The sequence below is a fragment of the Suncus etruscus genome, chromosome 6 (genome assembly GCF_024139225.1).
Source record: "Suncus etruscus isolate mSunEtr1 chromosome 6, mSunEtr1.pri.cur, whole genome shotgun sequence".
NCBI lineage: Eukaryota > Metazoa > Chordata > Mammalia > Eulipotyphla > Soricidae > Suncus > Suncus etruscus.
Genome location: NC_064853.1, coordinates 5,007,048 through 5,077,227, shown reverse-complemented (window position 1 = coordinate 5,077,227; position 70,180 = coordinate 5,007,048). Strand labels below are relative to the sequence as shown.

Genomic DNA, 70,180 nt, shown 5'->3' with positions numbered 1-70,180 from the left:
CTCGGGATGCTGGCCTGGCCGAAGGGAGGAGGTTGTGGGGTGTGGGGTGGGGCTGGAACCCCAACTCACCTGAAAGAAGAACTTGCCGGGAACGAGACACTCGTGAGGGTGGGCGGCTTCCACTGAACAGGCAGCCTGAGTCTGCAGGGTGGGGGTGTGTGGAGGGGTGGGGGGGTGGGGAGGGGGAGACACAGGGCGTGATTCGATTCGAAGCCCCCCACCCAGTGTCCTACAATAGGGCGCGTGTTCAGATCAGGAGAGACGGCTTAGTGTCAGCCTGGCCAGAACAGACAGGCCTCTCGGTCACTGGACATCCTGACACCAGCACTAGGGGGGGAGGGAGGTCCCCAGGCACCTCGCAAGGTGCCTGATCAGTCCTGAGCTCTGGGCATTGAGGCCACCTGCATCCCAACTTCTACCCAAGAACCCAGAAAACAGGGGTGACCCTGCCCGGGGAAGAAGCCCCATTCAGCCCTGGGGTAGGACACTGCAGCTCCAAGATGGCTCCAATCAGAAGCGGTGGGATTAATAACCCCTTGGTATTTCCAGGACAAGCCCGTAGGAATTGGAGTGACAGTCCACTGGGACCGACCATGGTCACCTCAGCCAAGAGCTTCCAAAATAGGATAGGTCTTGGGGTAGGAGCGAAAGCACAGTGCGTATGGTATTTGCCTTGCATGTGGCAGACCCAAGTTCGATCCCCAGCATCCCACAGCGTCCCCCTGATTGCTGCCAGGTGTGGCCCAAAACCAAACCAAACAAGATAGATTATACTGGGCTTTTACAACAAGAGCACTGAGGGGATTGTGGAACATGGGGAGAATCGTCTCTGGCTCCCAGTGCCCCAGATACACCCCTATGACACCATCTGTGGAACCAAGCCAGACGCTTTGCCATGGTGGAGCATGTGGCCCTATGCTGGCAGGGCGCCTCACTCCCCTGCCCTGCACCCCAGCCCGTCCTTACCTGCTCGAGTGGTGGATGGGATGGTGCCAAGCGAGAGCGCCCGGCTCAGGTGGCCGGGCAGGGAGGAAGGTGAGGGCCGGCGGGCAGAGCGGAACAGGGGTCGGCTGGGCAGCGGCAGGAAGCTGGGCGGGGCGGGCACGAACAGGGGTGGCGGCGAGGGGCCCAGCATGCTCGGGTAGGGGGAAGGCAGGCCAGGGCTGGTGGGGAAGAGGCCGGCGGCTTCTCCAGGCAGGAACCTGCAAGAATCCAGGGGAGCGGGAGAGAGAAAAGTCAGCCTGCCGCTTAGTAACTTCTAGTTTTGGGCAGTCGGGCCACTGTGTGCGTGTGTTAGTCAGAGCTGTGGGCAGCTGGCACTCATGCCATTAGGAGTGGGTGGCTGCAAGGTGCCAATGTGCCCACCACCCCAGCCCCGTCCCACATGCCCCGCGGGTCCCGGATCAGGCTCACATCAAACCGCCAACGCCACACGGGTCTCGGAATTAAAGCCACACTGTCGCCCTCGGCCCAGACCCAGGCTGGGCAACTTAGTGCCGCTTCTGGTCCTTGCCCAGTAGTGCCACTTGGCAGGCCACCCCCTGCAGCTTCCAGCCATCCACAGACACATCTCAAAAGCCCCCATCAGGGTCGGGGAGAGGCACTCACTCGGGCCTGGGGCAAACTCCAATTCAGGCCACACTAACCACAGGGCTGCCCGACAGGGAGGTGACAGTGTCTCTTTAAGCCGAGAAGGGGACAAATCACACAGAGGCCTGGGGCCCCGAGCCAGGCTGACCATGCTGGATTAAAGCCGGTTATAGGGGCTGGGGAAGTGAACACGTTAGTCCCGGCTATGGAGGTTCTGCCTTACCTCGGTCCCGGGGACAGGGCGGGTGACACCGGCAGGCTGGCCCGGGACTGCACCGCCAACCCCACGCTCAGGGTGCTGTTCGCTATTCTACACCCACCAGGTGTCCCCCCAGTACTCTGCACCCCACACACCGCTTTGAATCGCTTTTATGAAAAAAGAGGGGGACCAGCAATTGCTTCCTGGGGAAGAAGGGGGTGACACACACCATGTGGTTGTCTCAAAGCCCTGAGCCCCAGTAACGGGGTCAGTGAGGACATGTGCGGAACACGGGGACAAGGCAGGTGGTCCCTGAGACATGATGGGGACAGGAGGGGCTATCCCGGTGGTCCCACCCCCCAAGAAAAATGCAGTGTGATCCCGCGTGCCCAAGGATCACCTTAGAGCCAGCCAGCACAGGGGGGCAGGGGAGCAGGGTTCTGACTGGTGACCCCAGAAGCAAGACGATCCCCCCACCTTTGCCCAGCTCTTACACGTGGCCCAGAGGTCACACTCCCACCACCAGTGCCTGCCTGACTCGAACCGGGGATCTCCTATCCCATCTCTTCTTGAAACTCCCGTGGGACCCCAGAGGCCTGGTGTGGCTGAACCCCCAGCAGGAGAAACGCTCCTGGGGTCAGGGGTCTCCCCTTCAGCCGCTGACTGAGCTGGGTGAGCCTCAGTCCTGCCCCCCATAATCTTGACTTTTGGGGCCCTCGGTTCCCAGCCAACCACCCCCACTTCTGCGCAGACCCTCCAAGGAGCGTGAAAGAACAAAGCAGAAAGACGGGTACCTGGCGCCCCCAGCCCGCACAGGCCCGGGGTGTTTATTGAGAATACAGCAGCGGCGCAGGGACAGACGCGGGTGGATACAGCGAGGCGGGTGCTAGACAATGCTCATGAGCTACACAACCCAGGGATGGCGACAAGGCGGGCGGGGGGGGGGGGGGCTGGCCCCACCCGGGAAAGCTTCATGAGGGACCGTCACACAGGGTTCCACAGCCTAGAGGCAACTCAGCAAGGTCATATCCTGGGGGGGCATCCGTGTCAGGAACTTCGACTTAAGCCTCACGCACACCCCTGACCCCCCAGACAGCGCCCACCAGGAGGGTCAGAGGGTGCTGGGCCCTGGCCAAAACAAGGACATGCGAAGCCCGGAGTCCTTCCTGCCTCTTGGGGGGAATCCCTGAAAAAGTTGGGGGCGTGGGTCTGACGGAAGCCACACAGCTCTGAGAAGGGCCACTGGCTACCCCTTGACTGAGGACGAGGTGGGGAAGGGGGCTGAGGGTCTGGGGCTGCCCCCAGAGGTGAGGCGGTGACTCAGTCCTTTGACGAGGGGGTGGGAATGGGCTGAGCCAGAATTTGGGGTTTTCACAGTTCACCAGGGGCCCCGACTACTTTGCCAGCATCACGTGATATGGAGGCAAGTGAGGATCCCCAGACGAGGGAAGCTGGCGGGGGGGGGGGGGTGGTGGTGCCACATTCACTCTTGGCCTGGGGCTCAGCTTGGGGCTCACAGTAGCCTGAGAAGTAAAAACTAAAAACGCAGGGGTGGGGGGTGGGTGGGAGGTGGAAGACAGGGGAGGCCACAGCGGTGCTAGAGCAGCTCCTGCCCTTTTTTGGGGTGAGGGTAAGGGGTCATTTCTGTGCACCTAAGAAAGTGCTCTCTCTTCCCTGGGGGATAGAAGCTAAGGAGCAATAGGGCAGGTGGACCCAGGCCATGCCTCCCCCAGGTGCAAAGCAGAGGCCCCCATGCTGAGCTCCGGGGTGCAGGTGTGCGTGTGGGGTCTTTGGCCAAACAGGGGCAAGGGGACAGTGGTGAGCAGCTCAAAGGTGCCCAGGATCTGAGTGAGGGTGGGGGGGTGTGTGTGTCTGGGCCAGAACCAGGCGCCAGGGAAGCAGGTGTGATGCAGGTTTAGAGAGAGGCGAAAAATAAAAACAGCCCAGGGGCGGCCTGGCCTGGCCTATCTGTCCATCCATCTGTGCGTCTGTCTGTCCTTCTGCCTCCCCTACCCCCAACCAGTCACTGCCGCTTTTCTGACCTTCGGGGCCGGAACCTCCGCATGCCCGTCGCCTTCCTTGTGGCCACCGCTGCCGTGAAGCCCACCAGGCAGCACAGGGAGGTGGCGCTGAGCTTGACTGTGTCCAGCCAGCTGGGTGCAGCTGCCTGTAGGTGCTGCTCGGCCAGATGTAGACCCAGGAGCAGGGCCCAGAGGCCGGTGGCGAAGGCATCGATTCTGCGGAGTCTGCGTAGAGCAAGGGGTGCAGGGGGAAGGCGGTGAGGACCCTCCCCAGTCACCCAGAGCCACACTCAGCTGAGCAGGGTGTGAGGGGGCAGAGGCTGGAACTAGCCAGACCATCCAGGGGCTTCTTGTGCATGGGGAGGCGAGAGAGGGGACTCCAGCGAATCTTCCCCAACTCCCCAGGTACACATACCTCAAGCGGCCAGCCAGCAGCATGGCCAGCAGGCAGGTGAAGAGGCCCAGGGCCACCACGGCCATCTGGTGGCGCTGCCCGAAGGTCCAGGCTACGCGCAGCTTCTCGGCGGCTGGCTCAGGAAGGAGGCCCAAGAGCTGTTGCCAGCTTTCGGCGGCACTGGAGCTGTTGTCCGATGCAGCAGCACTGGAGCCGTTACCCCCAGGGGGCAGGGCCGGTGGCAGGGCGGGCCCTGGGGTGAAGGGGTCCCCGGAGCCATACAGCAGGGTGGTCAGAAGGAAGGCACAGGCCAGGAAGGCGAGAGCCCGCAGCACGATGACCTGCACTGGGGACTTGATTGCAAAGGAGCCGAAGCTCTGGGGACAGAGACAGAGAGAGAGTGAGTGAGAGATAGAGACGGAGGTGGCAGGTCAGGGGCCCACATGAGAAAAGATAGCTGGTCAGGTGCCCCATGGAGGAGAGACAGGTCAGTGTCCCTCCTGGACAAATGGACAGACAGATCAGGGGCCCCCCTGGGGAGACAGCAGATCAGAGATCCCCACTCCAGAACCAAGGACACTCCCATGAATGTCCATCCCAGACGGGGACAACACCCCACATGCCTACTGTCTAGGGACATTCCTGCGCCAGAGACACATATGCTGCCCACTGTGGCCCCAGGAACCACTGTTGGGAGTATCTAGAAGGATCAGCAGTATTGGGGTGCCCGGGAAGGGAGGGGCATCTGGCCGACTGCAAAAGACCACTCACTGCCAAGGAACCAGGACAAGGAGGGGACTCAGGGAGGAGGGTCCTTGGTTCCAGATCTGCGGGTCACTGACGTTGGCGAGAATGTTTCAGCCAGTGAGGCTGGGGATGGCATTCGACCCCCCGCCGAGCCACCTCGTACCTGCATGCGGCTGCGCTCGGCGTCGCGGCGCTGGAACTGGTGGCTGAGCAGCAGCGCCCGGAGCTGGCGGTTCTGGTGTTTGAGGTAGTGCTCCACGGCCGCCTGGCACGGCCGGCACAGCTTGTACACCTGTTCCAGGTAGTGCCGGTACACCTCCACCTCCTCGTCATAGCTGCCCTGCGGGGACCGGCCGGGATGCCCGCTTCACTCACGAGTTCCAGGGGCAAGATGGGCGGACCGTGGGCAAGCGGCCCCTGGGAACCGCCCGGCTCTGCTGCATTCCCAGGCAGGCTGGCCCAGCACCCGTGAGAGACCCGAGAACTCTTGTGGGGGGCAGGGAGGACAGAGCTCAGAGGTGCTAGGGACACGTTCCACACTCCTCCTGTCCATGTACATCCTGGAGGGGTGAGGGAGCCATCTGCCCTCCCATTTCCCCCCAAGTGTTTAGGCCACACCCAGTGACGCTCAGGGGTTACTCCTAGCTCTGGGCTCAGAAATCGCTCCTGGCAGGCTTTGGGGGACCATACGGGATACTGGGTTCGAACCTGGGTTTGTCCTGGGTTGTCTGCGTGCAAGACAAACACCCTACCGCTGTGCCATTACTCTGGCCCTCCTGGTGACTTTTGGTGGTGCTCGAAGATCAAACCCAGGTCTTCTGCATGCAAGGCAAGTGTCCTCCTTGCTGCGCTATCACTCCTCCTGTCTCCACTTTATTTCCCCAAGTTTTAGTCCGCACCCAGCGGTGCTCAGGGCTTACCCAGGCTCTGCGCTCAAGGATCACTCCTGGTGGGACTCCCTATGGGACGTTGGGGATTCGGGGATGGAACCCGGATTGGCCGTATGCAGAAAAACTGTAGCGCTTGGCCCCACCGTGGCTGGCTCAGGGACTCACCTCGTCCCTTGGAACGAAGGCCGCCAGCTGCTTGATCTTGGTGGTCTGGTGATGGCTGCAGCGACGACACAACAGCACTCGGCTGCTCACCCACTGCGGTGGGGCCGAGTTTGCGGATGCGCTGGGCGCGCTACCCACCACGTGGTTCAGGTGCTCCAGGTACTGCGCCGGGATGGGCTTGTTGTAGTCGCCATTCTGGGGGGGGGGGGGGTGGATGGATGGGAGACCAGGTCAGCGGGAGGGGGGGGCCCTCAGGACACGGGGGTGGCACTCCCTTCCTCCCAGAACCCAGTGCCAGGCCCTGAGGGTGGGCCCACCTCCTGGAAGCCGTTGTACTGCTCGCAGTGGGGACAGTCCCAGCAGTTGCGGTTGCCATAGGGCACTATGGTGTCCAGGTTGCAGAACCAGCAGTTGACGACGGTGTGTGTGGGCTTCATCCTATGGAGGGGGGGAGCACAGTGGTCAGCAGAGTCCAGGCCCTGAACCCTGGGGAAGGGGCAGCGCCCACAGCTGGCAGGCCCACAAAGCAGCTCGACACTCGCTGGGCCCGGGATCAGTGGAGGAGTCAGCTGCCCGTCCCGCGCCCCAGACCCCCCTCTATCAGCACAAGTGCTCGAGGGACGTTGGGGTGACAGGCAGTGGGCTCAGACACAGGGGTCTGTATTCTAGGACCTGCTGCAGCTGTCCAACAACACCCCGTCATAACTCATCCCAGTCCAGAATTCAGCAGGCCTGGGACAGCTGCTGGGCCCTGCTGCACCCCCATCCATTTTTTTGTTTTGTTTTGTTTTTGAGTCACAGTCAGCAGTGTTCAGGGGTTACTCCTGGCTCTCCACTCAGAAATCGCTCCTGGCAGACTTGGGAGACGATATGGGATGCCAGGATACAAACCATGAACCACCTTCTGTCCTGGATTGGCTGCATGCAAGGCAAATGCCCTACCACTGTGCTCTCTCTCTGGCCTTGCATTCCCATCTTTTAGAACTCCAGAACTCTGCCCTCCAGCCTGACACATGCAAAGGGTCCAGCCGAGCTCCCTTATGGGTCCCAGGGGTCCCCTCTAAGCATTGTCAAGGCCCAGCGGTCCCCAGTGGGAGTTCACATCACATGTGTGGTGACGGGGGACAGGCATGGGAGTGGGAGTTCTGGGTTCAGGGCAGGGAGCCCTCTGGGAAGGTCCCCCCAGAGCTAAGAGCCTGCCCTATTTGCTCAGCTGTCCAAGGGGGTGGGGAGATGCTCCACTGGGGAGCAGAAAGGAGAAAAGAGGTGCAGCTATGGGGTCTCTGCTACTTTTGAAAAGTGGGTGATGGGGTGTGTATATGAGGGGAGGGGAAGTAGGGGTGAGGCTGAGGGTGGGGATGGGGAGTGATAGTGGACAGGGACAGTTCCTGTCTTATAGCTGCTTTGAAGGCCCCCTAGACTGGCAGAGACCCCCTCTGGTCTGGGGATTCTACAGAGGTGGGCGAAAGAGCAGAAGCCAAAGAAATGGCCTGGCCCCCACTTGTCCGGAAGTCCCCATTCCTGCTGGTTACCAGGGCAACGCTTGAGCAGGCTGGAGGGCAGCTCAGTGGTCCTGGAGTAGTAAGACCAGCTGCCCTCTCATGTGGGGGCCACAGCAGGGAGCTGACCCGAGGGGGACTGCGGCGGACTAATCCCAGGGTTGTTGAGTGGACTCCCCAGAACCTGGGGTCGGTCCTCCCTGGCGTCTGAGTAGCATTACATGCTATTCTTCCCAGGAGGGAAAAAAACGGGGTCCTGGTATTCCAGGATTGAGTCACACAGTCTAATAGCAGACAAGGCCAAGTTGGGCAGCCCCCCATGTTTAGAAAGCACCCACTGCAGGGAGGACTGCACAGGGGCAGCAAATAGATCTCCTCTGGAAGTGGAGGGCAGGATGCTCTGGGAGCATGGCCCACAAATCCCAGGCTGGACCCCAGCAGGGTAAGGATGCAGGGAGCAGTGCCCCGCTGCCAGTGGGCTTCATGAGCAGTGACATAAATTGGGGTACCCCCACCTGGCAGCTCATCCCCCCAGGAAGTGCAAACACCAGAGAAAGGGGAGAATCCAACACCCCCAGCCAGACATCAGAAACCAGCCCCCCCCCCCCACCAAGGCTGTGCTGCACCAAGCAAGCAGCTTTTGGGCCTCCTGGGCTCTGGGTGGGCCAGATCTGGGCTTGAAGCCTGGTGTAGAGTCCTCCATGGGGCAGACAGGCACTGAGACCCCCTATACCCCAATATCTGACAGCATTGAGTCCTGACCCACCAAGTGATCCAGGTGTGGGAGAAGCCAGACAGGCTGGGCACACCACAATCTCCTGTGGGTGGGCTGGGCAGCCCTGAGTGAGGGTCATGCCAAAGCCCCACAGTGGACAGTGCCTGCCTTCTCCCCAACAACCATGGTGGGAGTGCAGGTGGGCAGGGCCTCCTGGGTGGGTGGGGGGACTCCGGAGAGAGAGCAGGGGGAGCCAGATTGGGGCCTGGGGCATCCCCTGGATTTGGGGGGCACCCTGTCGTCCTCCTGGCTTCAGCTCCAGGCACAGCTGCTGCCCCAGCCCAGCCCTTCTCCGCTGCTGAGCCTCCCGGCTCCATCCAAAGGCACCAACTCAGCCCTGGGAAAGGGGGTGTCAGGCTGCAAAAGTGGGTTGCTTTGGAGTGGGTGGGTGGCTGAGGGGAATGTCAGAGCCGGGGTTGGCATTGGGGTGGCAGGAGCAGGGGCAGCTTCTTTTTAAACCTGGAGAAAGAAGAGGAGGAGGAGGAGGAGGAGGAGAAGGCAGAAGCCCGGGCATGAAGGTGCCAAAGCCGCAGCAGGCGGGGCGCGGCCTCTTGTATTTTTATTAATTGCAATTAAATGTGTGCAGAGCAGCCTTGTGGCCAAGCCCTTCCTTTGCACCCCACGAGGCTTCCCCAGGAGGCGTAGCAGCACCCCATGAGCACCGCCATTCCCACGCTGCAGTGGAGAAGCTCCTGCAAGCTGGGCAGGCAGGGAACAGCTGAGTCCCCCTTTCCCTCCAGATTCCCCCCCAGATCCTCTCCATGCCCAGGCCGGGGCTCAGATAATCCCCCGTCCCTCCCTCCCTCTCCCTCTCTTTCTCTCTAGGGGAGCATCAGGGCTGCACCCCACGAGCCTAGAATGCTCCAGCAGAGTCCATACCATGTGGGTGTGTGTGCGTGTGTCTCCCACCCTTCTTCCTTCTCTCCATCCCTCAGGAGTCTCATTCGGAAGGGGTCCCTGAGCACCCACCCTCCCAACCCCTGCGAGCTTGGGGGAGCACCATTGCAAGTGCAGATAGATAGATAGATAGATAGATAGATAGATAGATAGATAGATAGATAGATAGATGCCAGTGGGCGCCTCTTATCCGTTTTCGCTGGAGAGGAGAACGTGCTCAGGCCCGAGGATGGACAGATGGACAAGCAAATGGACAGACATCAGATGGACGGATGGACCGATGGACAACCGGACAGATGGAATTGACAGGTGGTCAGACAGACAGCTTGATGGACAAATGGACAAATGGATGAACGAACTGACGGACAGAAGGACAAACTGGCAGATGGACACAGCTTGATGGACAGATAGATGGACAGAAGGACAGAGGGACAGAAAGACTGAGAGACTGAGGACAGATAGGCAGAAGGCCAAATGAACGGACACCAATGGACAGACGAACGAACATACAAATGGACAGACAGAAGGATGGATAGACATATGGATGGGTGGACAGAAAGACGAATAACGGGGGCCGGAGAGATAGCATGGGGGTAAAGCGTTTGCCTTTCATGCAGGAGGTCATCGGTTCGAATCCCAGCGTCCCATATGGTCCCCCGTGCCTGCCAGGAGCAATTTCTGAGCCTGGAGCCAGGAATAACCCCTGAGCACTGCCGGGTGTGACCCAAAAACCACAAAAAAAAAAAAAAAAAAAAAAAAAAAGAAAGACGAATAACGGACGAACAGGCAGATGGACGGATGGGCAGACAGATGGACAAATGAATGGACAGACGGAAGGATGGACAGACATGGATGGGTGGACAGAAAGATGGATAAATGGACAAATGGACAGAGATGGACAGATGGTTGGATGGGCGGACAGACGGACAGATGTACAGACGGATGGACAGACAGAAGGATGGACAGACATATGGATGGGTGGACAGAAAAATAAACAGACGAATGGACAGACGGACAGGACAGATGGATCGACGGACAGACGTACAGGTGGACGGATGGACAGAAAGACAGAGGGACAGACGGACGATCGGACAGACGGACGGACAGATAGACGTACAGATGGATGGACAGATGGACGGACGGACAGATGGACGGACGGACAGACATACAGATGGATGGACGGACGGACAGACAGATGGACAGACAGACGGACGGACAGATAGACGGACGGACAGACGGACACGGGGAGGGGGAGGGGGCGGGGCGGGGGGTTCCGCGCACGCGCACTCGCCCCCTCCCGCCGCTCACCTCCGCGCGATCCGGTAGAGCAGCACGCCGGCCGCCGCGCACGCCGTGACGCCCAGGCCGCCGGCCAGGCCGGGCGCGGGGCAGCGGGCCAGCAGCGCGCTCACGCCCTCCATGGCGTCGGCCGGCGCAGGCGAGCGAGAGCGAGAGGCGGGCGACAGGGGGCGAGAGGGGCGGCGGCGCCGGGCGACGAGCGAGGCCGGGGCGGCTGCGGGCCTGGGCCGCGGGGGCGCGGGAAGGAGGCCGCGGGGCCGCGATGCGCGCGCACCTCGCTCCTCGCCTCCCTCCGCCCTCCTCCCGCCGTGACCTTCGCGCTTTGTCGCCGCTCGCTCGGCCACGCCCCCTGACTCGGCGCGCTCCCCGCGCGACCAATCGGAGCGAGGGGCGGGGCCGTGGGCGGGGCCACGACGCGAAGGCCGCCCTCGGGCGCCCCCGCGCGGCGGGAGGGAGAGGGTGCACACGCTGGTCGCCTGGTTCTTCCCTCCCACTCCACTCCTCCTCTCCTCTTAGCATCTCATGTTAGGGCCCTTCGTTTTCTTTTTTGGTTTTTGGGTTTTGGGTCACACCTGGCTCTACGCTCAGAACCACCGTCCTTCTGCATGCAAGGCAAACACCCTACTCCATGCTATCTCTCCGGCCCATGACATGGTCCCTTCTTTTTCTTTTCTTTGCTTTTCTTTTTATTTATTTATTTTTTTGGTGGCATAATTAACATTTTACTTAGTAGATGAGGTTGTTTTTTTATTTTAAAATAGTTTTTACTTATTGTGACGAAAAGTGAATCACAAATCTTTCACAGTCATATTTGAGATACATAGTGACAATGAATCAGGGTCATTCCCACCACCATCAGGGTGGTCCTCCCTCCACCCCCTTTTTCCAGCATGTGTCCCAAATCTCTCTCCTTTGCCCCCCCGGAGTGCAGTGTCACTGTTCCCTTCTGTGGATAGCTTATTGTAGATAGGGCATTGATTCTGTAGTTGTTGACTTTGGTGTTTTTTTTTTTAACTTTATTCATTGATTTTTTCTGGTTTTAATAATATCTTTATTTAAACACCGTGATTACAAACATGACTAGAGTTGGATTTCAGTCGCAATATTTATGAATTAATATTTAGTAACTGATTGGTTTATGAGCCACACCCAGCAGCACTAAGGGGCTACTCCTGTTTCTGCGCTCAGAAATCACCCCTCGCAGGCTTGGGGACCATATGGAATACCGGGAATCGAACCAGGTCCCTCCCAGGTGGGCCGCATGAAGGCAAAATGCCTTACCGCTGTGCTGTCTCTCCAGAAACCCAGATTAGGTCCCTTCTAATCATTTCTCTCTCTATCCGGTGGTTCCCACGGTGGGGAAAAAGAAAAAGAAAAAGAAAAAGTTCAGCTTTGGCGAGGAGCATGGCAGCTCCTGATGCCACTTCCAAGGAAGTTGCTATAATAAGATTTTATCCATGGGAAAAAGTTGAATCAACCCCAAAATTAACAACAGCCTTGTTTGGAACCAAATGCTAAAGGCCTGAGGCAGGTGATGTGGGGTTCAAAAAAAGCAATGTACAGGGAATTGGAGTGACAGTATAACAGGGAGGGCGTATGGTTTGCATGTGGCCGAACTGGGTTCCACCCAGAGCCTGTTGGGAGAGACCCCTGGTGTGACTCCAAAGCCATTTTTCACATCGTCCACACCACATGTTTCCCAAGTACCACCTGGAGGGATTCCTGATCACAGAGCCAGGAATAAGCCCTGAGCACCACAGGGTGTGACCACAAAACAACCACCAACAATAAGTAAATAAATAAATCAACATGAATGGTAATTTATAATCTCCTTAGTTTGATTAGAGATTCCCAATATTTTGTGTTGTTTTAAGGAGAGATTGGCTAACATGAGCTCAACTATTAACAATTCCGGGGTGAGATTAGGTAGAAACAAGCTTGTTCTAGATGGATTTTGTTTTGTTTTGTTTTTGGTTTATGGGCCATACCCAGAGCTCCTGGCCCTGAGCTACACAGGATCCAGGCCCCCAAGTCAAAATAGCTTTGGCATTCAAAGTCTGATCTATCTCCAAGGCACTTCTAGTTTTGTTGTTCTTGGGCCACATGCAAGCGGTGCTCAGCGCTGACTCCTAGCTCTGTGCTCAGAGTTCATTACTTGTAGGGCTTGGGGGATAATATTGGATGCCAGGGATTGCAGCTGGGTTGGCCATGTGCAAGGCAATCATTTTATTGCTGTATTAATCCTGTGGCACCTCCAAGGTGCCTTTTGAAACGTTCTTCTGGATCAGAGAAGAAGTGAAAGTAGGTATGGAGTGTCCTGCCATGGTCCCAAGGTCTAACCTTGGTCACCTGTAAATTATCTTCGCTGTTAACTTTGTTGGGTATTTGTGAATCCAAGAACAGTCCCCAGAATGAGAAATTATTTCCCATCCCCTTGTCCCCTTTCGGGGGGAGACCTTGGTTAATATTTATCCACAGCAAATAATAATCCACACAGACAAGAAGGATAGGGTGTAAAAGATTGAACAAAGAGCAAGAGAGAATCCTTCTGTAGCCTGCAGCTTTCGCAAAAGGACCCCTCTCCCCTCTCCATCAAGCTATTTATTGCCAACTCCACAGCGACCCACCTGGAAGGGCTAGGTGGGGCAATAGTCACAGAACAATCCTAAGGAAATACTTTTATATACAACAATTCCAAGAATAATCTTTTTTTTTTTTTTTTTTTTGGTTTTTGGGCCACACCCGGTAACGCTCAGGGGTTACTCCTGGCTATGCGCTCAGAAGTTGCTCCTGGCTTGGGGGACCATATGGGACACCGGGGGATCGAACCGCGGTCCGTCCAAGGCAGCGCTGGCAAGGCAGGCACCTTACCTTTAGCGCCACCGCCCGGCCCCCTCCAAGAATAATCTTATGGAAACTTTTTCATATACTATAGTCACCATAAGTAGCAGCTACTTGTTTCCTGAAGATGGAGACATGGTTCCTCATACCCTCTTCTTTTTTTTTTTTTTTTGGTTTTTGGGCCACACCCGTTGACGCTCAGGGGTTACTCCTGGCTATGCGCTCAGAAGTTGCTTTTGGTTTGGGGGACCATATGGGACGCCGGGGGATCGAACCGTGGTCCGTCCAGGCTAGCACAGGCAAGGCAGGCACCTTACCTCTAGCGCCACCGCCCAGCCCCATACCCTCTTCTTAAAGATGCTGAGCAAGGGAATCTAACCGCCCTTCACAGCCCTGTGTGACATAGTTGGGGCTCTCTGGGAAAGGCTCAGCGGGGCAGAAGTGAGATCACACAACTAAGCGGTTGGGTGTTGGGGGACTGGAGTGATAGCACAACGGGGAGGGTGTATGCTTTGCATACCACTGACCCGGGTTCGATTCCTGGCATCCCATAAGGTCCCTGGAGCTTACCAGGAATGATTTCTGAGTGTAGAACCAGGAGTAAGCCCTGAGCGCTGTTGGGTGTGGCCCAAAACAAAAACAAGATGAAAAAACTCAGCTGGATGTAAATATCTGCATTTTAATGACATCATGAGCCATCCTCTTTTAGTGCTTTTGGGTTGTTTGTTCTTGGGCCACACCTGGTGACGCTCAGGGATTACTCCTGGCAGGCTTGGGGGACCGTATGGGATTCTGGGAATCAAACCCAGGTCCGTCCTGGGTCAGCTGCATGCAAGGCAAATGCCCTACTGATGTGCTATCATTCCGGCCCCACCCACTTTTAGTGCTTTAGGGGCCCAAGATCTTAGACTAGAGTAAGCTCTTTGGTTGCTTACCAAAAACAAGAAGTTTCCTCCTTCCTGTTGCCAGGGTTCTACCTGGCGCATTCAGAATATGCATTTAAAGGACACTGAGGAGGAGCAAGCTGGAAACCGAGGGATGTTCAGCGTGGGAGGGTTGGTGCATCTTTGCTTGGAAGTGGAGGCTCAGGCTCAGGCCTCTACTTGGGACCGGAAGCTGTGGGGGTTGACAGAAAGCATTTCCCCGAACAGGAGCTGAATTTCCTGGAGAGTTTGTGTCTGCCGAGTGTCCCACATCTGTGCACACCTGGACCTTAGCATCATGCTTGGCATCCTGGGTCCTGCTCACCTGGGATGAGCCTGAGCTGCCTCAGGTGCTCCCTACTGGCCAATGACTGCCCAGACCTGGAGACTTCCCGGACCTGAGGCTGCTTTATCTGTGACAGCAGGAGGGGGAACGACAGGTGCCCCTGAGTGTCAGAATTCAGTTAGAAAACATAACACAGGGGCCGGGTAGGTGGCGCTGGAGGTAAGGTGACTGCCTTGCAAGCGCTAGCCAAGGAAGGACCGCGGTTCGATCCCCCGGCGTCCCATATGGTCCCCCCAAGCCAGGGGCGATTTCTGAGCGCATAGCCAGGAGTAACCCCTGAGCGTCAAACGGGTGTGGCCCAAAAACCAAAAAAAAAAAAAAAAAAAAAAAAAAAAAAGAAAACATAACACAAAGAGCAGTTGCCTGGAACACAATGGATAAGCAGTGGGGGTGGTTTTGTATTTTGTTCCTGCTGTTGTGGGGGCCGTGTTTGGAGTCAGGGACTGAACCTAGGATCTTGCACACGCAAAGTGTTTACAAGACCAGTTGAGTAGCATCCCTGGCTTGAGATTCAGCAACAAAGGTTTCTGAAGTCTTTTGTAGCTGTGTCTTATATATGTTATATTTAATTTTTGTTTTTATTTTGGGGCCTTACCCAGTGATGTTCAGGGGTTACTTCTGGCTCTGTGCTCAAGAAATCGCTCCTGGCAGGCTCGGGGGACCATATGGGATGATGGGGATCAAATCCGGGTCAGTACTGGGTTGGCAGCGTGCTAGGCAAACACCTTACAGCTGTGCTGTCACTCTAGCCCCCTATTTGTTATATTTAACAGAAGGCGTAGAACAATAAGCCCTGGGATTTCTCTATAAATAACTCCAGCAGTATTAACACCTGTTTCAACCCATTAAGCCCCTGCCCCATCTTTTTTTGGGGGGGCACACCTGGCATTGCTCAGGGCTTATTCTTGGCTCTGCAGTCAAGAACCACTCCTGGTGGGCCTATCAGTGTTGGGGAGCAATCCCCAGCTAGCTACATGCCAGGCAAATGCATCATCTGCTGTACTATCAATCTCTCTGGCTCATCATCCAATAATCCACTAAGTCCCTTTAAGAAGGAAATAATGGGCGACAATGACTCTGGTAAGAGTTCTTGCCTTGGACCTTCGAGGCCCTGGCTCTTTCTTCTGTTTCATCCCCAATGCTGCGTGTGTGTGTGTGTGTGTGTGTGTGTGTGTGTGTGTGTGTGTGTGTGTGTGTGTGTGTAGAGAGAGTTGCTTTTCTCTGTTCTTGCGTGCGTGTGTGTGTGTGTGTGTGTGTGTGTGTGTGTGGAGAGAGAGAGAGAGAGAGAGAGAGAGAGAGAGAGAGAGAGAGAGAGAGAGAAGAGAGTTGCTTTTGTCTGTTTCTTTTTTTCTTTTTTTTTGGTTTTTGGGCCACACCCGTTTGATGCTCAGGGGTTACTCCTGGCTAAGCGCTCAGAAATTGCCCCTGGCGGGGAGTCTAGCAGGAGGAGGTTTGGCAGGCCCCCGCCATGACGGAGGCCTGCTTGGCCAGGCCTAGGGGGGGTGCGGGACTTGGGTAACCTCAGCACCCCTCTGCCGCCTTGCTCCAGATCTCCAGGGCTTCCCCGGGCCACACGCCTGGGCAAGCCGGTGAGTTGGGTCCCTTGGTGGAGCTTGAAGGTACCCTAGGCCTTCCCCCACTATCCATGCGGCTCCTTAGGGAGGGTCTGGGTGGGGCTCTGAACTTCTGGTCTCCCAGCTTCTTTTTTTTTTTTTTTTTTTTTTTTTTTTTTTTTGGTTTTTGGGCCACACCCGGCGGTGCTCAGGGGTTACTCCTGGCTGTCTGCTCAGAAATAGCTCCTGACAGGCACGGGGGACCATATGGGACACCGGGATTCGAACCAACCACCTTTGGTCCTGGATTGGCTGCTTGCAAGGCAAACGCCGCTGTGCTATCTCTCCGGGCCCCTGGTCTCCCAGCTTCTTGAAGGATCTCTCCTTCCTGGGAGCCGGGAGTCTAGCAGGAGGAGGTTTGGCTGGCACTGGTAATCTCTGTCCAGTCTACATTTTCAAAATCGTGCGGGGGCTATTGCCCCCGCGCGCACAAGAAACATTAATAGTACTCTCACAAGAAACATTAATAGTACTCTCACAAGAAACATTAATAGTACTCTCACAAGAAACATTAATAGTACTCTCACAAGAAACTTTAATAGTACTCTCACAAGAAACTTTAATAGTACTCACTATCATTGAATTATGTTTTTATGTATGCAGAATGTCCATTTTGTACTCTGCCCTTTTGCATATCCCTTCATAAGTTCATATTTCTCTTTAACTTCTTTAACTCCTATCATCATTACTCCTTTTTTACTCTTTCTAACTTAAGTACTGTTGAGACCAAAGTGGTGCCCTAGAGTTAACACCCACCCAACTATTTTAAGAGGCATAAAAAGAACACATATCTTTTCAACATTTTATGGGTGTTTTCTTTGACGGCTATAACTTTTGCTAAATACTTTCTTATACAGTGATGATCCCCCCCCATGTTTTTTATCTTCTCTTTGTGAACTGCTCAATATGGAATTTGGTGTGAAAGAATCCCTCAGTTTAATACTTATGTTTGAACCAAGTCATGGGTCTTGTTGGAAATGTTCTTATGCCCCCATATATCTGATAGCACCACGTGGCTTTATATCTTGTTTGCGTAGGCACACTAACATGGGAAAATACTATACATACCAATAAGTTCTTATCTAATAAAAATGGGAACACACAAATCTTGTAGTGCAATGAGACCTTACACCCTGAACATTGACATAAAGACCTGGCACAGGCCTCAGAAGAATGGGCATTCTCCATTCACCCCTTGATCTACAGAAGACATTTACAAAACATCCAAGGTTGTATATAACATCACCTGGTGGCATTCCTGTACCAGGAAAGACCCTACAGCTGCTCTGACATCTACTCAAAAGAAACACCCCTTAACACTGAGAAGACAACAAGAACAAAGACCTGCTTACTGGACAGGGCTTGCTGTATTGCCCCTTAATTGTGAGGTTTGTCTATAACATCACCTGGAAGCAATCCTCTACCACGGAAGACCCTACCACTGCTCAGACATCGTCCTGCTCAAAAGAGACTTCCCTTAACACTGAGAAGACTTAACAACAACAACCTGTATACAGGAAAGGGCTTCCTGCATTGCCCTTTCATGGTGAGGTGAAACGAGAAGGCACTCCACATCATGACTTCAATGTAGGACATGCAGATTCCAGAATCTTTAATACAGAAAGATGAGACCAACAGCAGAGACTGTGTGATAAGTGTGTTGGCGCTACGGACAATGTCTTGAAGCGAACGATAACTTTCCTGAGGCCTAGAGCTGGTCTTATGCCAGGAAACTTCAGGGGTAGGATCTCTTTGTATTTAGGCCAAGGTTATTCCTTTCCATGCCTCTCATATTTTGGTGGGCCTATGCAAACAACAATTGCCACTCTAACACCGTTTTTACTGTGCTCCTTTGACTCTAATCCTTAAAACGCACCCACTTAAAATTTGAGGTTAACTTAAGCTAATATGCATGTACATGGAAATGTAAAAAATACTATGCCTCTAATGTTTAAGGAGTTACGTAAGTTTGATGGCTTTAGATTGCCTTGTGTGCTGTTAAGAAGTATTATAATGTGCTACAATCTGGGGACTTGAGGGACAAAGTAAGCCCTGAGTTGATGCTGAGTGCGGTCCAAAAACAAACCAACAAACAAACAAATCAAAAAGAACTATTTCCAAAGATTCTCCTACTTGTTTATTCTCATAAACAGTATGCATTTAAGATTTAAGATTCCTGGGGCCGGGCGGTGGCGCTGGAGGTAAGGTGCCTGCCTTGCCTGCGCTAGCCTAGGACGGACCGCAGTTCGATCCCCCGGCATCCCATATGGTCCCCCAAGCCAGGAGCGACTTCTGAGCACATAGCCAGGAGTAACCCCTGAGCGTCACCGGGTGTGGCCCAAAAACCAAAAAAAAAAAAAAAAAAGATTTAAGATTCCTGGGGCTGGAGAGATAGCAAGGAGGTAGGGCATTTGCCTTGCATGCAGATGGTGGTTGGAATCCCAGTTTGTCATATGGTCCCAGTGCCTGCCAGGAGTGATTTCTAAGCTTAGAGCCAGAATTAACCCCTGAGCGCTGGGTGTAAACCAAAAACAAACAAAAAAGATTTAAGATTCCTTTTAAATCCAGCTTACAGGGATCGGAGATAGCACAGCAGTAAGTAAAGGCATCTGATTTGCATGAGGTAGACGGGGGACGGACCTGGTTCACAGACCTGGTTCAATTCCTGGCATCCCATATGGTCCCCTGAGTTTGCCAGGAGCGAATTCTGAGCACAGAATCAGGAGTTACCTCTGAGCAACACCGGATGTGGCCACTAATAAATAACTAAACCTTTAAAAAAAAAATAAATCCAGCATGCAGAGAAATCCAGGTTTGATTTTCTTTGGGTTTTTAGGCCACACCAGTGGTGCTTAGGGGTTGCTACTCTTAGCTTTACGCTCAAGAATCATTCCTGGAGGTGCTCAGGAGACTATATATATAGGATGCTGGGGATTGAACGTAGGTTGGCCGTGTGCAAGGAAATTACCCTAGCCACTGTGCAATTGCTCTGGTCCCCCCCAAAATTCATGTTTTTTTTCGTTTTGTTTTTGGTTTTTGGGCCACACCCGGTAACTCTCAGGGGTTACCTCTGGTTATGCGCTCAGAAGTCGCTCCTGGCTTAGGGGACCATATGGGGCACCGGGGGATCGAACCGCAGTCCATTCCTAGGCTAGCGCTGGCAAGGCAGACACCTTACTGCTAGCGGCACTGGCCCCTAAAATTCATGTTTTGTTTTGTTTTGTTTTTGGGCCACACCCGGCGCTGCTCTGGGTTTACTCCTGGCTGTCTGCTCAGAAATAGCTCCTGGCAGGCACGGGGGACCATATGGGACACCGGGATTCGAACCAACCACCTTTGGTCCTGGAGCAGCTGCTTGCAAGGCAAACACCGCTGTGCTATCTCTCTGGGCCCTAAAATTCATGTTTTAATAAGAGTGTTCAAACAGAAGAGATTCTGGTACCACAGCTAGAGGACCCTCCATCTCTCATTGGGAGGAGTTTCATTTATGCTTTGCTTTTGCGGGTAGGGGGTAGGAGATCTTCCAAGTGGTGTTCAGCAAGTGCTCGGGACAGGAATCAAACAGGACTTGGCTATGAGCTAGGTCAAGCCGTATCTCTCCAGCCTGCTTAGTTTTGATCCTGAATATTCTGGAAACATCCTACCTCCTGTGGGCCTAGCAGTGAAACCACCAACTCTGTGTTTGGTCTTCATAGGGCAGGAGCCCCAAGTATGGCCTTGAACCCAAGGGGGAACTATGTGGGCTGGTATACTCCGACCGCAGCTAGAGTGTCCCAAGGAAATGTAGGTTTCCTAGACTGGACAGAAGGTCTACCAGGAGCACGAAACACAGCTGTCTAAGATGCCATTGGGGTTCATATTAAAATGCCTTCACAAAAAAAAGGGGGGGGGGCTGGAGAGATAGCACAGCAGTAGAGCATTTGCCTTCCACGCAGTCGACCCAGGACAGACCTGGGTTTGATTCCTGGAATCCATATGAGCTTGCCAGGAGCGATTTCTGAGCGCATAGCCAGAAGTAACCCCCGAGTGTCACCAGGTGTGGCCCAAAAAGCAAACAAACAAAAAAGATGCCTTTAGAAAATGAGGAGTAGGGGCCGGCGAGGTGGCGCTAGAGGTAAGGTGTCTGCCTTGCAAGCGCTAGCCAAGGAAAGACCACGGTTCGATCCCCCTGCGTCCCATATGGTCCCCCCAAGCTAGGGGCAATTTCTGAGTGCTTAGCCAGGAGTAACCCCTGAGCATCAAACGAGTGTGGCCTGAAAAACCAAAAAAAGAAAATGAGGGGCCGGGCGGTGGCGCTAGAGGTAAGGTGCCTGCCTTACCTGCGCTAGCCTTGGACGGACCGCGGTTCGATCCCCCGGCATCCCATATGGTCCCCCAAGCCAGGAGCGACTTCTGAGCACATAGCCAGGAGTAACCCCTGAGCGTCACCGGGTGTGGCCCAAAAACCAAAAAAAAAAAAAAAAAAAAAAAAAAAAAAAAAAGAAAATGAGGAGTAGCCTGAAGTGGGGAGACAGCTAGAAGGTCAGCCTCTTCCTGTCCAGAGCCACCAACATGGGACGCTTCTTGCCCCATGGTCTGACAGTGCAGGGCCAGGCCAGAGGACAAGGTAACTTCATCATTTCCGAGCTTCTAAGCTGTTCGTTCTCCAGAAGCCCTCGACTTTCTATGGCTTATGGTACAAAAGAGAACACAAGCGAGTGTCTACTTAAATTAAATAGCATGATTTAATTTAGTTGCTGCTTAATCCTGGGTCCTCTTTAAGTTAAAAAAACAAACAAACAGACAAGTGAGAATGAACTGTACCCTTCCCGCAAACGTGACTTCAAAAGCAACGTCCAGGCACCGAAGAGTGGCTGGTTCATAGCCTTTCCTTTCCTTGGTCTCGAACATTCTTACACATAGATGGAAGAGGGGGAAAAATTCTCTGGAGTTTTTTCTTTTTCAGTTTTATTCTTCTAGAGCCCAAGTTTCGGGCCTGTTACTGAGAAGGGTCGTCTAACAGGTACACGATGAGCTCGTACGTGGACAGCACGATGGCCGTGTTGGGGATCTGCCGGATGAGCTGGGCCAAGAGTCCTCGATAGAAGGCCAAGGAACCTTCCTCCCGAAACACCAGCCGTGCTGTCTGCAGGAACGACTTGTACTTGGTGCCCTCCTCGCGGAGTCGTGTCCGGATGACCTCTGCAGAGACAAGCACAGGGTATGTCGGACCAGCTTCAGGAACATAGCGCCCGAGATCCGTTTTGGGGTCCCAACAGTTCTAGTCATCTAACCCTCACCTCGGCGTGATGAGGATGCAATGGGAAAGCAAGTTCTTTTCAAAACCCTTGGAGCTCCAAGGGTGCGAGTGCAGCACAGAAACTGACAGACAGGGTCTTTACGTAAAATCACTAACTTTTGAATAGTTTCAAAAAAATTCTGAGTCTTGAGGGGCTGGAGTGGTGGCACAAGCGGTATGGCGTTTACTTTGCATGTGCTATCCTAGGACGGACCGCGGTTCAATCTCCCAGCATCCCATATGGTCCCCCTAAGCCAGGAGCGATTTCTGAGCACATAGCCAGGAGTAATCCCTGAGTGTCACTGGGTGTGACCTCCCCCCAAAATTCTAAGTTTCAATGGGAGTTAACTTTATTTTCCCTTCCCTAAATTCAGTAAAACCAAAATTTTCTAAGAAATAAAGGGCTGGAGTGACAATACAGCAGGGAGAGGGTTTGTCATACACGTGGCCGATCTGATCTGGATTCATTTCGGCTTCTCATAGGGTCCTCTGAACCTGTCAGGAGTGATTTCTCAGGGCAGAGCCAAGAGGAACTCCTAAGTGAACCCCCCACCCCCAAATAAATAAAATAAAAAAGGAATACGCCAAGGAAAGTCCAGGAAACTGGGGTGGGCAGTTTAAGGGGAGGTATCATATGGGATACCGGGATTTGAACCACCGTCTGTCCTAGGTTGGCTGCATGCAAGGCAAACGCCCTACCGCTGTGCTATCTTTCCACACACCCCTTTCTTCCATTCCCTTTCTCTTTTTTTTTTTTTTTGTCTTTGGGCCACACCCAGTGACGCTCAGGGGTTACTCCTGGCTCTGTGCTCAAAAATCGCTCCTGCCTTGGGGGACCACCTGGGTTGCCGGGGGGCTAACCACGGTCCATCCTAGGCTAGCGCGCAGGAGGCAGAAGCCTTACCGCTTGTACCACCACTCCAGCCCCCCCTTTTATTCTTTTCTTTCTCTCCTTCCCTCCCTCTCCCCTTCCCCCCATTCACTAGAAGCTTTTCTACTCCCAATTACCCACACTCTATGCCAAGGGAGTACACTGGGGGTGGACAGCTGAAGGGTACACAGGAGTCCTAGGAGGGCTCTGCCAGCAATTCTGGGCCCTGCAGTGCTGAGGGTTCCCCAAGCCACCCCAGAAGTTCTGGAGGTCTCCAGGAAAGCATTCCTGGAAGTTGGCTGCAGGCAAGGCACATGCCTTACCCTCTGTACTGTCTGACCCTAAGACTTATAGGGTTGTATAAAGTTGTACCCCAACTTTCCCCTCCCTCCTCTGCTGCCTGCCTTTTAAACTACCATCTTCTATTTCTTTCTTTCTTTTTTTATTTTTTTTAAAATATGGAACGCTTCACGAATTTGCGTGTCATCCTTGCGCAGGGGCCATGCTAATCTTCTCTGTATCGTTCCAATTTTAGTATATGTGCTGCCGAAGCGAGCACCCATCTCCTATTTCTAACTCTTGCCCACGGGGCCCCTCGTACCCAGCCCAACTCATTTTGGGGCCGAGATGCTGGCAAAAGACCCAACCCGACAGTGACCAATATCACACCACTCGGGAAACTGAGGCTGCACCTACCGTGGGGATACGCGATGCAGGAGGCGCAGCCCTTGGAGATCGCAGCGGCTGCCATGAGTCCAAAGAAACTTGTGGACTTTTTCTCGTTCCCCCCAGTGGATGTGGCGAACGGGGCCTCTTTCAGGTACTTCTTCAGGCTTTCGTAGATGGCGAAGCAGATGATGGTCTCCGAGATGCCGGCGTAGGAGGCCGTGAGTCCCCGATAGAAGCCGCGGATGCCCTCGGTCTGGTAAACGTAGCGTGCGCACTGCAGCGTGTTCATCTGCTTAGAGCCCCGCACTCTGCACAGAGAAGGTCCCCACAATGGTCAGCACTGCACCCAGGGCTGGTTCTGCCAGAGGGCCATCCGCCCGGACCCCAGACAGGCCCCAGACGAGTGTGTATGTGTTTGCAAGTGCCATAGACATCTGAGCCCAGGCCTCCATTTTCTCCCACGATGAGCCCATCACCCACTGGTCTGGGATACAGCTGGATGCAGGGGTGCAGCCAGGACGCAGACATGCACTGAGAAACTAGACACACAGAGAGCCCCAACCCATGGTGCCCGGGTGCTCTGGCCGAGCTCCCCTTCCAGGCTTTGAGTTCCTGCCCTGATCCCAGACACAACAGGGACTCCAGGGTGAGTCTAGGCTACCTCCAGCCCCATCACCAGCCACTGGCTGTTCTCTACACCCTAACACCCTAGTTAGGGCAGGGTCCTAGGGCCCTTTTTTAAATTTTTGGGTCACACCCAGTGGACTCAGGAGTTACTCCTGGCAGGCTCAGGGAAACATATGGGATGGCGGGATTTGAACCAACTTCTGTCCTGCATTTGACATGTGCAAGGCCTTACCGGTGTGCTATCACGCCAGCCCCTCCCCAGGCCTTCCTAATACAGCCAATCCCTATGTCCCTTCTAAGATGCAGCCATTCCTGCCCTTTCTAACAGCCAATCACATCACGCCCTACCTCCTAGGGTTTCACAGCCTGGGCACCTGACATTGGGCTTAGTGCCTTGCCTGTGTGGTGGACCAGAACAAGTTGTCTAAGCTATGATAGCTAAAACTGTCTTCAGACAACCCACCTCTGTCCTGGATGGCAGAGGGCCTTCCTCTCCTGGTTAATGATCAATAAATAAAGCCCAAGCAATAGTTTAATTAAGAACCAGGAAAAGGGGCTGGAGCGGTGGCATTAAACAGTAAGGCGTCTGCCTTGCAAGCGCTAGACTAGGACGGACCATGGTTTGATCCCCCAGCATCCCATATGGTCCTCCAAGACAGGAGCAATTTCTTTTTTTTTTGTTTTGTTTTGTTTTGGCCACACCCAGCGGTGCTCAGGGGTTACTCCTGGCTGTCTACTCAGAAATAGCTCCTGGCAGGCACGGGGGACCATATGGGACACCGGGATTCGAACCAACCACCTTTGGTCCTGGGTCGGCTGCTTGCAAGGCAAATGCTGCTGTGCTATCACTCTGGGCCCGACAGGAGCAATTTCTGAGTGCACAACCAGGAGAAACTCCTGAGTGTCACTGGGTGTGGCCAAAAAACCAAAAACCAAAAAAAAAAGAACCAGGAAAATCAAGGGCCAAAAAGCATGTGGCCAAACCCCACTGGATCCCAAGCACCACAGGGTGTAGCCCCAAGGCCCACTGAACACTGTTGGGGTGGTCATGATACCTCATAGCTAGAGAGCTGCTAGGAGCTCTGGAGCCTTATAAGCATTGCTTCAGGTACCCCTACCCATTCCCCCATCCACCCCCAAAAAATGGGGGAAAAAGAAAAAGGGCTGTAAGAGCACAGCGTTAGGGCATATGCCTTGCATGCAGCTGACCCAGGTCGGACCCAGGTTTGATCCTTGGCATCCCATAATGCCCCCCGAGCCTGCCAAGAGTGACTTCTCAGCATAGAGCCAGGAGTAACTTCTGAGGGACATCAGGTGGGGCCCAAAACCAAACCACACAAAAAAAGGGTAACAGAGGGGCTGGAGAGATAGCATGGAGGTAGGGCATTTCCCTTGCATGCAGAAGGACGGTGGTTCAAATCCCAGCATCCCATATGATCCCATGAGCCTGCCAGAAGTGATTTCTGAGCATAGAGCCAGGAGTAACCACTGAGTGCTGCCGTTGTGACCCAAAAACCAAAAAAAAAAAAAAGGAGAATTAAAGTCCAGACTCTGCAAGCCATCTAAGTAGTGTGACTGCCTTCTCTTGCCGCCCCCCGACCCCAACCTCTCTTTGGCCCAGCACAAGGTGTTTTTTCATATTGAATTCAATTCAGCATCCGCACTGCCTTCCTGAAGGCCTAGTTCTCTGCCTGAAAAACTTCAGTTGTGTTTCCACCATTATGTCTACTTCAGAGGTTCCAACTTATCTGGCTTATTAACTCCTTTTCAGACCAAAACAACAACAACAACAACAACAACAACAACAACAAGTGTCCCTCGCGCCCCCCCCCCACATCCACTACTGCCACCTGTTGCATCCAGCAGCACATGCTTACTTGGTACACACTGGCTCAGTCTATTGTGGGGACCATGCCGTGCTGAAGCTTGGTCCCAGGCCACTGCACACAGCAGGCTACAAGCACCCTACCTTCTGTACTACTGCTCTAGCCCCACCAAGTTTTAATATAATAAGGAAAAAATATTTAACTTCTTGCCGTGCAATCCACAGTGTTTGCAGATGAGCTTGAAAGGCTCCCCCTCTAGGGGGCGCTCATGCCCACTCCTAGCTAGTTCAAGGTGGCATTGTACTTGCTCCAGGTCTGGGTTGTTCCTGGCGTCCACGCACACTGGAAACACTGGGATTCTCCGAGATCCCCTCATAAATCACTCATCCTTACCCCCCTCTCTCACATTACTGGGACATTTGATGCATGAAATGGTTTCATTACCACGCTGTAGTGTGATATAATGTGGGTGATTATTTTGATAATTGGTTTTTTTGTTTTTGTTTTGGCTTTAAGAATAAATTCTAGGGGCCGGAGAGATAGCATGGAGGTAAGGCGTTTGCCTCTCATGCAGGAGGTCATCGGTTCGAATCCCGGCGTCCCATATATGGTCCTCCCGTGCCTGCCAGGAGCAATTTCTGAGCCTGGAGCCAGGAATAACCCCTGAGCACTGCCGGGTGTGACCCAAAAACCACAAAAAAAAAAAAAAAAAAAAAAAAAAAAGAATAAATTCTAGGGGCCCGGAAGGTGGCGCTAGAGGTAAGGTGTCTGCCTTACAAGCGCTAGCCAAGGAACGGACCGCGGTTCGATCCCCCGGCGTCCCATATGGTCCCCCCAAGCCAGGGGCGATTTCTGAGCACATAGCCAGGAGTAAACCCCTGAGCGTCAAACGGGTGTGGCCCAAAAACCAAAAAAAAAAAAAAAAAAAAAGAATAAATTCTAGGGGCCGGGCGGTGGCACTAAAGGTAAGGTGCCTGCCTTGCCTGCGCTAGCCTTGGACGGACCACGGTTCGATCCCCCGGTGTCCCATATGGTCCCCCAACCCAGGAGCAACTTCTGAGCACATAGCCAGGAGTAACCCCTGAGCGTTACCGGGTGTGGCCCCCCCCAAAAAAAAAGAATAAATTCTAGGGCCTGAAGAGATAGCACAGCGGCGTTTGCCTTGCAAGTAGCCGATCCAGGACCAAAGGTGGTTGGTTCGAATCCTGGTGTCCTATGTGGTCCCCGTGCCTGCCAGGAGCTATTTCTGAGCAGACAGCAGGAGTAACCCCTCAGCACACGCCTGATGTGGCCCAAAAACCAAAAAAAGAAAAAAAAAAAAGAAGAAGAAGAAATTCTAGGGGCCGGCGAGGTGGCACTAGAGGTAAGGTGTCTGCCTTGCAAGCACTAGCCAAGGAATGGACCGCGGTTCAATCCCCCGGCGTCCCATATGGTCGCCCCAAGCCAGGGGCAATTTCTGAGCGCTTAGCCAGGAGTAACCCTTGAGCCTCAAACGGGTGTGGCCCGAAAAAAACAAAACAAACAAACAAACAAACAAAAAAAGAATAAATTCTAGGGGCCAGAGAGATAGCATGAAGGTAAGGCATTTGCCTTTCATGCAGAAGGTCATTGGTTCGAATCCTGGCATCCCACATGGTCCCCTGAGCCTGCCAGGAGCAATTTCTGAGCGTGTAGCCAAGAGTAACCCCTGAGCGCTGCCGGGTGTGACCCCCTAAAAATAAAAAAAATCTAGGGGGGCCGGAGCGGAGGTGCAAGCCATAAGGCATCTGCCTTGCACGCTGTAGCCTAGACGAACCACAGTTCAATTCCCCAGCGTCCCATATTGTCCCCCAAGCCAGGAGCGATTTCTGAGCGCATAGCCAGGAGTAACCCCTGAGCTTTACCGGGTGTGGCCCAAAACCTCCCCCCCCCCAAAAATATCCTAGGGTCCGAAGACATAGCACAGCTGTAGGGCATTTGCCTTGCATTCGGCAACCCAGGAGGGACCTGGCTTGATTCCCCGCATCTCATATGGTCTCCAGGATGATTTCTGAGCAGAGCCAGGAGTAACCCCTGAGTGCCGCCAGGTGTGGCCCCAAAAACCAATTAATCATTAAAGTTAAAAAAAAATTGTACTATTACTATGATCATGTTACTTAAATAAAAAATATATTAAATTATTAAAAAATGAAAAAAATTGTAGTATTGAGGAGATGGCCTCAAGAGCTGAAGCCCCACAAGCCCATGGAGGTCACCGGTACAATAGCAGCAGGCACAGCATGTCCACCTTTATCCCAGTTGCGCAAGCAGCTGAGTTTTGGGCTGGAACAAAAGCACAACTGGGAGGGCATAGGTTCAATCTCCAGCACTCCTTATGGTCCCCTGAGTCTGCCAGAAGTGATTCCTGAGTGCAGAGCAGGAGTAACCCCTGAGTGTCCCTGGGTGTGGCCCCAAAACAAAAACAAAACAGATGACAGTCAAGACACACTCCCCCTGATTGGGGGACCCCGATATCAGGGCTAGAGCTTCAGGGCAGATACAGGAGATGAGACTTGGGGAGAGGCCAGAGGCATCTGTCACGCTCCAGCTGAGGGTGCTCCCTGAAGGAGTGGGCACAGGGGGTGCTCCCACAGGCGTGTGCTCTGGGGGGAGGACCAGTGGCAGGGCGGGAGCACACCAGAAGCGACTTCTGCCCACCAAAGAGCTCGCCTGCTGCCTCTGGCTGGCCACGCAGGCCCACCTACCACTCTCTGATCTGCATGTGCTAGTGTTTGGCCCGGACACAGACAGGGGCCCATGGACAGACGCCTCATGCCACCTGTATTAGGAACGATTTGGGACTTACTTCCGTTCTAGCTGCATCCGGGTTTTGACCATCCATATCGGATTCATTAAGGTATTTGTGACAAAAGCTGCAAGAGAGAGACACACACAGAACAGAAAAGCCTGTCACGCGTGGTCCAGATAAGCCCAACTCTGGGCCCCGCCAGAACGAACAGTGTGGGAAATAGTGAGCGGCTCAGACTTCGAACTGAGCTGTAGGCCCTAGGTGGAGCAAACACTTCAGGGCCCCACAGTGGAATTCTCGAGTGGTGTTAGGGGACTGTTGGTCTATCTATAGGGGGGCACACCTAGCACTGCCAGTAAAGGCGGGCCGCTGTATTAGGGGAATCTAATTTGCAAGTTTGAAAAAGCCAAACACAAGCTCCTGCATCTGCACCACACCTCTGGCACTACTCGGACACTTCTCTCTGCTCTGGGGAACAGAGATGGGGCAGGTGACAGGGGACAATACCACCAGACTGGCACAAGGCAGGCATTTCCTAAAATGCCACTTGCAGTTCTCTGCCAAGACCTGCAGCCTTTTCCCAGCAATCCTCAGGCCTATCTTCCTGGCCGAGACCTTCCGGGGTGAGGGAGACCTTAGCTTTAGTTTTCTAGGTAGTAAGACTGGTTCCCCCAAGTCCCCCAAGACAACAAAGGCGCCTGCTTGGTCAGGGTTGTCTATGAGGCTTTAGTTGTCTAAGAAAATGCAACCATGAGTGACATGCCAACTCAACCAATTCTAACAAAAGTTAAGCTTTGGAAAAACAACTCGAGGGGTGGAAAAAGGCGGAGAGTTTATTTCTCGTTCTTGAAGAAGGTTGTGTGTGTAATGTGTGTGTGTGTGTGTGCGCGTGTGCATACACATGCACACCCTCATATGCACGCAGGGAAAGTGAGGAAAAACCCTGCATTCTCAGGGACGAAGTTGACATACCTGCGGAGCCAGCCGAGAAGATGTGTACCACATTGCTATTAGGCACGAAGATGCCGTTGAACTGTTCTTTGGCTTTGGAGTAACATGCAAAGTACACAGCCCTGTCAGGAGGGAAGGAGGGAGTAAGAAGAGGGAGCGGGAGAGAGAGAGGGAGAAAAAGGGAGAGAGAGAGGCCGTGAGACTGGGGGAGGCCCTGGGGAAGGCTCTGTCCATCCACCACTGCAGGAAAAACAGCCCCAGAAGGAAGGGATTTCAGTAACCCTAAAGGTGGGCCTGAACTTCGCTGCAGGAAACCTCCAGAAAGTTTCCGACAACTGTCAAGTGTCCAGAGTCATTAGGAAGATGGCTTGGCATTTGATGTTCTGGTCCTCTAAGAATTTCATTGCTCACTTATTCTAAAAGCTTTGTCGAACAAGTCATTGTTTTACTCTAAAGCTACTAGAGTATATTTTGCCTCTGGAAAATATGTTGATTTTTTTTCTTACCCCCATGTTTAATAAAAGATAGTTATATACTGTGACACCAAAAAAAAAAAAAAAAAAAAAGGTTTGGGGGCTGGAATGATAGCATAGTGGGTAAGGAATTTGCCATGCATGCAGGGGACCCGGGTTGGATCCCTGGCATTCCTTAGGGTCCCCCTAGCACCACCAGGAATGATCCCTGATGAGTGCAGAGTCAGGAGTGACCTCGAGCAGCACCAGGAATGACCCAAAATCCAAACAAACAAACAAACAAACCCAAAAAGTGGCTTGTAGGATGCATTTACATGCGCCCTCCTGGAGAAATGTCAAACTCTACAGCACCAACCAACCCTGGCTCTGGTTCTGGTGATGCCGGGAGGGAGGAGCTCACACTGGCTGGGGTTAAAAGCCTGACCACTGAGCGTGACATTTCTCAAGCTTCCACCGACCTGAGCCCGCCTGCTGGGACCAGGATCTCAGGGGAATCAGCCTCACTGGTGTCTCCGTGAGATGCTCTCCCTGAATCCACACCCCGTCCTCTCCACTGTCCTCCCCAAGCAAGGTGACCGCTGCAGAGGACTCGGTCTCGTCCCTCCCCCATCCTGGCTCCCCCCCTCTGGGTACTTGGGCAGCTCGGATGGAATTTCCCCATTCTTTCATGGGCAGTGGCGGGGAAAACGTTTTTTTTTTTTTTTTTTTTTTGGTTCCCGGCTGATTAATGGATAGGTCTTGGATCAGCTTTCCAACTTAGCATATTGGCTACCAAACAGGATCTCTTTGTATTCGAGGTCCCACTGCTTTCTTCTAGCTCCTTCTAGGTGAGTCAGGAGCTGAGGAACCAACAGATCAACGAAGACCTCCCAAAATCAGCACTGGGAATAGATCAGATCAACATAGGTTCCCCAAATTTGCCGCACTTCCTTAGTCTTTCTGTTTCTGGGCCCTGTCTGGCGGAAGTGGTGAGAGGGACAGAATTTGGACCCACCTGTGGGGATCTATCTGCCTTCACCGGGCCTCCCTTCCAAGAGGCAGTTTCCAAAGGGATCTTCTCCCCTTTGCTGAACACTCTGGTCCCCCCAGGTACACACAACACACACACACACACACACACACACACACACACACACACACACACGCCCAAAGGTGCATCTGCTGCATCAGAGCGAGACTTAGGAACCCATGGACCCATGGACCAGGCCTGTGTCTTCATGTGGAATCCACCAGGTCTTCACGTGGGGTGGGATACCGGGATAACTTCCCCAGTGGCATCCCTTACGCGCCGCCACCGCCCCCCCATGGCTGTCACCTACTCTCCCACCATCGTTCTCAGTAGCTGCGGTGCTAACTTACCTGGACGGAGCAACTCCGACCAAATTTGGACCCAGGCCTCGAAAAAGTGACTTTGGTCCCTCCTTCTCCAAGATTGACCTGGATAACAGAAAAGAAAAGACGTAGATTTTAAATGCTGAGAGAGAGAGAAGGAGAGACAGACAGAGACACAGAGAGATAGAGTCCATCTCAGCTTTGAGGGCCGCAGAGAGCCTTCAAGGCCTGTATCTGAAGGCTCTGCTGGCTCATTTCAGAAGCAAACCCCACCCCTATTCTACCAGCCCTGCGTCCTATGGCCTTTTTGGGGTCCTCTGTTCATCTCAGCAGCTGGCATCACCCAGAAATCCCAAGGCTGATGGGCACTGCCATATGGCTTTCTACATGACACGAAGTGCTCAGAATAAGATTCACAGGGGAACTGGCAGGAGTTTCCTCGGCTGGAACTTCTGCTCAATTTTCTTTTCCTAGAACAGACCAGCGTTTCCCAATGTGGGTGACAACCCCCCACCAGAGATGCTGGGACAGTCTAGGGGCAGCGGCAGCCTTAGGTGCAAATGCAGGGTGCTTCCTGCTGGCTCCAAGATTTTGTTTGTTTGTTTATTTTTGGGTCACACCTGGCAGGCTCGGGGAACAATATGGGATATCAGGATTCGAACCACCGTAGGCATTTGCCTTGCACGCGCCTGCCTTGGGACGGACTTGAGTTCAATTCCCTGTGTCCCATGTGGTTCTCCAAGCCTGCCAGGGGCAATTTTTGAGCACAGAGCTAGGAGTAACCCCTGAGTGTTGCTGGGTGTGCTCCCCCACCCCCCCAAAAAAAACCTTCAGTAAAAGACAATTTGTGGGGTCCGGAGAGATAGCATGGAGGTAGGGAATTTGCCTTGAATGCAGAAGGACGGTGGTTTGAATCCTGGCATCCCATATGGTTCCCCGAGCCTGCCAGGAGTGATTTCTGAGCATAGAGTCAGGAGTAACCCCTGAGTGCTGCTGGGTGTGACCCAAAAACAAAAAGAAAAAAAGAAAATTTGTGAACACTGCTACACAGTGGGGTCATGGAGTCGTTTCAGGGTTGGCTAAACTACTTGAGCCTCCTGTGTTGTGTTGTTTACTAAGTTTAGTTGGCTTCTGTGTCACTTTCTCATCTAATTTGCTCTGCTTCTATCGGGGTACAGTAGTTAGATATTTGGAGGTGTCAATCCAGGAATCCCAGGATTTATAGAAACAGTGGCGGCTGGGGGATGTAGGTGTGGCTGCCTGGGCTTCCGGAAGTACAGGGCAGGGAAGAGATTCCAAGAAGATTCTAGAATCTGTAGCCCACAAATTGGTATACCTGGAGACTATGTCCCGCAATGTGTCGGTGAAGTTGGGCCTCTGGCAGGGTGGCAGCGGCTATAGGGTGTGGATGCGGCAGCCAGGGTTTGGGCAAGGACTCAGCCCATGGGGATTCAGCTCACCCTTCTTCCCTCCATCCCTAGGTACCCCAGAGATTGATCTGGAAGATGTGAATTTTTGCAGCGTGGCTGGCATCTCTTACGGAACTAGACTAGAGCTTGTGAAACTGGGCCCATGAGTGGCTGTGGGATGTGGGTGGGTTGTACTAGATGAATCAGTTATGAGGTAAGCTTAGCATCTGATGCTCAAAAAGAACAATGTCATGGGGCGGGATCAATAGCATGAGGGTAGTGCCTTATATGTGGCCAACATGGGTCTGATCTCCGGCATCTCATAGGATCCCCCGAATTTACCAGGGTCCCAAGGATTCCACCTCCTGCCAAAATGCTTCCCTCCCTTATGTACAGAGGCCCCAGGGCTCTGTTCTGGAAGTGCTCAGGGAGTCATGCAGTGCTGGGGACTGAACCTGACCATTCGAGGCATGTACTTAATGGTTTGTTATCTTCCTAGCCCTGCCAATATACTTTAAAAAATTTAAGGATTCAGAAGAATAGTGCAAGGAGTAGTGTACTTGCCTTGCATGTAAGTGACCCCATTTCAATCCCTGGAACCCCATTTAATTTCCCCAACTCTTGCCTGAAGTGACCCCTGAGTGCAAAGACAGGAATAAGCCCTGAGCACTGACGAGTGTAGATCAAGAAAAACAAATGGGGCTGGGAAGGTGGCGCTAGAGGTAAAGTGTCTGCCTTACAAGCGCTAGCATAGGATGAACCTCGGTTCGATCCCCCGGTGTCCCATATGGTCCCCCCAAGCCAGGGGCGATTTCTGAGCGCATAGCCAGGAGTAACCCCTGAGCATCAAACGGGTGTGGCCCAAAAACCAAAAAAAAAAAAAAAAGAAAAACATACAAACAAAAAAAAATTAAATGTGGCTTCCAGATCAAAGATAGTACTAAAAAAGAATAGAGAGCCAATTTGTTTGATTGTTTTGATTTGGAGTCACTCCTGGCGAGGCTCAGGGCTTCCTCCTGACTCTCCACTCAGAATTCACTCCTGGTGGTGCTCAGGGGACCATATGGGATGCCGGGGATTGAACCTGGGTTGGCCGTATGTAATGAAAACACCCTTTTCTGCAGTGCTATCGCTCTGGCCAAGAGCCCATTCCTCTAAGGCATTCCCCCATTCCAATATATGATTTCCCAGATTTGTTACATTCATTCTTTTCAATGCCTTATTTGAATTTCTTAGTATTCATTATGGTCCTCTCTAATCTAAGCAAGCCAGGTAGATAGATGCCCCAATCCCTGACCTATCTTCTCCCTAGCTGCTGCTTATTATTATTATTATTATTATTATTATTATTATTATTATTATGGTTTTTGGGTGACACCCAGAGGCGCTCAGGAGTTACTCCTGGCAGGCTCAGGGGACCATATGAGATGCTGGGATTCAAACCACTGTCCTTCTGTATGTAAGGCAAATGCCTCTCTTCCATGCTAGCTCTCTGGCCCCTATTATTTGTTATTTTAGAGGGTCTCCCCACACAACTGGGGCCCACCAGGGATCTGTCTGGTAATACACAGGAGGGAAGTGCCCCCCTGCCCTCCGACTCTGCCCTGATCTAATAACTCATTTTCTTCGCTGACCGAGCATTTTCTCCCCTTGGAAATTCATGTCTCCAGTGTGACCCCCTCAAAGCAGATGAAATCAGGGGCCCAGAGGAGAGGGTGTTAACCTTACACGTAGCCAACCCAGGTTTGATCCCCGGCATCCCATAGTGTCCCCTGAGCCTGCCAGGAGTAACTTTTCAGCACCACAAGGTGTGACACAAAAACCAGAAAGAAGAGAAAGGAGAAAAAGAGAAACAGAAGCAGGAGTGATAGTACAGAAGTAAAGGCCTTTGCTTTGTACACAGCCGACCGGTGTTCCTAGGCATATAGAGGGTCTCTGAGCCTGCCAGGAATGATTCCTGAGCACAGAGCGAGGAGTCATCATTGAACACTGCCACATATGACCCCCAAACCCCAAAAATAAAAACAAAAAGCAGCCGTGCCTTCAGTGGACACTGGGGCTGTTGTGTGGGCAAGGTCCTTTTAGTGCTACCTCCAGGGACACCAAAGGCCACAGCCAGGTCCACGTGCAGCCCCCCCACCCAGGACGTCTGGGCAGCAACAAAGGTGACAGCCAGGATGAGACAGGAGGGAGTGACAAAGAAAAGCTCAGGGGCGCAGGCATGTGCCAATGACTCAGGTAAGAGATAGCACAGCGGGGTTTGCCTTGCAAGCAGATGATCCAGGACCAAAGGTGGTTGGTTCGAATCCCGGTGTCCCATATGGTCCCCCGTGCCTGCCAGGAGCTATTTCTGAGCAGACAGACAGGAGTAACCCCTGAGCATTGCCGGGTGTGGCCCAAAAACCCAAAAAAAAAAAAAAAAGAAGTTGTGAGTTTAAGCCCCAGGGCCGCCACCTGTGTCATCCGTGACCCCAGACAGGCCTGTCAACACGGCAGCAGGGCCAAGAGAACGGAGTAGAACTCATGGCTGCAGCTGGTGTGGATGCTGACCCTGCCTGCCACAGAAGAACTGTTGAGAACAACAGCCTTACTCCTAGTCCCTAGTTCCTGGTCCAGGGTCCTGGCTAATGAATGGCCCTAACCCTGGCCCCAATCCAATCTCCTGAACAAAACCTTCCCCAAAACAATACTCTGAAGTGATCTGAACTTGGTTGGGGGGTCACACCACAGTATTCAGATGTAGAATAACAGGTTAATTATGGGTTCTGAGGGCCGGAGAGATAGCACGGAGGTAAGGCATTTGCCTTGCATGCAGAAGGTCGGTGGTTCAAATCCCATATGGTCCCCTGAGCCTGCCAGGAGCGATTTCTGAGCGTAGAGCCAGGAGCAACTCCTGAGCGCTGCTGGGTGTGACCCAAAAACAAAAACAAAAACAAAAAAAAAGGGTTACTCCTGGCTCTTCACAGAGAAATCGCTCCTGGGGCACTGGCACAGTGGTAGGGCATTTGCCTTGCATGCGGCTGACCCAGGACAGACCGCAATTCAATCCCCAGGCTTCCCATATGGTCCCCCAAGCCAGAAGCAATTTTTGTGCGCATAGCCAGGAGTAACTCCTGAGCATCACTGGTGTGCCCCCCCTCCAAAAAAATAGTTCCTAGCAGACCAGGGGTACCATATAGGATGCCTGAATTCGAACCACCATCTATCCTGGGTCGGCTGTGTGCAAGGCAAACACCCTACTGCTGTGCCATCTCTCCGGCTCAAGATCTGCACCTTTTATAATCTCTACTAAAGATTTGCAAAAGCGGATAGGAAAAAAAGAAGATTTGCGGGGCCAGCGAGGTGGCGCTAGAGGTAAGGTGTCTGTCTTGCAAGCACTAGCCAAGGATCAGGACCGCGGTTCGATCCCCCAGCGTCCCATATGGTCCCCCCAAGCCAGGGGCAATTTCTGATTTCGCTTAGCCAGGAGTAACCCCTGAGCATCATATGGGTGTGGCCCGAAAACCGCCCCCAAAAATAAAATAAAATAAAAATGATTTGCAAAAGCTCCGGTTTTTTTAGGGGGGGGGTTGGAGGTCGGTCCGACTTGAGAGACCCTCTGAATAGTCCTCAGGGACCATGTGGTGTCAAAGCCTGGCCTCCTGTAGGGGCAGCAGGGACTGAGTCGGTCCCCTGTCATCTCTCGGGGATCCTCAGCACCGTGCAGCTCCGGGACTGGCGGGAGCACGTAGATGAGGATCCCAGGCTGGAGTCTCTCACGCAGAAAGCAAGCGCAGGGGACCCGTGTCCTCAGTGACTCAGTTCTTTTAAAAACTGGGCGGCCGGTCTCCATGGCGACACTCTTAACAGTGGGCAAAAAGTCAGGGCCGTTACATAACCCCCTCTCCTAACCTAGCTGCCTGTTTACGAAACCTGTCACTCACCAGTGAGTCCCTACTATAAATGGAACGAAGGCTTCACGGGTCCAAAAAAACAAGGCACCGGAAGGCCCTGGTCTAAAAGTCCCAGACCGAGGAGGACAGTCGCCTGCATCTTGGTTGGGGAAAGGAATTGGTACAGAGGAGACTTGGGATCACTGCAAGAATTTTCTTCCCTTTTCCCATTTGGAACTTGATATGCACCCCACAGGCTGATTAAGACACAGGCCTCGTCTGAACATGTCAGCTGGGAAGAGGCAGTGATCGCTTTGATTATTGGGGCATTCATTTACATTCATATGACTTTTCAGATGAAAAAGACACACAACAAAAAGGGGCTGCGGAGATAGCTTAGCACGGGTAGAGCTTGTTGCCTTGCTTGTGGCTGACTGGGGTTCGGTAACTGAGACACCCAATACGGTTTCCAAACACTGAAAGGAGTGATCCCTGATTGCAGAGAGCATGGCTAGGTGCCTCCCACCCCCCCACACACAAAAACAAACAAAAAAACAATAAAAGATATTTGAATAATTTAAATATAAGTTCTAATTTTTATTTAAAAGGGTCTGGATATAAGACAGCTCAGTGGGGTACAGACCTTGCCCCCAATGATCCTGCACTGAACCATCTAGCAGGCTAGTTGGGAGTGGCCCCGGAGATTAAAAAAAAAAAAAATTAGGGAGATGGAGCAATGGTACAATGGGTAAGGCACTTGGCCTGCAAGTGGCCAACCCAGGTTCAATCTCCAGCATCTTGGATGGTCCCCCGAGCCTGCCAGAATTGATTCCTGTATACAGCCAGAAGTGAGCTCTGCCGATCACCAGTATGGCCCCGAAACAAGACAAAATTAATTAGGGTTGGAGAGAGAACCCCGTGGATGCATGCTACCAACCCAGGCTTGATCCCTGGGATCCCATATGGTCCCAAGTTCCAACAGGAATGATTTCTTTCTTTCTTTTTTTTTTGGTTTTTGGGTCACATCCGGCGGTGCACAGGGGTTACTTCTGACTCTATGCTCAGAAATTGTCCCTGGCAGGCACAGGAGACCATATGGGATGCCAGGATTCGAACCACCATCCTTCTGCATGCAAGGCAAACGCTTTACCTCCATGCTATCTCTCCGGCTCCTCAGGAGTGATTTCTTTTCTTTTCTTTTTTTTTATCTTTATTTAAACACCGTGATTACAAATATGACTGTAGTTGTATGATTGCAGTCATGTAAAGAGCACCCCCTTTCATCAGTGCAAGATTCCCACCACCAATTTCCCAGATCTCCCTCCTCCCCACCCTACCCACACCTGTACTCGAGACAGGCTTTCTATTTCCCTCATTCATTCACATTGTTATGATAGTTTTCAGTGTAGTTATTTCTCTAACTGCACTCATCACTCTATGTGGTGAGCTTCATGTCATGAGCTGCACCTACATGGGTAGATGGGGGAAAATAAGAGTTGGGACTGAGGCAGTAAAACATTAGAAATGAGCTTTGTAGGGCATTATCAAGGTCACAATACAAGATGGATATTATGCATATATAAACTATATGCATACAATACTATCAATAGGAGACCAAGGAGAAAAAATTTCCAGTGACTGTCCCAACATAAACCAATGCTAGAACGGCCCGCCCTCCTCCCAAAGCGCATTCCCATTAGTGTAGGGTGAGGTAGAGGGAAAGCCTGATGACCCCTATAGAGTCCACCTGGACCGGCGCCCAGGGAAGGCCTGGAGTCCAGGGGAGAAAAAGGGGGACGGCTGGGGGCTTGCCAAGCATCCCAGCACTCCCCAGGTTAGGGAGAAGCCTCCGGCATGGGGACCCCCCAAACCCCATACCTGGCAAGAGGTGGCCTCCAGAATCAAAGGGGAAACCGGAAGCCAGATATCTGCCCGCCCTCCTCCTCATACACCTCCCTGAGCCTGAGGACCCCTAAGAGTCCACCTGAACCCACTTCTGGCCATCTGAGCTGGCACCCAGGGAAGGCCTGGAGTCAGGGGAGAAAGAGGGGGACGGCTGGGGGCCTGCCAAGCCTCCCAGCACTCAGGAGTGATTTCTAAGTGCAGAGTCAGGAGTAAGTCCTGGGCACTGGCAGGTGTGCCCACTTCCCCAAATAACACCAAACCAAACCAAAAAGATGTTAGCGATGTTAGTTTCAAGTAACTAAATTCAAAACATAAAGATGACTGGTGCTTACATAGAGACTATTGTTTCCCAAAGGGAAATGGAACCTTAGCCACAAACCAACACTGACATGCATGACATTCCACAGAGCCAGAGAAACAGGACAGAGGGCAGAGCATTTGCCTTGTGTGTGGCAGAACCGGGCTTGGTCCCTGGCATCTCATGTGATCTCCAAACACTAATAGGAGTGACCCCAGACCACAGAGCCAGGAGTCAGCCCTGAGCATGGCCCAATGTGGCCCCAAAAGCCAAAAAATGATCCACCTGAAAGGTCAGTTCCATACCAAGGGAGGGAGAGCACTATAGGCCAGAGCACAGGTTCTGCACAGAGGAAGAGGGACGGATGGAGTGTGGTCCAGGGCTGGTCTGTCTATCACCTTTAGGTGCTGCAGCATCTCCTCTCCTGCGACTGCCTTAGACCCGGCAGCCATTCCTGACTTAGGCCTGGAGCATCAGGAGACAGAGAGAGAGGCTACCAAAGCCAGGAGAGATTCAAACAGGGGCTAGACACAAGTCTCAAGCTCGGAGAAATGGAGGAAATGGAGGATTTATAGTGTCTGCTTGTTTATTTGGGGGAGGGAGGCCCACATCCAGCAGTGTTTGGGGCTCACCCCTGGCTCTGCACTCAGGGCCCCACTATATGAGGTGCCAGAGATCCCCCTATGGGCAGCACGTAAGGCCTGACCTTTAACTTCTGTGCTATGTCTCAGCCCCTTTACCAAGTATTTAAGGCAGCAGACAAATGCCACTCCTGACGGAGGAGAGGAGAAGCAGACAGGGGAAAATGAAGACCAGAACCAAACTCCCACGCAAGCAGCCAGGGTGGCCTTGAGTGTGTGTGTTCCTGACACACAACAGAGGTGACCCTGAGTGAGGCCTTTAACCTCTGCTTGGCATCTGCACGGCTGCAAAACAGAAGCAAAGTCCAGCCTTGGTAAAACCCTTCAGCTGCCTAAAGCTCTTCAGTGACAGAAGTAAAAAACAAAAACAAAAAAATACCCCAAACCTATTTATTTATTTTTTCCTTGTTAATTATTTATTTATTTTAGTTTATTTATTTATTTATTTTAGTTTTGGGGCCACATACAACCAGTGCTCTGAGCTTACTCTGAGCTTACCATTTGTGAGCTGTGTGCAAGGCAAGACCCTCTCCAGCCTCAGAAAAGTTTTCTAATAAAACATCCTTATACTAGGCCAGAGTGATAGCACAGTGGGGAGAGTGCTTGCCTTGTACATGGCCGACCTGGGTTGGATCTCCGGCTTCCCATAGGGTTCCCTGAGCCTGCAAGAAGGGATTTCTGAGTAGAGTCAGGAGGAACCCTTGAGTGTCACCAAGTGTGGCCTAAGAACAAAAAGAAAAAAAAAAGAAAAACCAACACCTCATTATATGAAAAATTATTCTTTTTTTTTTTTTTTTGGGCCACACCCGGTAATGCTCAGGGGTTACTCCTGGCTATGCACTCAGAAGTTGCTCCTGGCTTGGGGGACCATATGGGATGCCGGGGGATCGAACCGTGGTCCGTCCAAGGCTAGCGCAGGCAAGGCAGGCACCTTACCTCTAGCGCCACCGCCCGGCCCCTGAAAAATTATTCTTACTAATCCTATTATTTATATTTTTATGGAGTAAGCAGTTTCTTTTTTCTTTTTTTTGGTTTTTGGGCCACACCCATTTGATGCTCAGGGGTTACTCCTGGCTATGCACTCAGAAATCACCTCTGGCTTGGGGGGACCATATGGGATGCCGGGGGATCGAACCTCGGTCCTTCCTTGGCTAGCGCTTGCAAGGCAGACACCTTACCTCTAGCGCCACCTTCCTGGCCCCAGTAAGCAGTTTCTTGTGTCCACTGCATGGTCTGGTTGGAAGAACGAGGCGCTATGCTTCTGGGAGATAATCCATCTTTAGAGATTACCTTTTTTGTTTTGTTTTGTTTTTGGGCCACACCTCAGGGGTTTCTCCTGGCTCTGCGCTCAGAAATCACTCCTGGCAGGCTCAAGGGACCATGTGGGATGCCAAGGATCGACCCCAGGTCGGCTATGTGCAAAGCAAATGTCCTACCACTGTGCTATAGCCCTGGCCCCCACTATGAAGAGTTCCTAAATCTAAATAGGACAGACACAGATAATGAGAAGAGAAACTGAGGCATCACCATATGAGAAAGGGCACATATGTGAGACTTTCCTTCTTTCCTCTTTCCTTCTGAAATAGGGTGCTCTTCATGTCATAGTCCTCCCTTGACTGCATCCTCTCTCTCTCTCTCTCTTTCTCTCTCTCTCTCTCTCTCCTCCCTCTCTCTCTCTCTCTTGCTCCCCCCCTCTTATGACAAGCCCTGTCTCTCCCACACAGGCCCTTCTCCCTCTCTCTCCTCCGGCTTTCTCCTCCTTCTGAAGCTGTTTCTGTGAGGGAAAGGCCCACAGGTTGAGGTGGGTAGAGCAGAGACGAAAGAGGGAGTACCCAAGTTTACCTCCCTGCTCCCCAATTGACCGAGCCACCAGCAACAAACGGTTCCATCTTGGGGATGATCCGTTCACCTCTGCAGGGAATTTTTAGTCCCTGGTGACTAAATTTTATGGTCACCAGGTGCCTGGGATCAAACTCAGGGTGGCACACAGGCACGCCACTGAGGGGTCACCCTGCCACGACCTCTCAAACACCTTCTGTCCTTCTGGCGTCTCAAAGAACGTCCCCCATTCAGCAGCACTGAGTAGGTCAATGAGAATAAAGCAGCTGGAACTGGGGAGACTGGCCCCCGGGGAGGGGAAGTCCTGATTAAATCCAGCACTGGGCATCCCACAAGGTCATTAGGAAAGGCCCCTAAACCAGGATGGGAGGACCCTTAGAACAACACTGTTGGGGGATCAGAGAGGTGGTGCAGGGGTAGGCTTTTGCCTTGCATGCAGCTGATCTAGGACAGACTGCAGTTCAATCCCCCTGCATCCTATATGGTCCCCCAAGCCAGGAGCAATTTCTTTTTTTGTTTGTTTGTTTGTTTTTTTTGTTTTTGGGTCACACCCGGCAATGCTCAGGGGTTATTCCTGGCTCTATGCTCAGAAATCACCCCCAGCAGGCTCGGGGGACCATATGGGATGCCGGGATTTGAACCAGTGACCTTCCACATGTAAGGCAAATGCCTTACTGCTGTGCTATCTCTCCGGCCCCATGGAGCGATTTCTGAGTAAAGAGCCAGGAACAACTCCTGACCATCACTGGGTGTGACCCAAAAAGCAAAAAAAAAAAAAAAAGAACAACACTGTTGGGGCAACCCACCCCCCAAGAAAAACCCCAAATCTGAGCTCTTGCTTCATCTTGATCTCTATACAGTTCAGTTCAATACTGGAAGCCACATGAGGGCCTTCCCCAAGATTGGGGTGCCACATGCCCCACAACAGTCCCCCCTCCATGACCAGCTCCCAGTTCCTGCTGGGAAAAGTTGGGGGGGGAAATCATCACCAGGGAAAGTGAACCCCAGAGTTGGAGAAAGAGTGAGTGCATCTGCCTTGCATGCTGCTGACCTCACTTTGATGCTTGGCACTTTGATCCATCTCTGGTCCCCTGGGCCTCGCCAGGATGGTTCCCCGAGCACAACTGCATGTGTCCCCCACACCACAGTGCACCCCAACTTCTGCCCACTGAGCACCTCGGCACCACCTGAGTGGAGGTCAGACAAGGGAAATGCTGGCCCCTCCGAGACCCCATTTCATCCAAGGCCAATTCAGGTGGGGTGGGTCCTAGATTAGAGGAGCTTCCAGGAGACTTTGGGGCTGATAGAAATATCAGACTGCACCAGGCAGGTGATTAGCACACAGATAAGATAAGGTGACAGTTTAGAATAGGACAGGACAGGACAGAGCCTGAGAGGGAGAGCTGCACCCAAACAGACCCACAGTGTGTAAAAAAGAAAAAGAGCTGCTATAGAAATAATACCCAGAGACAATGGAGATGAGGGCTGGGAGCACCAGTCCATGGGAGGAAGCTTATCACAGAGAGCAGAGGACGCAGGGAGGGCAGAGAAGGGAGCACTAGGACAGTGAAAGTTGGGAATGATCCTTCTGGACAAGAATTGGGTGCTGAAAAGTGATAAAGTCATCTGTATGACAAGAATGCAAATGTGTTTAAAAGGGAAGGAGGGAGAGAGAGAGAAAGAGAGAGAGTGGGAGAGAGAGAGAGAGAGAGAGAGAGAGAGAGAGAGAGAGAGAGAGAGAGAGAGAGAGAGAGAAGAAAAATATCTGCTGCAGAGGGAAGAGGGAGGAGGGAGGAGGGAGGCAGGAGAGAGGGCAACTGAGGACACCGGTGGCAGAAAATGTGCCCTGGTAAAGGGTGTGGAACAGAAACTCAATCAGGAACAACCTTGTAACTGGAAAAAACAAACAACAAAACCAACTGTATTACGAACAACCTTGTAATCACGGTGTGTAAATAAAGTAATTAAAAATATAAAATTAGAAGCCGGAGAGATAGTGCAACGCTGGGGTGTTTGCCTTGTACGTAGAATCCCGGCATCCCATTTGGTCCCCTGAGCCTGCCAGGAGAGATTTCTGAGCACAGAGCCAGGAGTAACCCCTGAGCACCACCAGGTGTGACCAAAACAAACAAACAAACAAACAAACAAATAGTTAACATGCAGGTAAGGCATTAACCTTGACCATGGCTGGTCCGGGTTCAATCCCCAGCATCCCATATGGTCCTGAGCCTGCCAGGAGTGATTGCTGAGCACAAGAGAAGCCCCTGAGCACTGCTGAGTGTGGCCCCCAAAACAAATAAAACACTCACAAAAAACAGACTAAACTGACCCAACTGTGGCCCCTCCTCTTTCCCCACCTTGCTGAGAGCCCAGATATCTTTCGGGAGAGGCCCCAGGAGTAAACACAGGAATGCTGAGACATAAGTTCTGGGGCAAAGGGCAGGAGGAAGTACCCTGCGAAGGCAGTGAGACTAGCCAAACACCTGTCCTAGCTCTGTGCATCCCCAGTTCTGACCCTCTGAAAGGGAGGGTGTTAGTGTATGTGGGGAGCAGGGCAGTCCACCTCTCCTCACTGAGGCCCAAGGGGGCCCCCACACCCCCATCGCTCTGGGACCCAGCCGATGCCTTGTGTGTCTTCACCACTGATTGGTGTCTGGAGAAGTGACCCGATATTCTGTGGGGGGAGTCCTGGAACAGCACTCCCATCCCCCAAGACAAGCCCAGTCCGCTTGTCTCCTCTGCGCTGGCCCTGGGCATCTGTCTGTGTCCAGATAACCCACATTCCCTCTTCATAACACTTAGCGAGGTGCCCAGAGGGCCATAATTAGGCTCAAAAGGCAGAATGTGGGCCACAGTGCTAGCATAGTGGGGAGGGCATTTGCCTTGCACACGGATGACCTAGGTTTGATCCCCGGCACCCTGTAGAGTTTCCCATGAGGCTGCCAGGAGCGATTCCTAATTCCTAAGTGCAGAGCCAGGAGGAACCCCCAAGGTTCCCCCAAGGAACCCCCAGAGCAATAGCACAGCTGTAGGATATCTACCTTGCAAGCAGCTGACCCAGGACAGACCTGGGTTCAATCTCCAGCATCCCATAGGGTCCCCCCAACCTGCCAGGAGCGATTTCTGAGTGCAGACCCAGGAGTAACCCCTAGCGCCACTGAGTGTGGCCCAAAAACAAACAAACAAACAAACAAAAACCCAAAACACTAAAAAGAGAAAATAAGGGCAGAATGTCCTGAAAATAAACAAACAAGCACTTCCATTCTCCAAATGTGCCTCAGTTTCCCAGGGCTAAGTGCAAGGTGGCTGCAAATGGCTTTTCCATCTCTCCTTAAGCATCTTCCCACCGCACGCCTCTCTTGGCAATTAATGGCTCTTGAACTTGAACCTCTTCCAACCACAAGGTCCGCCCAACTGAATGTCACCTTGAAATCCCACTATGACGCATCCTGAAAGCCACACGCTAGCTATGACACAGTGAGCATCTATCTCGGCTAAACTGATGACAAGACCAGACTCTGCTAGCCAGGAGCATTTGGGAACTTGGGCCGTTGCCTTGAGTAGATGCTGAGACACCAAACTCCACTAACCTGCACTTCTTTTGGCAACTCTAGAAGCAGAGGAGACAACCTCAGGACAGTCATGAGACGAGCTGGCATGACAGCTATCCCACTTGGTCTACCCAGATGCCACGGTGGTAGGACAACAACTGGCAGGCACTTACTTCAGAACCTGGATGAGTCCCGGCGTCACTGACGTTGGTCGCACCACTCCCGCGCTGCTGATGGCCCCTAGCTGGACCTGAGGGTAGTAGACAGTGCCCAGGGCCAACCTGGACGACTGCAGCCTTGTCTTGATGACCTCGAGTGGGCATGTGAAGATAGCACCCACGGTACCCCCGCACCTGCAATGAGACGAAGGGAGCGTGAGAAATGCTGCCCTGTATCTCTGTCTATGGAACCCCCAGACAGGCACGCGAGGGGAGACCGCCCCCCTGTTAGCATGCCCCATGGTGGTACTGGTCTCTCCCTCTCTCCTAGCACGGACATGGCACCAGGCTGTGGGCAGGACGCTGGAAAAAACCTGGCACTGCCCTCTCTTCTTCCTCTGGGTACCAAATGCTTCCTGTCTGGAAATAAACACCATCACTTGTATCTGGGATTAAAATTCTACCAGTTTCTGTGGCTGGAATGAGAGAATAGTGGGAAGGGTGTTTGCCTTGCATACAGCCAACTGGGACTCGATCCCCGGCACCCCAAAGGTTCCCCTGAGCCTGCCGGAAGTGATTTCTGAGTGTAGAGTCAGGAGTAAGCCCTACGCACTGCTGGGTGAGGCCCCCAAACCAAAATAAATAAATTAATTAAAATTCTACCAGTTTCCTCCTGCTAGACACTCAGGTTTCATGGCCAAGTTGCAGTGAAAGGCCCAGAAACTACCATCGAGTGAAACTATTTACTTGGATGATGCTGCTATGTTGAGCCGCAATGCTGCAGCCTTGAATGAAACCCCAGATTCCTGGACGCTGCTGAGAATTCTCTGGAAGCTCCCTGGGGCCAGACAGTGCTTGTGTCTCTGCCAGGACCAACAATCCACCCTCAGGCCATTGGTTCCCAGTTTCCCATTTCAAATATTGCCAGGCTGAGAGAAAGAAATAAAATATTCCTTCCCGACCATCTCTCGGGACTCCTCGGTACCTGCTCCCTACTCCTAAATAGCAGTCAGCGAAAGTCAGGGTACAGCTGCCTGAGTCATCACACACCCCCACCCCAAGCCTAGAGGCCTTCAGGCTCCAACTCAGCCAGCGGGTACCAAGCACAGTGGGTACTTGTCAAGATGAAAAGTTGCAGCTGAGAGAAGGACTGTGCATGACTCACATCCTCCCATATCCTCCTTACATCCTGGCTCCCATAGGGATCCTTCCCTCCGAGCAGGTTTCCCGGTAGGGGCAGCCCTGCACCCCAAGAGGAACCGGCACGGTACCATCCAGAGGGGTGTGCGTGTGGGTGCTTTTTGGTGGTTCACTTAAAAGCACATTTCCCGGGTACTGCAGAGGGATTTTTGTTTGTTTGCTTAGGGGACACACCAGAGGTGCTCAGGGCTTTCTCCTGGCTATGTGCTCAAAAATCGCTCCTGGCTCGGGGACCATATGGGACACGGGGGAGGGGAGGATTGAACCACGGTCCAGCCTAGGTCAGTCATGTGCAAGGCAAATGCCCTACGCCCTGCGCCACCACTCCGGCCCCATAAATTGGACTATTTCTTTTTTTTTTTTTTTTTTTTTTTTTTTGGTTTTTGGGCCACACCCAGCGGTGCTCAGGGATTACTCCTGGCTGTCTGCTCAGAAATAGCTCCTGGCAGGCACAGGGGACCATATGGGACACCGGGATTCGAACCAACCACCTTTGGTCCTAGATCGGCTGCTTGCAAGGCAAACGCCGCTGTGCTATCTCTCTGGGCCCAAATTGGACTATTTCTATTGCAGTTTTTCTGCACTGCCAACCAAAGCCCATTGAAGGGTGGGGGTGTAGCATTGGGGACAGCAGGGAGTTCAGATTCCAAACATTTCATCCTGATCCGCAAGGATTGCAAGGCAGAAATTTTGCTTTTTTTACATTTAATATTTAACTTAATATTATTAAAAGCCTTAAATTCTTTAAATATAAGTTAATATTTCATTTATTTAAGATGACAGGTTGGGCTCATTGCGGGCACCTGCCCTCCTGTCTCACTGCGGGCACAAGGCCCCTCCAAATCACAAAGGGACTCAGCTCAATGGGCTGAACATACACTTCGCACATGAATGAGTGAATGAATGAATGGCTTTCATTCCCAGCACAAGGTTCTGTTGAGTGAACCCTGAGCACTGAGCTGGGAGTAAGCCCTGCTGAGTACCAGCAGATATGGCCAAACAAAGGGGGCGAGGATTCTCTGTGTTAGAGACATAGGACTAGTGGAAGAGGAGAGGGAAAGAAACAGAGAGAAGATAAAGATAGAGTGTTCTTTTTCCATTAAAACAAACAGTGCTGGGGCTGGAGCAACAGCACAGCAGTAAGGCGTTTGCCTTGCACACGACCAACACAGGACAAACCCCAATTTGAATCCCACCATGCCATATGGACCCCGAGTCTGCCAGGAGTAACACCTGAGTGCCGCCGGGTATGACCCAAAAAACCGAAAACAACAATAACAACAACAGAAAACCACCAAAAACCAAAAACAGTTAAGGGGCTGGAGAGATAGCACAGCAGTAGGGCGTTTGCCTTTCACTCGGCCAAACTGGGACTGACCGGGGTTTGATTCCCGGCATTACATATGGTCCCCAGACCCTGCCAGGAGTGACTTCTGAGTGCAGAGCCAGGAGTAACCCCTGAGTGCCACTTTTTGGGTGTGGCCCCAATAAACAAACAAATAAAAAAATAAAGTTAAGTCTACTTGAATATTATTAGTCTGATTGACTTGTTCTAAGCATTAAAGTATATCTACAGAAAAAATGGGATAGAAATGGAATCTAAGAAAATTAAGTAAAGGGGCCGGAGCGATAACAGTGAGGAGGGCACTTGCCTTATATACAATCAACCTGGGTTTGATCCCCGACATCCCATATGGTCCAATGAGAACTGACTAAGTGATGCCTGAATGCAGAGCCAGGAGGAACCCCTGAGCATCTTTGGGTGTGACTCAAAAACACAAAAACAAAGTAAAAAGGGCAGGAAATGAGGCTCAGTCCCTTAACATAAACACACACACACTAAAAAGGACAGGAAATGAGGTTCAGTCCTTTTACATACACACACACACACACACACACACACACACGCACACTCTAGTTTCTCTCCACAGCACTGCAAACAACAAAACCCCCAAGCGTTGGAGGTCACACTGAGTGGTGCTCAGGGCTTACTCCTGGCCCTGAGTTCAGGGACCACTGCTGGTGGTGTTCAGGGGACAACATGAGATGCTGGGGATTGAACCCAGTTTAGCTGCATGTGAGGCAAGTATCCTACCATCTGTACTACTGTTCTGGACTCCCCAAACCCAAACTAACCTGTGTCTGAGCATGCCAACGCAGTTGATTCTAAGAGCTGTGTGATTTCTAGAAAACTTCACACTGAAAACCCTCCATACCTGGGCTTAATCCCCGGCCTCCCATAGGGTTCCCTGAGCTTGCTAGGAGTGATTTCTGAGCCCAGAGTCTGGAGAATGTAAGCCCTGACCGCTGCAATGTGTGGGTCCCTTCTCCCCCACAAAGTCGGGGAGTTCAAGCTCAATACAGGTTCAAGACCACAGTTTGGTCCCAGGTCGGTCCTTGGAATCCAAAAGGCGATTAGAGACCATTTGACTCACTGCAGGGCCCTCTGGACACAGGCACCCACAATCCAGAGGGCTCAGAGACCCTCATTTGATCAGTACCACATCCGAAGAGTGTTTGGGGCCAAGTGACGACCTGGAGGGAGGCACCCCCCCTTCTCTGTCCTAACAGGACCCTCATCCTCAAAGCCACACTTTGAGTGGAATGGGACCTTTTCTTTTTTTGGGGGGGGGGGTTCACACCTGATGGGGCTCAAAAATCACTCCTGACAGGCTCAGGGGATCATATGGGATGCCGGGGAATCGAACCCAGGACCGTCCTGGGTCAGCCACATGCACAGCAAACACCCTACCACTGTGCTATCACACCGGCCCTCCAATAAGAATCTTTGTTTTTATTTTGGGGGGGTGCCACACCCAGTGGCACTCAAGCTTCATGCCTGGCAGTGCTCAGGGGTCCCTATGGGATGCCAGGGATCATCAATGTGCTATTGCTCCAACCTCAGAATCTGTCTTCTATACACACACATCCCAACCATCATGTTACACATCAGCAGGATGAAGTCTACCAGTAAATGGTACTGCAGGCAGCCTGGAGTGTGTGGAGTTTGCTTGGCAGTTTCTCCCCGTCTTTGCTGCTTTTGCATTTACTACTTGAAAAACACTCGTCTCTCTATGCCAGCCTTTCACGGATCAGTTTTATTTGGCTACGTGGCATAAGGCTGATAGAATTTGATTATGCAGATTCTAGATTCATTCAGTTACAGAAACATGCTGTGTGATGCCACTGACGCCTTCCCTCCATGCGACTTCCTGGCTGCTCCCGTGTCCGGAAAAGGCCATGTCAAATGGCATCCTGAATAAACAGAAGATCTGAGCGTGTTTTCTGATGCCCGGAAGAATCAGGATCTTTCGCAAGTCCTTAAAACCTCCTGACATCATCAGGGTTTCAGGAAATCTTAACAGAGTGGGCCCGGGGGGCTGGAGCCAGAGTTAAGCAGGTAAGGAGGGCATTTGCCTGGCAAGTGCCAGATCCAGGTTCAATCCTCAGACCCAGGTTCAATCCTCAACATCCTATAGGATCCCCTGGTCATCGCCAAGAATGATTCCTGAGTGCAAGAGCCAGGAGTAACCTCTGAGCATTGCCAAGTGTGATTAAAAACAAACAAACAAACAAACAAACAAGGGACCAGATCGACAGCAGTAGAGTGTTTGTCTTGCACATGGCTGACCCTGGAAGGACCTGAGTTTGATTCCTGGCATCCCATATGGTCCCCTGAGCCTGCCAGGAGTGATTTCTGAGCACAGAGCCAGAAGTAACCCCTGAGTGCTGCTGGGTGTGGCCCAGCCCCACTCCCCCCCAAAAAAACCCAAACAAACAAATGAAAAGTCAAACAAGAGGCTGGAGTGATAGTACAGCAGGTAGGGTAGGGCATGGTAGGGTCTTTGCCTTGCATGCTACTGACCCCACCAGGTTCAATCCCGGACCAGGACCCAGGTTCTATCCCTGGCACTCCATTTCCCTAAGCTGCCAGGAATGATTTCTGAGCACCAAGCCAGAAGTAACCCGAATCCCACCAAAAAAACCCATCCCAAAACAGAGATGGGGGGGGGGGGGGCCGGAGAGATAACACAGCAGCGTCTGCCTTGCAAGCAGCCGATCCAGGACCAAAGGTGGTTGGTTCGAATCCCGGTGTCCCATATGGTCCCCCGTGCCTGCCAGGAGCTATTTCTGAGCAGACAGCCAGGAGTAACCCCTGAGCACTGCCAGGTGTGGCCCCAAAACAAAAAACAAACAAAAAAACAAAAAAACCAAAACAGAGACGGTGTCAAAATAAAAGCACAGCAGGTAGGGTATTTGCCTTGATCCCCAGCACTCCCGAAGGTCCCCCAGGAGTAAATTTTGAGTGCAGAGCCTAGAGTAAGCCCTGAGCACAAACAAACAAACAAACAAACAAAAATATATATATTTATATAAACAGAGAATCACTTTCCTAGCCCGAACAGTGACTTTAGCTCCTCAGTCAACCCAGGGCTGACAACATCAGAAAGGAGTGGCTGCTAAGGTAGGAAGAACGCAGGGACCACCCTACGTCTGGCAGGGGCCTTTCACCCAGACACCACACAAATTTCTTAAGACACTCGGGATGGAGCAGGCAGCTCAAGGACAGAGCAGTGGCTTTGCATGACTGAGGTTCTGGGTTTGATCTTTGACCCCAAACAAGCAAAAAAAAAAAAAAAAGGTAAATAAAGGCACTGAAAATAGTACAGCAGAGAGAATGCTTGCCTTGCAAACAACTGGCCGGGGTTCAATCCCCATATGGGTCCCAGAGCCCTTCAAGAGCGATTCCTGAGCACAGAGCTAGGAGTAACCCCTGAACATCACTGGGAGTGGGCCCCAAAGTGTCACATATATGAAATAAGTCAGTGTCTGTCCTGAATAGATGTAAACTGTATGTAAGAAACTGTGTGCATGCTGTATTTATCCACTGTAAGATTTTTTTTGTTTGTTTTTGGCCACACCTAGTGGTGGCAGGAGTTACTCCTGGCTCTGTGCTCAGAAATTACTCCTGAGGGCCAGAGATAGAAAGCACTGCAGTAGGGCATTTGCCTTCCATGTGACCGACCTGGGACAGATCCGGGTTCGATCCCCGGCATTCCATATGGTAACCCCGTGCCTGCCAGGAGTGATTTCTGAACATAGAGCCAGGAGTAACCCCTGAGCACAGCCGGGTGTGGCTCCCTTCAAAGAAAGAAATCTCTCCTGGTAGGCTGGGGGACCATATGGGATGCTGGAGATCAAACCCAGTTCAGCTGCGTGGAAGGCAAATGCCCTAACCACAGTGCTATCGCTCTGGCCCTGTCACTCTTAAGATTCTTGAAGCAGGGGGCCGGGCGGTGGCGCTAAAGGTAAGGTGCCTGCCTTGCCTGCGCTAACTTTGGACGGACCACGGTTCGATCCCCGGTGTCCCATATGGTCCCCCAAGCCAGGAGCAACTTCTGAGCACATAGCCAGGAGTAACCCCTGAGCGTTACTGGGTGTGGCCCAAAAACCAAAAAAAAAAAAAAAAAAAAAAAAAGATTCTTGAAGCAGGGCCCGGAGAGATAGCACAGCGGTGTTTGCCTTGCAAGCAGCCGATCCAGGACCAAAGGTGCTTGGTTCGAATCCTGGTGTCCCATATGGTCCCCCGTGCCTGCCAGGAGCTATTTCTGAGCAGACACCCAGGAGTAACCCCTGAGCACCGCCGGGTGTGACCCAAAAACCAAAAACCAAGGAAAAAAAAAAAAAAAAAAAAGATTCTTGAAGCAGGGACTGGAGAGATAGCATGGAGGCAAGGCGTTTGCCTTGCATGCAGAAGCACAGTGTTTCGAATCCTGGCATCCCATATGGTCCCCGAGCCTGCCAGGAGTGATTTCTGAGTGTAGCCGGAGTGCTACGGGGTGTGACCCAAAAACAAAAAATAAAGAAAAAAAAAAAGATTCTTGAAGCAATTAAAATAAACCTTGGGTATCTCTACGTTATCCCCATAGCAACTATATTAACATCTAATGTGTTAGTGTGCAAGAAACACTATTCAAGAACAAAAGAAACTTCTGTTTCTATTCAAGAAATAGAAGAAAGTGTGTTAAGGTGTGCCTAATATTTCTAGGGCAATCAGTAGCAGCTCCAAATGCAATCCATTGGGACCAACACAGTACAGGAGTCTACTTGGTGACAATTGTCCCCAACAGGAAGGAGGGTAAAATACAGAACTTTTAAAATATCATGGATTCTATACGCTCAACCCTTACAGACATGCCAGAGCCCCATAAAACGACATTTCAGAGACCAGATATGTGTTATCTGACAAAAATAAAAGCCAGGCCACAAAAAATTAAGATATCACCTAGATCACCTCTCGTGAAGCAGGAAAGGACATTCTGGGGGAAAGTTTGCTGGACTATAAACAGACTAAGAGCTAAACAGGGAGGGAGGATCTCTCAGAGGATGGTGGGGCTTCTCGTTTGTTTTTGGGCCACCACCCAGCAATGCTCAAGGACGACTTCTGGTCCTATACTCAGGATCACTCCGGGTAGGCTGGGGGTGGACCACATGAGGTGGAGGGTACTGAATCCGGGTTGAAAATGTGCAAGGCAGGGCTGGCGTGATAGCGCAGCGGTAGGTTGTTTGCCTTGCACGCAGCAGATCCAGGACTGAACTCGATCCCCGGTGTCCCATATGGTCCCCCTAGCCAGGATAGATTTCTGAGGGTGTAGCCCAAAAACAAAAACAAAAGAAAGTGTGCAAGGCAGACACTGGCCTGAGCTGGGGATAGCACAGCAGTAGGGCGTTTGCCTTACTGCTGACCCAGAATGGACCCAGATTCGATCCTCAGCATCCAATATGGTACCCTGAGCCTGCCAAGAGTGATTTCTGAGTGCAGAACCAGAAATAACCCCAGAGAGCTGCCACAGGGTGTGGCCCAAAAACAAAACAAAAAAACCAAACCAAAACAAAAGCTGGAACTATGGCCCTCGCAGCCATCCAAATTCATTTCTTAGTTAAACGAAGCAAAAGCAAGGCCAGAGTTCGGTGGAGGGGCACTCTGTCCTCGAGTCAACCCAATCTGGTCATTAGTATGAAATGTGTTTGCTAGGAAGTTTCCAGGGGACAATTCAAGACACAGAAGAAAGAAATGTGAGGGGATTGCAAAAGGAGGTTCTTGCCTTCTTCTTTCTCAAAGAAAGTGAACTGAATGAGTTCCTGGGAACGATGCCTGCTTGGCTAATGACAGAGAGCAGAGAGAGACAGTGGAGCCCAGGGAAGGACTGCTTCACACGGAGCTCCTGGAAAAGTGCTCTCTGAGAGAGACAGCAATCAACCAGATGATGTTGTCGGTGGGAAAGAGAAACCAGAAGCTGAAGCATCCTTGTGGGTGGTGGGTTTTTACTTTGCTACCGGGAACAGTCCTTCGAGCCTAAGCAAAGGGAAGAGCTGCCAGCATTGGCTAAGAGACCTTCCAGGGAGCCTTTGGCCCAGCCCTGGTGACTCTGCCAGCTTGGCAAGCAGGAGACAAGCTGCCAGAGGACACCGGGGAAGGGCACCTGGGGAGATTCCTCAAGATGGGGTCACTCAGGCCTTGCAGAGGCTGCTCTGGCCAGGGTCACGGTACCAGCTGGACACGCTCGGATACAGATTAAGTCACCTCAAGGATCATCCTTCTTGGCGTGACAAAATAGCTCCAGTGATAAGCCTCCGCTGGTTGCAAGCTCTCCCAGAATGACAAACAAACAGTCACAATGTTCCTCTCGCCTGGACGTATGTCCCTTTCCAAGAATAAACAGTAAACAGGACAGCAGGAAGAAAGCCAAAAAACTCTTTCCCTTCAGGATCCATATTTTGGGTTGGGGAAAAACCAAAGCATGTCAACCAAAAGCTGACACCCCTCTCCCCATTCCAGTGTCCTCACCTCAGGTAATAAAAAATAGAAAAGAGTTCAGAGCACTTTCATCAGAGCCACACCATCCCAGGTAAACAGCATCTCCAAACTATGGTTTGTTTAGCAGCAGCCGGAGCTACCAGCAAAAAATGCCAGTAGGCAGGGTAAAAGGTGAATAAATCCACTTTTATTCCCCTGCCTGGCGCAGAAAAAAAGGACAGAGGCTGAATCCCTCCGAAGAAAGCGTCACGGGGGCCCAGTAGTCACTGGGTTTTCTGAAGGCGTTGTTGGGAAACCGGGGCGCCCTTGCTTATGACACCCAGTCTCCCCAACCTCCCTCTCATAAATAAGAGCTCTGCAAAGCATCAGGTGCTCGCTGATGCAAGGAGAGGGGAGGAGTGCACCTTCCCCAAGCGAGGCAGAACTGTCAACATACCCTCTGACTCCCCGGGGTCCCCCTGAGAGCCTTACCCGTCTCCCCAACATCTCCAAGAGCACCCTCTGGGGAGCCCCAGGGTCCCCAGGATGTCCTCCTTCACCTGCCCTGGCAGGCTGTCGTATGGATCCGATGGGCCTTCCCCAGGGGGTACCCCTTCATTAGCTCTTGATCTGCCTCTCAGAACCCCAAATCAGCTTTGGGGGTGCAGAGGGAGCCCCCCTACACTTAGGTGGGGGGGATGACTCGTCCCTGGGGCCTCTGGACCTCATGGGGCCTGCGTGACTGGGACTTGGGGTGACCCCAGGCCTGAGGGTAGACAGCAGGGTGGCTCAAGAATCGATGGAGCCGGGAATACAAACCCCGGGGACCCCCAGGGAGCCCCCCGGGGGAGCCTCACCCGCCGGCGAAGAGGTGCAGCAGCGTGTTCTCCTTCTGCGGAGCGCTGGTCGCCATGGTGGCGCCGGTTCGGGCCTCGGGCTCCGACAGCGTCGACGGGAGGGAAGGCTCGCGAGCCTCGGGGCTCAGGCGGACGCCGCCATGCGCGCACCCCGCGCCCCCGCACCCCGCGCCCGCCCGGCCAGTGTGCGCCCCGCGAGCCCGGAACGCCTGGAGCGCGCAGCGCGCGGAGCCGGCGCGCGGCTGTCACGTGGTTGCTGGGGCCGAGGCCCAACGCGCAGGCGCCGGCCGGGGGCGTGGGCCCGAAGTCGCGTTCCTATTGGCTGGCTGGCGGAAGCGGGCGTGGTCTAGTAGATCCGGGGGCCGCTCTGGATGACAGGAGGGGCGTGGCCTGGTTGACCTGGGGCGTGGCCTGACTGGTCTGGGCGTGGCCTGGCCTGGCCTTGGGCAACTTCACCATTACCCCCCCCCACCTCCTGCATCTATCTATATGAGCCTAGGACCCGGTTTCCTGCACCCCCACTTTCTAGTTTATTTTAATTTTTTTTAATATTATCTTTATTTAAGCACCATGACTACAAATATCATATGGATCATATGGAGTTGGGTTTCGGTTATAAAAACTATTTTTTTCTTTTTTCTTTTTTTTTTTTTTTTGTGGGTTTTTTTTTTTTTTTTTTTTTTTTGGGTCACACCCGGCAGTGCTCAGGGGTTATTCCTGGCTCCAGGCTCAGAAATTGCTCCTGGCAGGCACGAGGGACCATATGGGACGCCGGGATTCTAACCGATGACCTTCTGCATGAAAGGCAAACGCCTTACCTCCATGCTATCTCTCCGGCCCCTATAAAAACTATTTTTGATTATTTTCATGGTATAGTTGGCAGGCCAGGGGGCCAAGGGGTGCTGGGATAGGAGACACCACTCTGGGGCCTGTTGGTAGAGGGAAGTTGATACTGGGTGGTAGGTGGTGGGAAAAGCCCTGACTTATTGTAGATCACCAATTCAGCTATGAAGGATTCTGTTGATCATTGTATCAATAAAATAACATTTAAAAAATATATATATATTTTAGCAGCCGGAGCTGTGGCATAAGCGGTAAGGCATCTGCCTTGCCCGCACCAGCCTAGGACAGACCACAGTTCAATCCCCAGCATCCAAAATGGTCCCCCAGGGCCCGGAGAAATAGCACAGCGGCGTTGCCTTGCAAGCAGCCGATCCAGGACCAAAGGTGCTTGGTTCGAATCCCGGTGTCCCATATGGTCCCCCGTGCCTGCCAGGAGCTATTTCTGAGCAGACAGCCAGGAGTAACCCCTGAGCATCGCCAGGTGTGGCCCAAAAACCAAAAAAACAAACAAAATGTTCCCCCAAGTCAGGAGCGATTTCTGTGCGTATAGCCAAGATTAACCTCTGAGCATCACTGAGTGGGGCCCCCCCCAAACAAAAACAAACAATATTAAGAAAAAAAACAATATATATATATTTTTGGGGGGCCACACCCGGTGGTGCTCAGGGGTTACTCCTGGCTATCAGCTCAGAAATAGCTCCTGGCAGGGCTGGAGAGATAGCATGGAGGTAAAGCATTTGCCTTTCATGCAGAAGGTCATCGGGTTCGAATCCCGGTGTCCCATATGGTCCCCCGTGCCTGCCAGGAGCAATTTCTGAGCATGGAGCCAGGAGTAACCCCTGAGCACTGCCAGGTGTGACCCAAAAACCACAAAAAAAAAAAAAAAAAAAAAAAAGAAATAGTTCCTGGCAGGCAGGGGGGACCATATGGGACACCGGGATTTGAACCAACCACCTTAGGTCCATGGATCGGCTGATTGCAAGGCAAATGCTGCTGTGCTATCTCTCCGGGCCCTATATATATTTTTTTTTTAATTTTTCTTAGGGATGTTTTCCATGGGCCCCCAAAGTATGCCAATTGCTTCAGAAATCTCAAGGCTCTCTGCTTAGACTCATGCAATGGTCCTCAAACTACGGCCCACGGGCCACATATTGTATTTATTCCCATTTTGTTTCTTCACTTCTAAATAAGATATATTCAGTGTGCATAGAAATTTGTTCATAACTTTTGTTTTTACTATAATCTGGCCCTCCAACAGTCTGAAGGACAGTGAACTGGCCACCTGTTTGAAAAGTTTGAGGACCCCTGAGAGACCAAGCGATCCCACTAACCCTCCATCTTCATTGAGCCCTTAAGTCATTTGATGTCTCTTTTGAAGTTTATTATACACTGTATTTTTTTAGTTTAATTTTAATAAAAGCTGCTTTCCGCTTTCTGGGTATCTAGGCTGTTTGGAAACACTCTTTTCTGATCATCGCCCGCCCACAGGACTGCTGAGCTCTGAGTTGGTCTATTGAAGAAGCTCTTTCTTTGTCTGTCCTTGGGTCTCAGCCAGACGGACCCAGAGACAATATCTTCTTGCTGCTGAATCTAGGCCCTCCCATGAATCCTGCCCAAGTGAGCTTCAGGTTTTGCAGTAACTTTGTTGTCTTGTTTTAAATCATGTTCTCAGCTTGCAAGAGAGCCAGGCCTTGTTGCTGGTATCTGTCTGCTTATACAAGGCTCCTTGCCACATAGAAATAAATGCCATGGAATTGTCATGAATAATGAAGTCATAAGGACCTGTCGTTCCCTCCCCTAATCCTGCCCAGCCACTTGTATTTCCTGTCCCTGGGAGGGTGACAGTACCCTGAACACAGACACCAGCTACCAAGCCACAACTTCCAGTGTGTCCTTGATGCTGCACATCTGTGGCTCAGCCTAGCACCTGCCTAAAATTGTTCCTCTGGAAATTCTCTCTCCTGTCTTCCATTCCTGCTGCCTCTCTGTCTTGATAGCAGGAAACCTTTGTTCTATCTGCTCTCACCAGACACCTGCCCGGCCCCCAACACACACAGACATACACTCACGGTGTAGACTATATTGACCCTGCTTTCTGTCTTTCACAATATCGGCCCCGACCCAAGGCCTTGTGTGTAAACACAGAGAGAGTTTAATGAGACGAAATCCTGCCCGGGAGCTGGGAACTCTTGAAAAACAACTCTTGGGAGCAATCATGCAGCGAGGGAATGCTCATGAACCCAGCAAGTGCCCTATATTAAAGCCATTTATTTCCAGGCCTGCAGAGGGAGGAGAGGCGGGGGCCATGCCAGTGCTCCGGATACAGGGCAGAAAGGGAGAAAATTGAGTTTCTTCAAGCGTCCTGCATCTCGCAAATTCCTTCTGCAGTTCTGGAGCTGGACACTGGTCTTGCATGGGTGAAGAGGCTGGATGTGGCCTGCAGGAAACAACCCTGTTCTCTCTCTAACACAGAGACAGCAGCTCCACTCTGGCCCCCCAAGAATGCCTTGCATTCTGTGCCTGTCTCCCCAAGCTGCCCGCACAGAGCGGGTAGAGAGCCCACCTCACAACTTTGTCACAGGAATCAGCCTTTGGGTGACCATGCCCAGAACTGGCCTTCCCTGTGGGCCCTCCCTCAGTGGAGGCTGCAGTAACTGTTGTTTTGTGTGTGTGTGTGTGTGTGTGTGTGTGTGTGTTGTTTGCCCTTTCTCTGGACACACAGCATCGGTTTGGCCAAGGTCACCCTCTGCTGAGTGACTGATGTAATGCTGTGTCCTGTCTCCTGATGCCCTGGAACGTGACAGAGAGTAGCCCTTTCCTCTGCAGGCCAGACTCACAGACATCCTGACCCCAGCTGAGAGAGAGCCCAGCCCCTCCCATCTCCTCACCCTGCTCTCCCAAGGAGACTGAGCACTTTTTGTTTTGTGCTCCTGGGGTTACTTCTGGCTCTGCACTCAGAAATTACTCCTTAGCAAGCTTGGGGGGATCATATGGGATGCTGGGGATTGAACCTGGGTCAGCTGCGTGCAAGGCAAGTGCTCTACTTGCTGTGCTATTGCTCCAACCCCCAAGACTGTGTACTTTTCTCCCTGTGTTCCCCACGGATGGCTCCCTGTGCCCACTATGGTTTCAGGAGGCATTTCCTGGCCTCTGAGGGGCATCAGGCCACTTTCAGGGCCAAATCTGGACAGGCCCATCAAAATGCTGTCAGGCACCCATCTATCCACACACCCCTCCATGAGGAACTGACTTCATTCATTCATTCATTCAGCACATATATCTTTTATTTGAATCACTGTGAGATACAGAGTTAAAAAGTTGAGTTTTTAACTCTGGTTGAGTTTCAGTGTTCCAAAACCCTTCACCAGTGTCCATTTTCTGTTGCTAATATCTTCAGTTTTCCCACCCCAGCCTGCCTCTATGGCAGACTCCTCCTCCTCCTTCTTCTTCCTTTTCTTCCTCTTCCTCCACCTTCTTTCTTCTCCTCCTCCTCCTTCTTTGTCCTTCTTTCTTCTCCTTCCTCTTCCTCTTTTTCCTCCTCTTCTTCCTCTTCTTCTCCTTTCTCTTCTTCCTCCTCTTCTTCCTCCACTTCCTTTTCCTCCTCCGCCTTTATTATGAAAGGGTATCATATGTATCTCTTCCCTCCTTTCATCACCCAGTTCTTGTCCAGAGCAATCATTTCCAACTCTCTTTGTACTAGTGGTCCCTTGTTCTGCCCTCACTGCATCCTCTGGTCTCTGTGACGTTTCCTTACCATGGACCAGTCCTCCTGTCCCTTGTCTCTATTGTTTCTGGATATTATTACCATAGTAATAATATTTTTTGTGATTTTTTGGGTCACACCCGACAGCGCTCAGGGGTTACTCCTGGCTCTACACTCAGAAATCGGTCCTGGTAGGCTCGGGGACCCTATGGGATACTGGGATTCGAACCACCGACCTTACCTCCATGCTATCTCTCCGGTCCCACCATAGTAGCTTTTTATGTCCCACAGATGTGTGATCAGTGTGTGTCTATTCCTCTTTCTTCTGACTCACTTCACTCAAAAATATGGGGAACAGGGGCCAAAGTGATAGCACAGTGGTAGGGCGCCTGTCTTGCATGCAGCTGACCCAGGATGGACCAGGGTTCGTTCCCCAGTGTCCCATATGATCCCCCAAGCCAGGAGCGATTTCTGAGTGCATAGCCAGGAGTAACCCCCGAGCATCACCGGGTGTGGCTCAAAACCAAAAAAGGGAGGGGACAAAACGATTAACAGGAGAAAAAAAAACACTAAAAATATTTTGAACCTCTGGGCTAGGAGCTGGAGAGATAGACAGTGTGACAGTACCGAAGGACACTTGCCTTGCCTTCAATTTTTTTTTTATTATCCTCTTTTCCTTCACCCTCTAGGGTCCCCTGAGCCTTCGAGAGGTGATCACTGAATGCAGAACACAGGGAATTTTGTTTTTAAGACAAAAGCCTGACAGTGCTTGGCAACTATCAACTATTCCTGACTCTGTGGGTGGGGAACCGTACAGTGTTCAGAAGTAAGCCCTGGGCACCACCTGGTATTGCTCCCCACAATTTTTTGTACCTACAAGTACCCCACAAAGGTATGGGGCTCCTTAGCAAGCAGTTAGGGTTTAAATGCCACCATGAAGCAGGGAGAAGGTGGCAGTGCCCTGGACTTCACAAGGGGGGAAGACAGTTTATAGGAAGCTGGGAAAGCAAATATTTGGCAACTGTGATGTTTGCCTTAAAGAGACAAAAGGACACAGAGAGGAACTGGAATAAACAGGCTTTAACGTTTCTCCCCTGCCACTGTGTGGGCTCTGGTTCTTGGGTGAATTCATGACCAGTCTCGTGGGCCAGCCTCTACTCTTACCCCCATCCCAGGCTTTGTAGGCTGCAGGACTGACTTTAATCCCAGAAACCTCAGGGTCCCTCAATATTCCCAAGAGTGAGTGACCCCAAGCACTGAGTCAGGAGTAGCCCCTGAGCACAGCCAGATAGGTGCCCCCCAAACCAAGTCAAGTAAAATTAAACATCCTAGAGAAAGTATAGCAGGCAAATAAGGCTTGCATATGGTTGACCCTGGTTTGATCCCCGACAACTCATAGGGTCCCCTAAACCCTGCCAAGAGGAATCCTGAGCACAGAGCTAGCTGCAAACCCTGAGCACTGTTGGATGTCATTCAATCCTTCTCTCCAGAAAAAAATAAAAAGAGTAAACAAATGACGTAGCATTTAAAGAAGAGATAGAGAAGAGGCCAAGGAAAGTCTTCCAGAGTCTGCTGGGTACAAATTACTCTGATCAAAACAATCAATTGCCAGGAAGCTTTATTGTTTGTTTGTTTTGTTTTGTTATTGTTTTTGCACCACACCAGCCGCTCTCAAGGGTTACTCTAGGCTCTGCACTCAGAAATTGCTCCTGGCAGGCTCAGGGGGGGATCATATGGGATGCCAGGGACTGAATCCAGTCCATCTGGGCTCTGCTGCATGCAAGACTAAAACACCCTACCACCGTGCTATCTGGCCCCTTTTTAATTATTTTTATTTTGGGGCCATACCTGGCAGTTACTCAGAAATGACTCCTGGTGGGTTCGAAGGACCCTATGGGTTGCCAGGGATCAAACCTGGATGGGCTGTGTGCCTTACCTCTTATATTATGGCTCCAGCCTAAGAGGAGACTTATTTTGGGGGACAAACTCCTCAGCATCCCTACATCTACAGCGCACCTATAGCCAACATAAAGCATAATGACAAGATAACTTGTGTCTGGCCGAGATTGACAAGACAAGCTTTTTTGCTCTTCTGTTTTCTTCAGTGATGGCACCCGTGGTCCCAGTCAGAAAAGTAGGTCAAGGAAGGCAAGGCATACTGATTGGAAAGAAAGAAGTCCAGCTGTTTCTAGAGGCTTAGATGCCGGGATAGAATACAAAGTGTTGGGGGGAAGGGCCTATTAGTGCTGCAGCAGACAGGGAGGGGGGCCCTGGTGCTGTACTTTTTTTTGGGGGGGTCACACCCAGCAGCACTCTATGCTCCTGGCTCTATGCCCAGAAATTGCTCTTGGCAGGCTCGGGGGACGCTAGGGGATGCCGGGATTCGAACCACTAACCTTCTGCATGCAAGGCAAATGCCATGCCTCCATGCTATCTTTCCAGCCCCTGGTGCTGTACTTTTGACAAATAATAAAACGTCATAAGGGGGCCCGGAGAGATAGCACAGCGGCGTTTGCCTTGCAAGCAGCCGATCCAGGACCAAAGGTGGTTGGTTCGAATCCCGGTGTCCCATATGGTCCCCCGTGCCTGCCAGGAGCTATTTCTGAGCAGACAGCCAGGAGTAACCCCTGAGCATCACCGGGTGTGGCCCAAAAACCCAAAACAAAACAAAACAAAACAAAAAAAAGTCATAAGAGCTTGCCTAGCCCCAGCATACCCAGCCCAAAGTCACGGTGACCACAAATCCGGAGCTCCTGGGAGAGAAACTGAGGCCCCACCCAGCTAAATAATTCCAAGGCCCCACCCAGAGAAGGGTGGGGCCCCCCAGGAAAGTGAAAGGCTCAGAAGAATCCGAGATTGAGAAGACAGACCCTCAACTGTACAAGGAAGGAGATTGTAATAAGATCATCACGGGGCGAGTTTCTCTTATGACAAATGTCTAGATTAATTTATTTTATTATTTTTTTCCTTTTTTGGCCACACCCAGAGGTGCTCAGGTTACTCCTGGCTCTGTGCTCAGAAATCACTCCTGGCAGGTTCAGGGGATCCTATAAGATGCCAGGGATGAACAGGTTGGCCACGTGCAAGACTGTACCTTCCATGCTATCACTCTGGCCCTTCATTTTTTTTTTTTTTTGGCCACACCCGGTGACATTCAGGGGTTACTCCTGGCTCTGCACTCAAAAATCAGTCCTGGCTTGGGGGACCATATAAGATGCCGGGGGATCGAACCACGGTCCATCCTAGGCTAGCGTGCGCAAGGCAGACGCCTTACAGCTCGAGCCACCGCTCACCCCTTTTTAACTAATTGGGGGGGGGGGTGTTTCTACACTTGGCGGTGCTCAGGGATCACTCCTGGTGGTCCTCAGGGACCATATGGGGAGTGAGATTCCAGGACAGCTGTGTGCAAGGCAAATGCCCTCCCCTATGTACTATCTTATAAAGGCCCAGCAAGCAGCCTTTTTTAAGTGTAATATTTAATAAGCTTCAACAAGGAGCTGGAGCAATAGCACAGCGATAGGGCATTTGCATTATATCTGGCCAAACTGAGATTGACCTGGGTTCGACCCCCAGTATTCCATATGGTCTCCTGAGCCTGGCAGGAGCAATTCCTTTTTTTTTCTCTTTGGTTTTTGGGCCACACTCCGTGGCGCTCAGGGGTTGGTTACTCCTGACTCTGTGCTCAGAAATTGCTCCTGGCAGGCTTGGGGGACCTAATGGGATGCAGGGGATTGAACTCGGGGTCAGTCGTGTGCAAAACAAACACCCTACTACTGTGCTATCAGTCCGGTCACTGAACATGAATTTTTTTTTTTTTTTTTTTTTGGTTTTTGGTTTTCGGGCCACACCCGGCGGTGCCCAGGGATTACTCCTGGCTGTCTGCTCAGAAATAGCTCCTGACAGGCATGGGGGACTATATGGGACGCCGGGATTTGAACCAACCACCTTTGGTCCTGGATCGGCTGCTTGCAAGGCAAACGCTGCTGTGCTATCTCTCTGGGCCCTGAACATGAATTTTTTTAAAAAAAAATCTATTTTGGTAGCATTAAGAAAAAAAATAACAACAAAGGAGCCAGGCAGAAAGAATATGATTGAGAATGAATCAGGAGATGAGATGTTGTTTCTCAGCGTGGTTAAAATGTTCAATATTTTGATTAGTCACTAAGTACTTGTTATAGATTTTTAAACATCTCACTTAAAAGGTCTGCTGCTGGGGCCAGAGCAATAGCACAGCAGGTAGGGTGTTTGCCTCACAAGTGGCCAACCCAGTACCCCCATATGGTCCCCTGAGCACTTTCAGGAGTTCCTGAGTGCAGGGTCAGGAGTAACCCCTGAGCTTCACCAGATGTGCCCTCCCCAAAAGAGGCGAGTGGCTGGTTTTTTTTCTTTGTTTTAGTTTTGGGGCCACACCAGACAGCACTCAGGGTTACTCTTGGCTCTGCACTCAGAAATCATTCCTGGCAGGCTCAGGGGACCCTAAGGAATGCTGCAGATCAAACTCAGGTTGGCCGAGTGCAAGGTAATTGCCCTCTTCCCACCGCTGTGCCATTGCTCAGGCCCCCAAAAGCGCTGTTTCTTAGTAAATGTAAATTATAGCTCAATGCAACTGTTTAGAAAGAAAACAAATGAGGCAAACTCTATCCAGAGCCAGAAATAGGGCTCACGGTGATGCACACAGCAGGTGCCACAAGACTAAGATCAAGAGTTGGGGAGAGTGCAGGGGCCAAGTGCCTGCCTTGCCTGAGGCTGATACAGGGTTGGTCCCTGGCACAGGTCATGGTCTCCCAAGAGAGCCCGGAGTGGTCCCCAGCACAAAAGCAGGAGTTGACCCTGGGGTCTGCTGAGTAGGACCCAACACCCACCCCCACTACCACATACAAAAACAAGTGGAAAAAAAAATAAAACCTTCCTAGAAATATATTCCCAACATCCAAAATTAGCGGGGAGGATGGTGAGCTGGGATGTGACTTAAGGGCAGAGCTTTGTCATAGTGGTAGGGCGTTTGCCTTGCACGAGGCCGACCCAGGATGAACCTGGGTTCAATCCCCAGCATTCCATATGAGCCTGCCAGAAGAGATTTTTTCTTTTTTTTTTTTTTTTTTGGTTTTTGGGCCACACCCAGCGATGCTCAGGGGTTACTCCTGGCTGTCTGCTCAGAAATAGCTCCTGGCAGGCACGGGGGACCCTATGGGACACCGGGATTCGAACCAACCACCTTTGGTCCTGGATCGGCTGCTTGCAAGGCAAACTCTGCTGTGCTATTTCTCTGGGCCCCGCCAGAAGTGATTTTTTTTTTTGTTTGTTTTTGGGCCACACCCGTTTGACGCTCAAGGGTTACTCCTGGCTATGTGCTCAGAAATCGCCCCTGGCTTGGGGGGACCATATGGGACGCCGGGGGATCGAACCGCGGTCCTTCCTTGGCTAGCGCTTGCAAGGCAGACACCTTACCTCCAGCGCCACCTACCCGGCCCCCAGAAGTGATTTTTGAGCACAGAGCCAGGAGTCACCCCTGAGAGCTGCCGGGTGTGGCCCAAAACCCAAAACAAAAACAAAAAATGGCAGAATTTGTGTGTAAGACCTGGGTTTGGTCTACAGCAGCACATACACACATACACACATACGATAAGGAGAGTGTATAAAAGGTTAGAGTGACCATCAGGAGTGACTCCTGAGCACTGCCGGTGTGTGTGGCCCCCAAACAAACAAATATTCTGAAAGGATTAGTGTGAAATCTTTGCAGGATCTCACAGTCTCCCCACAATCAAAACAAAAGGATAGAGATGAGGAAGTCGCCAGAGTGTTCTCCAGAGATGCTAAGAGTGAAGCTTGGCTGGGTTTTTGTTTTGGAGTCACCGCCCCTCACTCCAGGTCTCTCGTAGGCAAGGCAGACCTTGACTTTCCAGCCACTCCTCAAATTCCTCTTTGAGATTCAGAAGGATTAAAGGTTTCTTGTGGCAGATTCCAGGATCTTTAATACAGAAACATGATACCAACAACAGAGACTGTGTGAAAAATAAAAGTGTGTTGGCACTACAGACAATGTATTGGATTGGACGATCTAGCTTGCCTGGAGCCAAGACTTGGTCTTGTGCCAGGAAACTTCAGGGGTCTGGTCTCTTTGTACTTAGGCCAAGGTTATTTCTTTCCATGTCCCTCATATTTTGGTGGGCCTATGCAAACAACAATTGCCACTCTAACACCATTCTTACTGTGCTCCTTTGACTCTAATCCTTAAAAAGAACTCACTTAAAATTTGAGGTTAACTTAAGCTAATATGCATGTATATGGAAATGTAAGAAAATACTATGCCTGTAATGTTTAAGGAGTTACGTAAGTTTTATGGCTTTAGATTGCCTTGTGTACTGTTAAGAAATATTATAATGTGTTACAATCTGGGGACTTGAGGGACAAAGTAATTGTACATGGATTCTGTCTTATTTATCTTAATGTTCTTTGGCTGAAATTTCAAAGTTAAGATATCAGCAAGGGGACTTCTGAGAATTATGTTATGGGTGATTGTCCTTCCACTGTAACTTTACCTTGTCCTCTTTCTTTGCACCCTTGTTCTCATAATTAAAAATAAAAATTAAAAAAAAAAAAAGGTTTCTTGTGGATCCAGATTATTTGTTCTTTGATGTTTGTCTGATTTTGACTTTTGGGCCACTCAAAAGGATGCTTAGGACTTAATTCTAGCTCTGCACTCAGGAATCACTCCTGGAAGTGCTCAGGAGGGACTGAACCCTGGTCAGCCGTGTACAAGACAAGAGCCTTACCTGCTGTTCTCTCTCTCCAATCCTGGGGCTATTCATTCATGTTAACTTTCTCTTGACTGTCAAATCTGCACTTTTTTTGTTTTTGTTTATTTGTTTGGGGCCATACCCAGTGGTGCTCAAGGGGTTATTTCTGGTTCTGCACTCAGAAATTACTCCTGGCAGTGCTCAGAGGACCATGTAGGATGCCAAGGATCAAACCTGATTTGGCAGCATGCTAGGAAAACGCTCTTCTTGCTGTGCTATTGCTCTGGCCCCTGGTTTTGTTTTGTTCTTGTTTGTGGGGGTCACACTGGCAGTGATCAGGGATCATTCCTGGCTCTGCACTCAGGTGCTTTGGGGGGACCATATTGGATGCTGGGGATAGAACCTGGGTCAGCAGCATGCAAGGCAAGCACCCTACCCAACCATTCAGTCCCCAAATCTTGACTTTTTAGGGGATTTTATTTTTGGGCCACATCTGCTGGTGCTCAGAGGTCACTCCTGGCTCTGCCCTCAGAAATTGTTCCTGGTATGGGGCCGGAGAGATAGCATGGAGGTAGGGCATTGGCCTTGCATGTAGAAAGCCAATGGTTCAAATCCCGGCATCCCATATGGTCCCCTGAGCCTGCCAGGAGCAATTTCTGAGCGTAGAGCCAGGAGTAACCTCTGAGCGCTGCTGGGTGTGACCCAAAAACCAAAAAAAAAAAAAAAAAAAAAAAAAAGAGAAAAAAAAAGAAATTGTTCTTGGCAGACCCAGGGACCATATGGGATGCTAGGGGTCAAACCTGGGTTGGCCACTTGCAAGGCTAATCCCTACCACTGTGCTATCGCTTCAGCACCCAGTAGTTCTTTTGTTTGTTTTTAGTCCATATGCAGTGGCACTCAGGTACTCAGAAAGTACTCCTGACAGACTCCAGAGACCATTTGGTATGCCGGGATTGAACCTGTGTCAGCTGCATGCAAGGCAAAAGCCCTACCTGCTGTGCTATTGCTCCAGCCCCTAGAATGTGTTTTTGGGCCACACCTGGCAGTATTTAAGGAATACTTAACCAAGCATACTGGGGGGTGGTGGTGGTTGTGGCAGTGCCAGGATAGAACTGGGGGGATCCATGCGAGCAAGCCAGTCGTTGGACCATAAATACAACCTGTTAGAAAGATCCCCCAGCCACAGGCCCAGGGACTGGAATTCCAGATCTTCACAGTGGGGGCTGGGAGGAACATCCCAGTTTTTCAGGGAACCTGGGGCATGCACAGGGCTGAAGGCTCTCTCAGAGACCACGCCTTGAACCAGACCTGGACTGCTCAGTCTTTGGACTGAGAGAGGCCAGAACTTCTGTTGTCTCGCTCCAGGATGGCCAGATCCAGCCAGTATTTCTCCACATCCCTAAGCCTGTTTATTTTAACTTGGGGACTCCAATGTTCCTTGCTTCCTGGTTTGTTTCTTAGAAGAAAAGCACCTTCTGGGTCCGGTTAGTTTTCAGAACCCTGAATTCCTGACGTGTTCTGGACTGTGCCTGGCACTTGGTGGGCACTCGGCAGGAACCCATGATGTGGGCATTGCAAGCCCGGCTGGCGACACCCCCTGTCCTTCTCCCACCTTCCTCCCTCCTCTTGTTCCTGCAGACCTGGGCTGAATCACACTTTCCTGCTGTCCTGGTGCCTCCTCAAGACTGAAGACCCTCCAGTGGAGCTTAGCTAGGAGGGGCCTGGCATGGTCCAGCCCTTGGCTTGGGGCAATGATATGCAGAGATATGAACAGAAAAGCTGTCCTTGGGCCAGAGTGACTGCACAGCAGGGAGGGTTTTGTCTAGGTATGGCCCCAAAGCTATAATAACAAACCCCAAAACAGGAAATGTTTCCCAGATCTGGGATTCCAGATCTTCCCAGGTGGGGGGCTGGGAAGAACATTCCAGATTTGCAGGGAATCTGGGGCATGCACAGGGCTGATGGCTCTCTCAGAGACCTCACCTTGAACCTGCCCTGGACTGCCCAGTCTTTGGGCTGAGGGAGACCAGAGATTCTGTTGTCTTGCTTCAGAATGGCCAGAGCCAGCTAGCCAGTGTTTCTGGGGTGTGGTTATGGCAGTGCCAAGATAGAACGGGGGGGGGGGGGGTCCTTTGAGCTGGAGTGGTAGCACAGTAGGGCATTTGCCTTGCATGCAGCTGACTCAGGTTTCGACCTCCAGCATCCCATATGGTCCCCCGTGCCTGCCAGGAGCGATTTCTTTCTTTTTTTTTTTTTTTTTTTTGGTTTTTGGGCCACACCCAGCGGGTGCTCAGGGGTTACTCCTGGCTGTCTGCTCAGAAATAACTCCTGGCAGGCAGGGGGGACCATGTGGGACACCGGGATTCGAACCAGCCACCTTTGGTCTTAAATCGGCTGCTTGCAAGGCAAACGCCGCTGTGCTATCTCTCCGGGCCCCCAGGAGCGATTTCTGAGTGCAGAGCCAGGAGTAATCCCTGAGCGCCACTGGGTATGGCCCAACTCCCCCCCCCAAAAGAACTGGGGGTCCTTGCGTGCAAGCCAAACCTTTGACCATGAATGCTGCTGGCAGAGGTGGTCCCAGAGCAATAACAGAGCAGCCAATGATAAGGCTCCTCCTCACTGTTGCTCCCTAGGCCAGTGTGAGGCTCCATGTCTCAGCCTGGTGGGTGGCGACCTCAAAGGGTGTCAGATCAGGGAGCATTTCACCTGTCAGAGCATTTCCAGTGCTTTTTATTTTGGTCACACCCAGCAATACTCAGGGCTTACTCCTGGCTCTGTGCTTAGGAATCACTCCTGGCAGGCTTGGGGGACCCTATGAGATGCGGGGAACAAACCCAGCTCAGCCATGTGCAAGGCAAATGCCCTCCCTGCTATGCTATCTCTCTGGACCTCTCTGGTGCTTTTAGAGCCACCCAAGGGTGCGGAGTAACTGGCACCCAGCCCTGTGGGCGGCACCCCAGGAGGAAACACGCAGCTAAGTGATCGTGGGATTGAACAACAGCCTGGAAATAGCCTCCGGGTCAAACCAGGTCAGCCCAGGACAGGGACGTTGCTGTGGGCAGGGCCAGTTCTGCTGCTGGGAGTGAGCCAGTTCTCAGGGCTGGAGGTTTGAATCCTGGGGTGATTTACGTCAGCAGAGGAGGTGGGGTTCTCTTTGGGGGTCACAGGACCAAGACACCCCCAAGATCATGAATGAGCTCTGGGTCTGGGCCAGTTCTGTCCTTCCCACCACCCCCAATTGTTGTCACTTAACAGATGCACAAATTGAGTTTAGGAGCTGCTCCACAGCGCCCCCTGCAGGCGGGGCAAAACCTCCCCACTCTGACCTGGGCCCAACTTCTTTCTGCCTGGAATAGGACCCCAATTGCTCACAACCCAGCATCCACCTGGGAGCCCGGATGCCCTTGATGTCCTTGAACCTGAGCTGTTCTCCAGCAGTGGAGACAGGAACAGTACCAGTTTTACACCTCACCCAATCTTGTCAGAAAGTACTAGAAACAGGGGCCGGAGAGATAGCATGGAGGTAAGGCGTTTGCCTTTCATGCAGGAGGTTATCGGTTCGAATCCCGGCGCCCCATATGGTCCCCTGTGCCTGCTAGGAGCAATTTCTGAGCCTGGAGCCAGGAATAACCCCTGAGCACTGCCAGGTGTGACCCAAAAACCAAAAAAAAAAAAAAAAAAAAAAGAAAGTACTAGAAACAGACTTTGTTATTCTTGGGTTTGGGGCTTCCCGGCCCCCACAGGGTGGGTTTAAATCACTTTGACGTGGACTGAGGGTGAAAGCTGGAAGGTCACTGGGCAGGAGACTATGAGGACCCCCCTCAACTTCCCTTAATAAGTGGGATCCATGTTACTTAAATAAAAAATATATTTAAAAAAAAAAAGGGGGCTGGAGAGATAGCATGGAGGTAAGGCGATTGCCTTTCATGCAGGAGGTCATCGGTTCGAATCCCAGCATCCCATATGGTCTCCCGTGCCTGCCAGGAGCAATTTCTGAGCATGGAGCCAGGAGTAACCCCTGAGCACTGCCGGGTGTGACCCAAAAACCACAAAAAAAAAAAAAAAAAAAAAAAAGAAGTGGGATCTGGCTGGAGCGACAGTACAGCAAGTGGGACGGGCAGGTCGTAGCTGATCCGGGTTTGATTGCCGACACCCTACAGGGTCCCCCAAACCTGGTAGGAGTAATTGTCAGAAATAAGCGAAATTTTAGAAAGTTTCTGAGTACAGAGCCAGGAGTAACTCTTGAGCACCACTGGGTGTGGGCACAAGTCCCACCGGGGATGAGTGAATGCTAGAGAAGAGAGAGAGAGAGAGAGAGAGAGAGAGAGAGAGAGAGAGAGAGAGAGAGAGAGAGAGAGGAGAGAGAGAAGAGAGAA

The 70,180-nt window shown here is 51.8% G+C and overlaps 2 protein-coding genes and 1 non-coding gene across 3 annotated transcripts in view; all 3 read right to left on the bottom strand.

Moving 5' to 3' along the window:
- TMEM201 (transmembrane protein 201) overlaps window positions 1–10,614 on the bottom strand; it is a 12,787-nt gene extending 2,173 nt beyond the window's left edge. Inside the window, exons 1-8 of the mRNA XM_049775320.1 lie at window positions 10,486–10,614; window positions 6,324–6,444; window positions 6,007–6,201; window positions 5,115–5,291; window positions 4,226–4,581; window positions 3,832–4,035; window positions 967–1,202; window positions 70–141 (exon numbers count right to left, since the gene is read on the bottom strand). Of these exons, the coding sequence (XP_049631277.1) occupies window positions 70–141; window positions 967–1,202; window positions 3,832–4,035; window positions 4,226–4,581; window positions 5,115–5,291; window positions 6,007–6,201; window positions 6,324–6,444; window positions 10,486–10,598 (1,474 nt within the window). The 5' untranslated portion in view covers window positions 10,599–10,614. The remainder of the gene's footprint in view (window positions 1–69; window positions 142–966; window positions 1,203–3,831; window positions 4,036–4,225; window positions 4,582–5,114; window positions 5,292–6,006; window positions 6,202–6,323; window positions 6,445–10,485) is intronic.
- A 10,290-nt stretch (window positions 10,615–20,904) lies between these two features.
- SLC25A33 (solute carrier family 25 member 33) lies at window positions 20,905–54,711 on the bottom strand. Its single transcript, XM_049775370.1, has 7 exons — window positions 54,522–54,711; window positions 44,682–44,861; window positions 31,021–31,098; window positions 29,210–29,310; window positions 28,295–28,361; window positions 23,045–23,325; window positions 20,905–21,380 (listed from the first exon to the last, which is right to left on the bottom strand). The coding sequence occupies exons 1-7, from the start codon at window positions 54,575–54,577 to the stop codon at window positions 21,178–21,180; spliced, it is 966 nt and encodes a 321-aa protein (XP_049631327.1). The 5' UTR covers window positions 54,578–54,711; the 3' UTR covers window positions 20,905–21,177.
- LOC126012852 (U6 spliceosomal RNA) lies at window positions 22,801–22,907 on the bottom strand. The gene has a single exon (XR_007497204.1). It is a non-coding gene; the product is annotated as a U6 spliceosomal RNA (small nuclear RNA).
- Window positions 54,712–70,180: the final 15,469 nt, after the last annotated feature.

Bases quoted from the DNA above. Each gene is read 5' to 3' on its own strand.
- SLC25A33 (XM_049775370.1), bottom strand. From the start codon at position 54,577: ATGGCGACCAGCGCTCCGCAGAAGGAGAACACGCTGCTGCACCTCTTC. The intron at 29,311-31,020 runs GTAAGTTAGCAC...CCCTCCTGACAG, and splicing joins GTCGGAGTTGCTCCGTCCAG to GGCTGTGTACTTTGCATGTT. The intron at 23,326-28,294 runs GTAAGTCCCAAA...TTCTCTGTGCAG, and splicing joins CGGATGCAGCTAGAACGGAA to AGTGCGGGGCTCTAAGCAGA.